The following is a 72,089-nucleotide window of genomic DNA, read 5'->3' as shown; positions in this document are numbered from 1 at the left end:
GTACAGAGGGAACAGGCCTCAATATAAAAAGGCCATATATAACATACTACAGCCAACAAAATACTCAATTGTGGTAAGCTGAAAGCATTTCCTCTAACAGGAACAAGACAAGGATGCCCACTGTTGCCACTTTTATTCAACCTAGTATTGGAAGTCCTAGCCACAGCAACTAGGCAATAAAAAGAAATGAAAGGAATCCAAATTGGAAAAGGAGAAGTAATACTGTCACTGTTCACAGATGACATGATGCTATATATAGGTAATCCTAAAGACACCACCAAGAAACTATTAGATCTAATAAATGAATCCAGTAAAGTTGCAGGATATAAAATCAATATACAGAAATCTGTTGTGTTTCTATACACTAACAATAAACTAGCAGAAAGAGAAATTAAAGGAACAATCCTGTTCACAATCACATGAAAAAGAATAAAACACCTAGGAATAAATCTAACAAAGAGATAAAAGACTTATACTCTGGAAACTATAAGACACTGATGGAAGAAACTGAAGATGACACAAATTAACAAAAAGATATACTGTGCTTATGTATTGGAAATGCTAATATTGTTTAAAATGTCCATACTATCCAAAGCAATCTACAGATTCAACGCAACCCCTATCAAATCACCCATAGCATTTTTCACAAAACTGAAACAATTTTAAAATTTTGTATGGAACTACAAAAGATCCCAAATAGACAAAGCATTCTTAGGTGAAAAGAACAAAGCTGGAGGTATCACGTGCCCTGATATCAAACTGTAGTAGAAAGCTATAGTAATCAAAATTGTATGGTACTGACATAAAAATAGACACATAGATAAATGGAACACAACAGGGAACCCAGAAGTAAACCCCTTCACATGTAGTCAATTAACCTATGAGCAAGGAGGCAAGAATACACAGTGGGAAAAAATCCCTTCAACAATTTTTTTTGGGAAAAAAAACTGGACTACTGTATGCAAAAGAATGAAACTGGATCATTTTATTATACCACGTAAAAATGAACTCAAAATAAATTAGAGACTTAAATGTAAAGAACTGAAACTCATAGAAGAAAGCATAGTCAGTATGCTCTTTGACATCAGTCTGAGCAATGTTCTTTTGTATCTGTCTCCTCAGGCAAAGGAAACAAAAGCAAGAATAAACAAATGATACTACATCAAACTAAAAAGATTTTTCAAAGCAAAGAGAACCATTAACGCAATGAAAAGGCAACCTACTGAATGGGAAGAGATATTCACAAATCATATATCAAATAAGGGGTTAATATCCAAAATATATGAAGAACTCATACAACTCAATATTAAAAAAACAAACAACCCAGTTAAAAAATGGACAGAAGATCTGAATAGACATTTTTCCCAGGAAGACCCACAGATGGCCAACAGACACATGAAAAGTTGCTCAACATCACTAATCATCAGGGAAACGCAGATCAAAACCACAAAGAGATATCACTTCATGCCTATCAGAATAGCTATCATCAAAAAAAAAAACAAGTGTTGGTGAAGATACGGTAAAAAGGGAACCCTCGTGGACTGTTGGTAGGGAATGTAAATTGGTGCAGCTACTATTAAAAACAATATGGATACTGTTTCTTCAAATAATTACAAGTAGAACTACCATATGATTCAGCAATTCCATTTCTGGGTATTTATCCAAATTATATGAAAACACTAATTCAGAAGGATATATGCACTCTAATTTTTCATTGCAGCATTATTTACAATAGCCATGATATTGAAGCAACCTAAGTGCTCATTGATAGGCAAATGGGTAAAGAAGATGTGATATATATAGTGGAGTATTAGTCATAAAAAATGAAATTTTGCCATTTGTGACAACATGGATGTACCTAGCTGGTAAGTGAAATAAGTCACACAGAGAAAGATAAATATTGTATGATTTCACTTATATGTGGAATTTAAAAAATAAAACAAATGAACAAGCAAAAGAAAACAGAAACAAACTCATAGATACAGAACAAACTGATAGTCACCAGAGGGGAAGGGGATAAGAGTTTGGGAAAAATAGCTGAAGTAGAGTAAGAGGTAAAAACTTCCAGTTAAGAAAATAAATAAGTCATTGGAATATAAGTATAAAGTAGGGAATGTAGTCAATCATATTGTAATAACTTCTTATGGTGACAGATGATTACTAGACTATCATAGTCATCAATCTGTAATGTATATAAATGTCAAATCACTATGTTGTACACCTGTAACTAATAAAATATTGTATGTCAACTATATTTCAATAAATATAAAAATTTTAAATACTGAGATAATTTCTAAGGTTTCTTCATTAGATGTTGACAATTAGTATTACATTATCCCCATTATTAAAATTATTTCTTTTTCCAAGGGCAAAATTGGAGCAAGACCAAATCATATCTGTCTTAATTCAGAGTCTCCAGAAACAGACACTGAGACAAGGATTAGTGTACCAGTGATTTATTAATAAATGCCACCAGGAGAAACCAGTAAAGGAGTGAGAGGTGCAATACGCAAAGAGGGAAGAGGCCAAGCAAAGGTGATTTTAGGTGAAGTCCCATTCTCTGCCTGATCCAATAAGGAGCTCTGGAGATCAGCTCCTGCGTAGCTTACCACAGTTTCAGAATTGCCCGTCCCAGTCTGGTGCAGAGTTGCTAGGCTTTCATCCTGTTACACCAGTCAGTCATTGGTTTGGGGTCAGGCAGGGGGCTGTAAATTACTAAGCACTTTCTGCTCTGGTCAAAGAGGCTCCAGCAGCCCAGGAATAGTCCTCTAAAGAAAGTTGCCGCTGTGAGTTCTTAGGAGAGGCACACAGAAGTTTGCAGCTATGCACCCAGGACTGGTAAAGGTGATTAGGGGTATCTGAGCAGTGTACCTATTGTGTCTACTACCATATTTAAAACAATTGAAAAGCAAGACACATACCACAGATCAATTAGAATTCAGTCAGAATCTCAGCTCTGTGCTCATTACCTATGCTGCCCTAAGCAAGCTACTTCTCATTTCTGAGCCTCAATTTCCTTACATGTGTTACATTAATAGTATATGCTTCCTAAGTTTGTTACAAGATGCAGATTAAAAATATATGCAAAACAATTTAAAACTGCACCTTCACAATAATAACCACTCAATAAATGTCAATTACTGTTATCATCACCATCACCATCATCATCATCAAAATCATCATATTCTCCTGGGCCAGAATAGTCCTTTGAATTAAATAGCATGGTAAGTCTGGATTTCTTGACACTTCTTTATAGCTAAATTCCAAACTCTTCTAGTCTTAAAATACTCAACTATCTGCTCTGCTTTAGGGGATGTCCTTCTCTTCTTCATTTCCCTCATTTCCTCCCTCCTTATCTTCTGACTCTCATGCCTGAGTTCTTCCTCACCTTGACTTTGGAGGTAGGTGATTCAGACAGTACTGGCCATGCCAGCAGAATGTGTGACTCCAAAACTAACGTATTGTGTCAAGTATTTGCACTCTCAAATTAGAGTACCATTAGCTCCTAGGAAGAGCTGCCAAGAAGTAGTGGTGACAGGGATTCCTGGAAGCAACAGTGCTGCAGCAGTAAGACCTTGGTGAAGGAAAGCAATGGACTGACAACAGAACAGGACTACTGGTTTCAGGCAAAGGAGAAAGAACTTGGGAAGTCCTGGGAACTTTAAGATGTGATTCCACATGTCTTAGTTGAGTAAATTCATTTTCTATTTGAGTGAGATAAAAATATAAAATCTAGCATGAGTGTAAGGAGAAGGGTTACTCAGAAGCTTTTCAGCGGATAAGTTTCTGTTCACCAAGAAATCTTGACCTTTTAAAGAGACCTGCTTTTTATTAGCCTCACTGCCTAGGCTGCTCCTCACGTATTTCACTTTGGAAAGGTAAGGCTGGTCTATTTGACCACTTTGTTGATTGCTACTTTGGGACATCAATCATGGCAAGCAAAACAGACCCCAGCTCCACATAACAGCTTCTCAGAACCAGGTTTTTCTTTGCCCAGAATGTAAAACACAAAGGCCTCCAGTGAGGTACCTAGATGATTCAGAAGGAGAAATATTGCACTTTGACTCTTTTTTTCTTGCTATCAAGATGTCTAGTAATAAAACTCCTTGAAGATGAAGCAAATACCAATAAAATTATACTGAATCTGAGAGCATATTTCAGGTTAAAGAGTAAAAATTATTTTGAGTCAATTCTTTTATTTATATTGATCCATAGGTCTCCATTTTCATTTATTTTAAAATGCAAACTGTGTAGATTAGAAATTCCTTGCTGAAAGATGGTTCTAGGAGGCATGCTAAGTAGACCAATATTGGTTTTTACATGATAGCTCATTGCTATTTATTTGCTTACTGATGCTCCTCAATTAGTAGATTAGGTCTCAGGTAGCAGTTTGCTGTCTTCCAAAAGCCTTAGACCTTAGATGATGTTGCTAGAAGAGGAGATGGCACTAGAACAGTAAACCATTCTTAGTTACCCAGTTAGGCACAACAGCACTCAACCTACAATGGTGAATGTCAAATTACTGGAAATGTAGAAAAGAATGAACAATTCAACACATCTTGTATTACCAGTGGTAATGTAAACAGGCAAGATGGGAAGCATCCATCAGTTACAAATGTTCAACTCTAAAGACACCTAGGGAGAAACTGATTGTGGGGTCAGAGAAGTTCCATGACTTGAAACATTACATCTCAGCCCCTCGCTCCTTTACTGACTAGTGACAAAGATGAAAAGAAGAGGAAGATTTATAGATACAAGCCAGGAGTTTTGTTGTTCCTTTTGTATAAAATGTCTGAGCACATAAAGTGAAAAAAGCTGCAGTGTCAGATACCTCTGAGAACTGATGAATCAAAAAACCAAGAAATCTTTTTTGAGAAACTACTATGTCCTCTAAACTGTACTTATGACTAGGGGACTTGGGGCTCCATTTTCAAATAATGTGCAATCTGGTTGATATGACAAGACTAATCTGTATGAAAATATCAGGACTGAGAGTTTGCTACAATAAGAGAGAACAGACTGAACTTGTCAAAAAAGATGCTGCAACTGGCAGGGGTATTTTACTAACTGACAAAGTCCTGCAAAACAGCTCAATAAATCATCATGTGTAAAGGGTTTTCATAAAATACAAAAAGGCCTGCATCCTGTTAGAGGCCCCATGTTTCATATAGAAGATCTACAATACAGCAGAGGGCTGCCCAACCTAAATTAGACTTGATGTGAGCAAGAAATTAAGCTGTCAGGGATTATTTGTTTCTGGAGCAGAGTGCTGTCTATTCTGATTGCTAAAAGAACTTCTTTCCCATTTTTTAGTACAAATCTCAGGCCTAATACTAATTCTACTGGTTTGAATCATGTGCCTACTATAGAACCATTCCCTGGGCCAACATAGGACAAACCAACTGGTTGCATTATGTTGCATGGCCTTAGTGATATTTTGGTAATAAATTATTATATAATGCTGCCAAATTCCTGGTCTATTTGGTATAACACATGTCCACAGTCCATCAACAGCTGCAAGGATAACTGCTTTAAGAACAGATTCACTGGGTATCCAGTAGCCACATATGTCTTCAGTCACAAATTTTTCTCTCATTCGCATCACCTTTCAGGTCTTGGAGTTAGCACTATTCAGTTTCAGTAGTCCTATTCAAATAGGGAAGGAATATGTAAATTCCTTATTTTTCACTGACAGTCTGGCTTCATTTTAGTACAAAGTAATATATTTGTCTTTGGATAAAATTAATTTTTCTTTGAAAATCCTGGAGAATTGGAAAGCTAAACTTCATGGACTATGATTGGTGTAGTTTTAGGGTAGTAACTCATTAGCATTAGTCCTATATGGGGCCAATTTTCACTAGAAAATCTTTTTTTTCTTAGTAAATAGAGCAGGAAATGTTCCTATTCTGATACCACGGTGAAATCTATATTAGGCATTTGGAAATGAAATCAGAGAGATCTTTAAAAGCAAACCTTCTCTCTCATTTTGAAATTTCATATTTCTCAGAAAATTTCTGCTTTCACAATTGGACATAATATTAAAGAACAGCTTTTATCATAGCATCAGTTCTTCCTATTGCCTGCAACCACATTTTCTTTATGATTTAAATGTTATGGAATGGGTATCCTACAGAATATATATTTGACACATGGAAGATAAGATGTGCAGAGTTGTATGCCCTGATTAGTGATACAAATGATAAGATAGTAATGAAATTGCTCACATTCACAACAAAATTGGAAGAATAGTACAATGAAAGTCTGGGTATCTCTCATATCAATTCACCACTCTTAACGTCATCATCTTTTTATCAATTTGGCTCAAATTATTTCAAATTTGACCAGTATGGGCCCTTTCAAGCCAACTCTTAATCCATTTGATATGACCCTTCTCCTCATTAATTTTTGAACATCTCCTTGTTTTCTGTTTCAAAAAGATGTTCAAGGCTTAGTTCTACTCCCTGCCTCAAATTTGTAATAAGCATTCCAAAAAGACTTAATTTCTTTTGGTGAGAAATAATATACAGAAATAAAGATCTAGGTACCACAGAGGCTAATAACTCAACAGAACTATTTAATGTTACATAGTAAAAGCTTAGGTTGAATTTACTTTTTTTACTTCTAGGGTAATTAATCAAATAATATTATGAAATAAATGAGGGAAAAATTATAAAAGAGATAAAATAGATTAGTAGAAATAATTATCAACATAAAATAAGGTAAAAAAGAAAGATAAATAAAAGAAGATAAATAAAAAAATAAAAAGATGGTGCAATTAACTGCAAATATGTTAAGTATAAATGGATTAACCAGTCCAATTTAAAGACAGACATTGTCAGACTAGGATAAATAAGATTCAACTCCACTATTTATAAGAAATACATAGATAGGTTGAAAGTAAAATGATAAAAAATATATATAAGATATACCATATAAACACTACATAAAGTATCCTGCCTGCATTAATATCAGAAAACCAGATGATAAGGTAAGAAATTTTATGATATGAATGGGTATATTTACTGATGAAAGAGAATTTGATAAATAGTATCATATATTTATGATGAAAAGCTTTCAGCACACTAGAAAAGTAGAAATATTTAACCTGATTAAAAAGTATTTATAACAGATGTATAATGAATATCATACTCAAAGGTAAACTATTCTTTTTCCCCTAACATCTGGAATAAGACAAAGATGTCTACTATAATCACTGCTATTCATGTTTAACTAGAACATCTAGCCTGTGCAATAAAGCAAGATAAAGAAATGAAAAGCATTACAATTGGAAGGAAAGAAGTAAAATTGTCTTTACTGCAGATGACATGATGTTGGATATAGGAAATCTAAAATTAATAAGTGAATTTAGCAAGGAGCTAGATACAATATCAATATTCCTTAATCAATTTCCTTACTCTTAGTGCTTTTTCTTGAGTCTCAAATGATTGTTCAGGATGTTAACAAGGCCTCTTCACTCTGGCTGGGCTCAGAGTAGAACAGCTATCAGCACTGTGTTGTCTCTGAAATACCATTGCAATAAATAACGAAATAAAATTAGAAAAGCAGTACGATTTACAATGGCATCAAAAACTGTTAATATAACCAGCAATCAATCTAACAAAAGATGTGAAAAGACTTGGCACAAAAAATTACTATGAATTATTGCTTAGAGAAATTTTAAAACATATGAATAAAGAGAGTGATAATTCAAGTTCATGAATTTCAAGACACAATATCATTATCAATATTTTCCAAATTTTAAATTGATCTATAAAAGCAAAGCAATTGTAACAAAAAAATCTTAGTGTTCTTTATTTGACTGGTGAGCTGATTCTAAAATGTACTTATAAATGCAATCGACCTTAAAGAAAGATGATGATTTGGCAAGTTACTGAGCATGAGGGATGGCAGACAAAAGATGGAGGTCCCAAACTTCTGTGAATCAAAGGAGGCTTGGTCAGACTCTTGTGATCAAAGAGGATCAACAATTCCAGTATAGGGTTCCAGCATCAAAACAGACCAGAAAACATGTCCTCATGCCTCAGACTACCCTGTATGAAAGGCCAAGAAGCTTTCTCTTCTATGGAAATAGCTTGATAACAGTCTTGACTCTCAAGAGCGACTAGCATGCAAGGTCTGTTTACCTACACAAAATTAGCCTAGCTATTCCTTCAAATTATACTTCAAGAAGCTGAACATACCTTCACACTTCTAACTCATCACGTGCACCAAAATTCAAATTACTGCATCATAGCAAGGTATCATGAGCCTATTTATATCTTAGGACCCACAATTTTCAACTAATTTAGAATACAGTTTACTGACCAAATAAAGAAATCTCTTTACAAGGTGGAATTTGCTTGATGCAGGACCCACAAAAGTGTGTAATCCTGGGACTTCAAAGAATAAAGTTAGAAAACATAAATGACTTTATTATTTAGCATGATGATTTGTAGATGTTTAATATGCTAACTCTCATTATTAACAATGTAATCATTAAGACTATGATTATTTCCATATGTTGTGTTGCTTCCTTTAGCTAAAGCTAATCAATACAGATTTATTCAAATATAATGATCATAGTGCTTTAAAAAGTGAGACTTATTAGAAAACTTTAAAATATGATTCAACCTGCACATGGTTACTCAAGGAACACAGTGAATGTGCTGTATCAAGTACACTTGCTAATGGATTGTGGGAGTTTTAAACCATAATGTCAGATGAGGCATGATTAGTATCTAGATTTCATGAACCAATTTGGAAGCAGAATATTAAAGAATGCACGGTTGTCAAGCATGACTTTTATGCAAAAGAGCAGTCAGCCTCTGCCACCACAGGGCAATTCTCCCTCAGTCTCCAACATTAGCCCTGGTCTTGTTCCCAGAGATCATCAGAAAATATGTAAGAAGCACTTGTGAGGTGGCAGCTCCTCATGAAGTATGTTCAAAGGAGGCAAGCAGAAGTTCTCCATGGAGTATTCAGCTGAAGAAGTCCCTCAACTCTCCTTCTGACCAAATACCAGCAATAACAAATTCTGACCACGACAAACCAGCATGGAAGTTCTCCATTCCCATTCAACTCAATCTTTCAATTCCAACAATGAAGATGGTGACATCCAAGTACCATTCTCCTATCCCAGCCACCCACACACATGCACTCACATATATAAAGCTTTGACAAAGATTCTTTGCTTGACCAAATTGTAGTCAGCCTCTTGAAACATCTCCTAGACCCATATATGCACCTCCTCTTAAAATTCAGTTTTAGCAATAAACTTGCTAAGTTTGTTTAGTAAGAATCCTTGATCCTCTTTGTGTGATCACTCAATATCTTATCAGGTTCATCATCCTCCAACATCCCCCCAGGTAATATCTGATCACTGTGGTCTGTCTTTGGCAAGAATTCTACTAGGTCAGTTCTGCCAGAATTCTTACTGCTGATGTTTTGTTTTGTTTTTTTTTTCAGTAATTTTCCATCCACTGACCCTCACCTTGCTCTTTGGCTATAAATTCCCTCTTGCCCGTGCTATATTTGGACTTGAGCCCATTCTCACTGAGGTCTCATTTCCCCTATTGCAGTCATCCTGAATAAAACCTGTTTTTATCACTTAAACTACTGCCCAGCTCTGGTTTTCTTTGACAGCTTTCCCTGAGGATCACTAGAAACCACTGAGTGTCTGAAGAATCTCATTTTTTGCTCTGTAACTGCTCTTTACTGAGCTTCTTCCACCCACCCACAGCCACACAACTCACACTGCTTAGAATTCAGCCCAACCAGCCAATCCATTTATTTACTGGGGGTGATTTTCCCCTCTTCATCACATAAATTCAGCAAGTGTCCCCATTTCACAATTATCTCCCTGTCACCAAGTTACAGGTCTGACTTTATTTTGCTAGAGGAGGAGAAAACACCATACTCTGAGAAAGCACAAGTCTCCTTGCTCTTTAACTAATATGTAAGGTCTTCATTTTTATGCCAGAATTCTTTTCCCTTTTGACTTTTAAAATTTCCAGCCTCATAATGAATAAATCCCTATTTAGAACCTATGCTTAGCTCTCATTCAGACATTTCAATTATCAGCCTCTCTTTTCATTCTGTTTACAACAAAAGAAACTTCTAACTTCCACCAGAGGCAGCTTCCTATAAAGGGAACCACTGACTTTGCTTAAGAGCCCAACTGCATGAATGCTGTATTTACACAACACAGTTCATCTAAAGCTACCAGTTCATGGTATTTTAAGAATCCCACTTCTCTTAGAGCTGGCTAAGCCCCACTAGAGTAAACTGAGGATCCTCAATCCTCCATTTTGACTGTAAAATATATATTCCCAGTATTTATTGTCCTTATTCTGTTTACATTTGCCTTGCTAACTCTCTTCAGTTGTTTGTCTAAAACTTAAGTCTTTTGTTTTTTCGTAATTTGAGAGAACAGTGAATGATAATGTGCTTGGTTTTTGCAGGCATCTTGACAGATCCAACAAAAACATGAAAGGGGGTGATCTTGTCTAAGCTAGAAGTTGCAGATGTACTTTATAGGGTAACTGTGAACAGAAACACTGGTGAAGTCCCTCATTGTTCTCTAGGCCCTTCAGATGTTTCTGTTTCTAGCTGAGTGTCCACTAGGAACTACCAAGTTTTCTGTTTCCTACCATAGCAGAGCTTTGCTAGTGAGACAAGAAAGAATGGGGCAGGGCACAGGCCATTAAAGGAATGACACAGCAATTAGCACCAAGATGGCAGAAAATTCAACTCCCAGTACACCTTAAGGCCCAAGATGGCAGGAGATTTGACTTCCAGTAGACCCTGAACTTCCTTATACACTCACTGTAATATATTAACATGGTAAATGACACTCCCACAGGTGCCATGACAGTTCTGAGGCTGACCATAAAGATCAAAAAGTAGGTGGTGACCCAATTCCTGGGAATCCCAGCCCCTTCCCCAAAGTAGTTGGAATAATCCTCCCACTTGTTAGTATATGAAATAACTGAGCGCATAAAAACTAGCAACACCACACCTTATGGCCTCTTGCTCCCTCACCTTCAGAGATGGCTCACATTCGGTCTACAGAGTGTGTATCTACTTTTACTTTAAACTAAACAACCAACCCCTCATGGCCTTTCTCTTGCCTTCTGAGACAGCCTGCACTCTGTCTATGGAGTGTGCATCTGTCTGAATAAATCTACTTTTACTCGATTATGGTTCGCTCTTGAATTCTTTCCTGTGTGAAGCCAAGAACCCTTACTTGGCGGGGTGTGTCCCAGGGACTGGACCAAGACTTGGGACATGGCCACCCTCTCATACCACATTTTTCTTGTATCACTAATGCCAAGTGACAAGTGATAGGTTATTACTATGATTTGCGGAAGGATTCCTGCCTCCCCTTGGGTCATGCTTTGTTATAGGTACACCCCTTCCTATGCACAAAGCCCTTGCAGTTTCTTTCTCTTTTACACCCCTGTGCTACACAGACCATATAAATAACTCCTTCAGGGACTGGCTCAAGAGACAAAGTAAAGTAATTAATTCCACTCTGTATACAGAAATGTCACCCACCTCCAACAATGGAAGATTTCTACATCACCAGACCATTCTTCCCTTAGACAGGATTCTCTCTCAGGAGCTGCTTCAGGACCTAAGCAAATAAACTCTAGGCAGGTCATTCCACATGGCTCCCACTCACAAGTACACAAGTTCCATTCCCCTGCTCTCTACTTCCTTGCAGCATCCCCTACTGCCAGCTATAGAATGAAACAGCAATTGTATTTTCCTTGATGTTGTTTCATTCAAGTAACTCTATCTTTGCTGTCTTAAATCTAGGGCTAGTTAGCTCACTTAATTAGCATGGGACACTAATAAGATTTAAGTCTTGAATTCAATTGTCTTCGGCCCAGTCAGGCCATGGCCCCTAGGCCTAAGTACTAACAATAATCCAGCCATGATATTATAGTGTACCCCAGTGGTGAAAAGGGAAGCCAGGAAAGGGTTCCTTGGGCAGTTCCAAGAATACCTGACTTTCTCATGGAAACCTAGTAGAGCCATCTGGAGGCATCAGCATCTGCTTTTGAAGAGATGAAATTCTTTTGAGGGGACACATTTTTACTCACGTGAGACTAAGCAAACACCATGGAATAACACAGAATCAAGCTCTCAGTTGGGTATTGCTTTGGGAATTGACTGGGATTTGGCATAGTCATGGAAAATAGCATAGAGGCCAAGGAAACTGAGCAGAGTCTTTGGATAAGTAAGAGGAGTGTTGGGTCTTCAAAAGTGAGGGAAAAGAAAAATTCACATTTCAAGAACACATAATGATTCGGATTTTGATGTTTCTCGGTAGTAATGATGACTCTCAGAAAGTATTTAAGTCATTGCAAACCTACGAGAAGTAAGAGGGAAAAGAGCTTCCCATGACAGGTCCTGCTAAAGACAACTGTTCTTTAAAGGCCAGTGTCTATGATATAAGAACCTATCCCTTTCTATGTCATTTAGACACAAAATTATTTCCTCACATTTTCCATCTTCTCACCCAAACTCAGGACCTGAACTTCCTTTCAAACCCAGGACTCCTTTTCATATAGAATGAGAGTTAATTTGCTAAGTGTTCCAAGTATGAAGCAAATGTTGGGCTACTTTTAAACCAAATTAGCTTTGCTTAATAAGCATTATGCCTATGAATTTTTTAACCTTTAATGACCTTAAGCACCTTATTCTATAGCCCAAGTGCTTTAGCAAAGCTGAGGAAAATCACAGTTTGTTTTAATACACTCTTGATTTAGCAATCCAATAAATTTACTAATAAGTTGTAAGAATAAATCATTTTTTGGACTTAAACCAACAGCCTAATTAGTCTGGTGTGTACCCGTGGGCTCTTAATCACACAGCAGTCACCTTCAAAAGGGGTGACGATGTTTACCACTTTAACAACCAAAGCAGAGTTTCTGTTGAGGAAGAGTTTTTCAATGTACTTCAATCTGACTTTGTGTGTGTGTGTGTGTGTGTGTGTGTGTGTGGGAGGGGACTAAGAACAAAAAACAGTCTTGTTTCTGAAGAGGCAGATAGTTATAGGCTTATACAGTCATGAAAGATATTGGGCTTTCTTATTAATTAATTTTAAGATCATGCTGTTTGCATTTGCTATCTAGATAATGATGACATAAACTATGGAGAATTTAATGGCCTCCCATTATTCAATCTTCACAGATTTTAACAATTTATGATCACTTAACTTTAAGAGAGCAGTAGAAATTAGAGAACAAAGTTATAAGAAAATACTAAAAAGCAAGTAGCTTTCATTCATGATATCAGCTTTAATTTCAAAGCACCACAATGGAAGAGAAGAAAAGCTACTGAGTAAACTGGCCATAGAATCATCTACAGAGATGGATAGTCTTTGGTGAGCAAAATTGGGAATCATCAGAAAAGCCTGAAAACTAACTGAAGTTTCATCCCATAAATATTTGGAGTATTTTTGTGTTTACTATTTAACCTCTTGCCTCACAATCTTGGAAAAAAATCCTTTTAAAACCCCCTGTCATATTTACCATAGATTTTCCATTGCTTTCCTCTAATAATAATTTTTAAACTTTAATAAAAATGTTTTAACCTCTAATGACCTTAAGCACCTTATTCTATAGCCCAAGTGCTTTGGCATAGCTCAGAAAAAATCACTCTTGGTTTTAATATAATCTTGATTTAGCAATTCAATAAACTTATTAATAAGTTGCAAGAATAAGTCATTTTTTTTGGACTAAAACCAACAGCCTAATCAGCCTAGTGTTACTTGGGCTACCAAGTGCTGCACTTTGGGCTTCAGAATAAGGTCATTAAAAATTAAAAATAATAGCTCTCATTTACTGAATAGCTACCAGACCAGACACTGTGATAAGCACTTGACATATTTAATATCATTTCACAATAATCCTATGAGGGTATACTAATATTTTTCTCATTTTACAGATGAGAAAACCAAGGTTTATAGAGGTTTAAATGCCTGCTATCACATAGCTGGTGAACTACAGAGCCAGGATAAAGAACTTCATCATCTTGAATGGATTTACAAAGTGCCCCAGTTTGAAACATGTCTAAAGACTAACATTCGGAATCCTGACTCTCCTTTACTCTTTACCTTGTGAAGTTCTGATTCATGTGAGAATATCTATCTGAATACCTGATAGAATTCCTATCTGTACTTTTAGTTCCTTGAAATCAGATGCCACACTGTATTCATTTTTGTGTCTCTTGCACAAAGCCCTGGGCAGCCTCATCCAGCAGATCTCTAACTCTGCTTTTAGTTTGACCCAACAGAGCTAACGAGGAAATAGTAGAAACCTATGTTCCCTTGATAAAGTCAATGCTCCCTGCAGAGACACACCCTGAAGCCTCCCATATGGCAGGCAGATCCCTCATGTCAGAAAAGCCTTTGGAGACCTAGCAAATTCTACATCAGGGGACAGACCAATCTGTTAAGACTGAGTTGCCTAGGGTGAAGGATCTTATTTGGCAGTGCAGCTTCACTGATCCTGGATCCTGTAGCTTTGCCACGACCCAGAGAAGCTAATTTCTTACTTGCACCCCTCTGGTCCCCCATAATATCCAGTCTGATCCAAATAGAGTTCACTGTCCCCTGAATCAGACAAGGATGCCCAGACATCCCTGTGGTTTACCAATTAAGCCATTAAAAGCATTTACATATTTCCCTGTGTTTCCATGGGACTATGTTGGACATTTCTGTTGTCACTTGTCATATAGAAATATTTCATTTTTCATGTCACTTTATCTCATTAAACAATGAAGTCCTTAAGGTCAAAGACCAGTACTTATTCAACTCTATAACCCTGATTTACCAATGGACATAGTACATGGTTGACATTCATTAATATGATAATAGTAACAATAATAACAGGTAATAATCTTAAACACTGAAGACTTTACCAAGTGTTTTAAGTGTATATTTTATTTACTACTCACTATGTCATTCTTAGATATTATTCTCTTTTATAGATAAAGGAAACTGAGTTAGAGAAACATTAAGTAATTTTCCCCAAGTCACACCACTGGTAAGTCTCTGAGATGATTCAGAAGTTTAACTTCAGAACTTTTAATGATGAAACCAAATTTTCCACCTAAAATCCCAATACCTTTCACAGCTCTCAGTCCTAACACACACTTGGCACTTAGTAAGTGCTCATAGCCTGACCAGTCAAGCACAGATCAGGACTCAGAAATAGCAGTTATGGCCAGTTATATCATAAAAAATTAAGTGCTTCTATTACAGGGGGATTTAGCTCAGTCTTCACAGCTCTTTCAGTGGTGGTTATGGAAAGAGACGGAGTCTTCCTCTCCTGCTCCCCAATTGTTACACCTTTCCTGCCATCTCATGTCACCATTCTCTGCAGTAACTGGTGATGCCAGGATTTGAAACACAGGTGAAAACTTTCCAAACCTCTCAGCAGGGAACCCTGGGGGCAAAGGTAAGGACAATTACCATGGGTGAGCCCACTCTGTGTGCTCTACAGCTGCTTCTTCATGCTTAATTAGCGACTAACAGGCATTGCATATTCTCCAATTTCCCTGTACTAATTATCTGCCACAGAGAGAATACAGACAATTAGAAAGAACTAGAAGTGCAATATCTTTTGAATCATAGGGAGATGAAGCACCATCATTAGGAATAGATTTCAGAAAATGCTGCTCTTAGAGGATCTGAAGTCTAGTTTTTGTTTTGCTCTAATCCTGCAGTCTAGCAAAAACACATGCATTCCCAGGTCACTAGGTCCAAGAAGTCAAGGCAAGGTGGCATTTATGAATATCAGGTGTCATGAAACATTTGTGAAAATGATAAATGAGGCAAACTACAAATCTTTTGAATACTATCCTCAATTCATCACTTGAACTTGGCCTTATAATGTCTTTGATTTAATAGTATTAGATTTCATATCATATGGAAAGACAAGTTGCTTTATTCTGTTGCCAAAAAAAGAGAAAGAGATGAGGGGGAAGGAAGGAAGGAAAGGTGGGAGGGAGAGAGGGCAGTACACCCATGTAGAGACAATGGAGAAGACCTTATTTAGTACCAAGAAACAGCTCTCAATTTATCCACTGAACATCATTTATTATGTTTAATAGCGTTGCCATGAAACTCAGCACAAATGATATCCAGAAAAACTAAGTAAGAAGAAAAATACATGGAAAAGTTCTTTGAAATGCATTATTTTCTTTGTCCTAAGAATGGCAACCTATGCTCTTCTATGCTTATGCAGAAAATCAAAATCAGTTTTTGGAAAAGGATGTACCAATAAGTCATCATTATCTTTTCACATTTTATTCCCTTTCTGACTCTTCCTATGTGTCCAAACTAATTTTATCTCTTTGTTCTTTTAAATGTTTAGTTAGAGAAGAGCTGCCTTTGTACCTCTATTAGGTTCTGATCATTCATGGAGAAATTCAAATCATTAGGACAGTGTGGACATTGTCTTCCAAAAATATTCAACCTGCCTGTAGAACTAGACATGTATATACTAAACTAAAGGACAGTCCCAAAGCAATTATCAACAAGTGCAAAAATAGGATGCTTTCTATACTTAATAACATATTTATGCTACCTTTGTAGTTTTGCTCTACCATCCTGTTATTCCATTCAGAGTTTATAGAAATTCTTAATGAACATGGCTACAAATAACATCCCTTAGAGACATATATGGCTTGTCTTGATAATGATGGTTTCATTGCTTATTTTATTTGTGCAGCAGGTGATCATTAAAATTAAGCTCTTGATTAAAATTACCCAGGGTAATTTATCTCAGTCTGCCTTCTCACTTAACAAGAGACTCATAAGTACTGATGGAGATGAAGTTTTCTCCATGCTTAGGAATTCCTTGGGTTAGAAGGTGTTATGTTAGCATAAAATCACAATAATTAACTAGAATAATCCAACCCCTGGGTATCAACAGATAATTCACAGAGTCATTGGCAAATGCAATGAAGAAATTGTCGCTATTATGCATATTTGATGTAACGTTTAATTACCAAAGTATGAGCCTGGGCCTTAAAGGATTTCTTAATAGAGGGTAGGACCTTTCCTTATTTAGCATTATTCATATAAAATGTTCATTAGCCACAATATTGCATAGTGTTACAAAACTCTCCCATCTAAGAAAAGCAGTAGACATAATCAATCTATAGTTTCAAGAGTAAACATGGTGAGGATTTGCTAAATATTCCCTGGACTCCTCTACTGCTTTCATCAAATAGCTGGAACCAAGTGCTATTTTGCCCTGTTCTCATAATTCTGTACAATAGGAACCTTTACTTCTTCAAAAGGAAGGACTCTGTACATGGCACTCCCCATGCTACTACATGCTGCTCTATATGATACTAGGGCTGGTTTGGATGCTGCCAACACTGGAAGATCATGCCCGGTTGAGAAAGAGCCAGAGCCAGATCAATTGCCTGTAGGACTCCAGAGACCTCATTACTTGGCTGAACACACCTCTAGGCCATTGAAATTCTGACATGATTACCCAGATGGTCAAAGGCATATGGCTCTATCCAAAATCAAGAGTCCCACAGACACTTCAATGGAAGTAGCTGCTGGGTGATATTTTCAAAGACTATTTTACAGAAATTACATATATTAATTCTAGGAGAGAAGCAGGATCTTGGTCTCTGCAAATTCTAAAAGGAAAAAAAAATGTTTCATAAGAGCTGATGGTCTAGTTGCTCATGTCTTACTGAGCCCAACCCCTCTCACAAGCTAGTGCTGCCCTGTCCATCTTTCCTATGAAATCTACAAGCAATACCAAATTTTAGAATTACATTAGTGTGGAAATTTATTCTTCATGGTGAAAGCATTAAGTACATGTGCTTTTGAAGTTTTTCATCATAAGTATTTAAAAGGAAATAGTTACCCGATTAGAGAAATTCTAATGTTCTCTAAGCATATTATTTGCACATTTGATTGTAAGCCATCAATAAGTGCTTTTCAAAAGATTTCTTCTTAGCAGGAAGAAAAGAGGCAGGAGTGTATTTGTAATTATGGAAACATGCACAATATATTTGAAACACCTAACGTAGGTATAATTTCATAATGCCAAGTGATAAGGAATGTACTGAAGTAATTATATCTTATTAATAATTGCTATTTCTATAAGAGTGATAGATGGAGAAATTTATCTGGAGGTTATACCTTTAAATAGCTGTATTAAAAGCAGTTATGAAATGATTTCTGAAGTCTGGATGCAATTGAAGCAGATTTGGCCAGACCATTTCCATCACAATGGGATTTCTGAAGTGAGTGCAGAGGGAAGAAAAGGGCCCATTACAGACAGGTCACCTGATTCAGCCCTAGAGATAATGTGAAATTGTTCCATATAGTAATGTCTTCAGAGCTTTATCCAGACTAGTCTGAAACGGATACTCAAAAAAAAAGCACAGTTCTAATAATCTTTCTCCTTTATTTTCAGCTTGAAAACCTATTTCCTAATGGCCGTAATGACTAATCTGCCTACCCATCTACCCATTCATCTTCCATTAAAAATGTAAATGAAAACAGTGTTTTGCAACCACCAGACATGAGAGTTGCTCACAAGACCTCGGTGACAAAAAGGTGAGAGCTGAGGTTACATCATATGCTTTTTAAGCAACTCATCCGGCATTTGGTAGAATAATCTTTATCCCACAGAGAGCCTGAGAAAATAAAGAGGAGCCTGAAGAACATGGAAGTAAATTGCCTGTGGTGTTTCAAGGGGGATGAAGGTGCCTCAAGTTGCAGAGAAACGTACCTCTCCTTGAGTATGTAGAGGAGACTACTGTTCCTTGAGCAGGAAATAGACATCAATGTGCTATGTTCTGCAGCATGACATCCAGATGTCAAATTAATCAGCCTGATATTCAGTGTCATAAATCATATCCTAGTTGTTCCACTACAGCATGGGCAATTAGTCATGGGGGAAATAAAACTCGGATGGCAATATGTAAAAATACTGCGGCCTTATACAACGTCTTCCAACAGGATTACATCTGTGCCAGCAATGGTCGAGGCATTTCCCTTGATACTTTTGTTACTTAACACTTGGTGCTTAACACCTCCAAGGAAAATCAGCTGGGTCCCCTTGATTCCATGAACTCCTGTTGATTTCACACTCTTGCTTTCTCAAAACTCCAAGGACCACCACCCTCGGTATAAGATAAACAGAACTTGCCCCTCCCCCCAACAAGGACTCTGTACTTTAGTAGATGCTTAAGAAAAAGAGAAACAAATTTGAGAGGAGTGAGATCTGGCAGAAGAATTAGGAGTCTTCTCATAAACAGGTTAGATAGCATCCATCATGTTCATCAGTATATATCCTACATTCTGGGTGTAAATTGCTTGGATAAAACAAGAAAGCATTGTCTACATTGGTGCTCTGGATCAGTGGAGAGTGTAATTAGAAATTCAGAAGTATGTAGATGCACATGTGATGGACCCCACTTGGACTTCTAAAATTAACAGAGGAAATTTTGGCGGTCAGAGACTGAGGGCTGAAAGCTAGCAAGAAAGTGGGTATTGGCCAAAATTGTGATTTCAACATTAAACATTAGTGTGACCTCTTTGTCCCCAAAGCATCTTGTGGATAGTAACAAACCAGTCACTATCTCTCAAACTCGAGTATAAATTTTTTTAATTTAAACATTCTGTCATTCATCTTTATATCCCTAAATCTAAAATAGTATTTAGCACACACAAGGAATCCATAAAATGTCAGCTGCATGGATGAGTACCTAAATATTGAATGAATATAAATACTGCACACCCATCTACCATAGACCCTAGAGGGATAGTCTCCACTTGTAACTGTGTCTTCATTCTTTTCTACTGAGTTATTAGGGTAACAATCACCTGTTCCCAACGCTCACTAAACTCAGGGAGGAAAATAGAAAGTTTGGAACAAGAAAAAGGTAAAATCATTTAAATCAAAAAGGACACATTTAAAAGAAGTAAATGTCTCTAGATAATAATTCTGTGTCAACGTAAGTTCACAGATTCTGACAGATGTACCACTGTAGCACTGCTTGTCAGTACTGGAAGAGGCTGGGCACGTGTGGGGACAGGGAGTACATGGGAACTTTGCACTTTCTACTCAATTTTGCTGTGAAACTAAAACTGCTCTAGAAAATAAAGTTTATTAATTTTTAAAAAGTAAATGTTAGGCTGGAAACAATAAAAACATGTAGTTCTAGAAGCAAAGCCAAGCATTTTCCTGAGCACTGTTTTAAGTATTGTATATATATTTCTTTGTTTAATTCTCTAAAAACTCCATGGAGAAAGCGCTATTAATATCCACCTTTTTTTAAGAAAAGAGTACAGAGCCAAAGTTATCTGGTGTCTTTTTCAAGGTTTCACAGCTACTTATCGGCAGTGATAGGACTTGAACCCAGACCACCTGGCTGCAGGGTTTAGACTCTCAACCTCTGCTCTTTGCTGCTTCACAAATGTGTTGTATCTCCATAGGAAGCGAAACAGATGACACATCTTTATTGCATTTACTAAAAAGATTTTCAATTATTCATTATATAAATCAGAAGATAACATGGCTCCAATTTCACTAAAGCCTGGAAAATAAATGCAAACACACAGCCATGTGCGCACGCATGCACACACACACACACACCCCACGTGTAATTTGGAGTTTGACGTCTGTTCTTTCTCAAGTCTAGCATCTTCTCCAAAACGCAGGGACTACAGACGTTCAATGCTATCACAATTTTCCTTTTGTTATTATTTAAAGATTAGAACTTCTTGGACACCAGGGAGATAACTTGCAACATGTTATTTCAAGTTCCTCGTCGCAATACTGCATAAAATCCTTCATAATAGGAACTTCAGTGAAGTGGAGCAGGTGTTAGCAGCGGATGATACAATCAGATTCCACCCTTATCTCGGTGCCTGCAAGCCCAAGCCTTTCTACCCCAGAAAGGGTTTACCAGTCTCTTGAGGGACAAAGAAAAGTAAACCTCAGAAAGGAGAGTGCTCATAATGGTAGGAATACCAATGCCCCAGGGTGACTGTAGCAATAAACAGGGTTTAGTGCATCAAAGGCATATGCTACTCGACATTAGAAAGTAATATCAAATGAAAGATTTTTATTGAATTGGCCTCTAAAACAAATTCCCAATGGCCACAGCTGATAAAAAAATTAGCTTTCTACTAAACATTAAATGGATCAATAATCTATTAACTCTAACCTTGTTAGCAGGAGCTGGCAGTACAATACGTGACCTGCCTTTTTAAATAAGTTGTCTTCAATGTCTATCTTTGACTAAAATAATTTTCTTTTGCTGTATTCAGCAATGATGTAGTTAATACTCCCTATTAACTCAAAAAGACTTTTTCCCCTTTTTTGAAGACTGTTCACCTTCAAGGCCTTTAGAGATAATTATATATGTACCATTTTATTCAGATAATAATAGCATGATTTTTATTTTATGGGCAGAAACTAGAGCAGAGACTCCAACAATAGTTAGTAAATATCCACAGTCATGATGAGATGTTATGAAGCCTTTGGTGACATATCATCTTCACAAAGTCATGGTCTTATCAGCGTAAATATTCTCATCCACACTCACCTTTAGGTGAGGGTGAGGAGAGAGTCAGCAAATGTCCATGCAGACAAAGTTCTGATGGGGAACTGCAGGGAGAATGGGAATAGGTTGATGGATTGAGAGTAGTTTTAGGGTGAAATTTTTATATTTATACAAGTTAAAATAGAGTTTATCTTGAAAAAGAAAAATGTGTTTATAGTGGGGAGGAGAGGTGGTGACTGCTAAGTAACATTGATTCTTTCTTTCTATTCTCTTTTATTTCCTTCCTATGACATATGACACCAAAAGCATAGGCAACAAAAATAAAAATAAACAGCAGAACTACATCAAACTAAAAAGCTTTTGCACAACAAATGAAATAATCAACAAAATGAAAAGATAATCCACAGAACGGGAGAAAATATTTGCAAATTGTATGTTTGATAAGGAGTTAATATCCAAAATACACAAGGAACTCATATAACTCCAGCAAAAAAAAAAAAAAAAAAATTAAAAAATGGGCAAAAAATCTGAATAAACATTTTTCCAAAGAAAAGATATAAATGGCCAATAGATATATGAAAAGGTGCTCAATATCACTAATTAGGGAAATACAAATCAAAACCACAATGAGATATCACCTCATATCTGTTAGAATGGCTATCATCAAAAAATAGAGGCAAGTTATTGGCAAAGGCATAGAAAAAAGAAAATCCTTGTACATTGCTGGTGAGAATGTAAATTGGTACAGCCATTATGGAACACAGTATGGAGGTTCCTCAAAAAATTAAAAATAGAACTATCATATGATCCAGAACTCCCACATCTGGATATATATTCAAAGAAAATGAAATCATGTATCAAAGAGATATTTGCAACCCCATGGTCATTGTAGCATTTTTTTTACAACAGTCAAGACATAGAAACAACATAAATGTCTAATGATGGATGAATGGATACAGAATATGAGATACATATATATGTATATCACTTTGTGATGACATGGTTGAACCTGAAGGACACTGTGCTATGTGAAATAAGTCACACAGAGAAAGACAAATACTGCTTAAACTCACTTATACATGGAAGCTAAAAGAGTCAAACTCACAAATCTGAAATTAGAACTGTGGTTTCCAGGGGGCAGGGGGTAGGGAAATGGGGAGATGTTGGCCAAAAGGTACAAACTTTTCACTTCTAAGATGAATAGGTTTGGGGAATGTAATGTACAATAAAGTGACTATAGTTAATAGTACTGTATTGTATACTTGAAATGTCCTAAGAGAGGAAATCTTAAGTGTTCTAATCACACACACAAATGCACACACAAAAGGTAACTATGTGAACTGATGGATATGTTAATTAGCCTTTTGTGGTAATTATTTCACAATGTATATGTATATCAAATCATCACATTGTACACCTTAAAAATATACAATTTTGTCTGCCCAACTATATCTCAATAAAGCTAGAAAAAAAATAAAGTAAAATAAAATAAAGCCAAAGACCTGGAGTGACTTCTACCTGATTGCATTGCTATTTAAAACAGTACATTAGTTTTCTACCTCTGCACAACAAGGTACTACAAATTTAGTATCTTAAAACAACACACACACTATCTCACAGCATCTGTGGGTCAGAAGTATGAGCATGGCTTGTTTGGGTCCTCTGCTCAGAGTCTCATAAGGCTTCAGTAGAGACGTCAGCAAGGCAAAATTCTCTTTGTGTGGGATTGATTCAGGGGAAATCTGCTCATTCAGTTTCATTTCCTTGCAATTACAGAAGCCAGCATTTTGCGGGCTATTGCCTGGAAGGTGCCCTCATAACTTCAAGGCTGCCCATACCTCCTTGCTACATAGGCTTCTCCAACATGATCACTTACTTCATCAAGCCCATGAGGACAGATTCTCATCTCAGGAAGGACCCAGTCCCTCTTTTAAGGGCTTTCACTCCAGATCCACCCAGGATAGATCAGGATAAATTGTTTTAAATAAAAATTGATTTGGAGCCTTACATACAGCTGCAAAATCCCTTTTCACTTTGACATGTCCTGCTAGCTAGAAGCAAATCACAATTTCTGCCCACACTCAAGGGGAGTGGAATACAAAATACATGAATATTAAGAGGTGGAAATCATGTGGCCCATCCTAGGATCTATTTGGCACACATACTATAAAGCTATAAAAAAAAGACACATAAAACATGCCTATGAGCCTCCAGTCTGCTCTAACTTCTGCTATGGTCTAATATCTCAGTGGAGACCACAGCAGGAGAGCTCCTGCAGTGTGCTCAGTGGAAAGAGAAGTCCAGCCCCTCTGCTTGACCTCCCTTGCTTTTCATCTCTACAGTGCACCACGGTGGGGGGGGGGGGGCAGTGCCTCCCACCTAGAGGTTCAATTCTGCTCTACTTCTAAGATAAATCCAGGCTTAGAGCAGAAAAGATTAATGTATTTGCATCCTTTCCCCTTACTCTCCTCCCCAAATTCAGTGAACCTTAACTAAGGCCAAACCATTCTTCTTTGGGATTTCCAGAAAGGTAAGATTCAGTGCTGACCATTAGACATCCTCATTCTCCAGCCACATTCCTTGTTATTCTGATACCACTGAATGACTTCTGGTTCCCCAGCTGTGTCCCAGTCCTCTTCCGTGTGCTCAGACACCACCCTCCTGATACTTTCTACCATACTCCCTCAGTATTCATAAAATACAGCATCTGCATTAGTCCTTTCAGAAATTACATGCAGGCACTGTCCTCAAAACTTACGCACAGCTTGCTTCTTGCAGTCCAGTATAGCATGGAATGACTCAGGACAAATTTATCAGTCCAAATGGAATTTCTAAACTGATAGGCTTCACAGACTGATTATTAAAAAAAAGTCTCTATAGCCTAGACACAGATGAACAAATGCTCTTAGGATCGTATTAAAATCTGTGGTTAGTCTGCCAGAATGCAATTTTGGTGTGTATAAATGCATTTGACAGAGCTGAGTTGGTTTTTAATTTCATTTCTGTCAAAAAAATCAATCAAAAAATAGTTTTTATGAACCTATTTGTTAAATGCTCAGCACTATACTGGAAGCTGTAAGGGATTAAAAAGAAAAGTAAACCACAGTTTATGACCTCAAAGACTTTACAGTCCAGTTGTGGACACACACACACACACCATTCATGAAACAAGAGTACACAATAAAAGATGAAAAATAAATAATAATAGTTGCTATGTATTGTGACTCTACAGAATTAGGCAAAAGTGACTTTGCAGGCTTACAACAATTCTGAAAGTTCTCACCTATTTTTTCCTATTTTCACAAAATAGGAAATGGGTGGCAAGTGGGCAGAGCCAAGTCTATCTGATAGCAAAACTGATGTTATGTCCACTAAAAACAAAACAAAGCAAAATAAAACAAATGCAAAATCCTGGTTCCTCATCAGATTCTTAATTCAGCTCTGGTTTGGCTTTAATAGTTTTTTTAGGATGTCAGATGTCTTGTACAGCCAAGGGGATCTGAACTAAAACATTAATTCATTATATAGCCCAAGGGCTAAATAATACATACTAAGAAAGTTCAGTAGGGGAGAATTTCTAGGAGGTAGCTGAAAAGAAACAATTTTCCCTATAACAGGTGTTTCCCAGCCAAAAAAACTTAAATGTTAATCAACTTCTTCCAAAGTCATAACTTGACTTCAGGTCTAAGAAAAGTAAATGAATGTATAATACTAATATATACATATTATTCATGAAAGTTTACATTGTATCTTTACAAGCATTATTTCATTTTAAGTATCACAAGAATTTGGGAGTAAATAGGGGTAGTTGTTTTATTTATTTATTGCCTGTTGAGAAAACCAAGGACCAAACTTGCTGCAGGTCACACAGCTATCCAGTGACCAAGCTCTGTGTTCATTTCATTACTTGCCTCTCACTGGCCCACTCCAATGTCCCTGCAGCTTGATGACAGCCAGGACTGACTACATATCTGTGGGGCCCAATGCAAAACAAAAATCAGAGTTCAAAGTGTATCAAGAATTTCAAAGGGTATTAGGAATTTCAAAACAGCAACTGCAGAGTATTAAACCAAGTATGGTGTCCTTCTAAGTAACTGCACAGGTGGCATGCCCAAGAAGCTGGCCCTGATGACACCACTGCAAGTTAAACTGTGAAATCAACAATTCAAGGAGTTACTAATTGAATAAGGCAAAGGGTATGGGTGTATTAAAAATAATCACTTCTCTAGGAAGCACAGCAAAAGTACCTGTGACAGATGCAATCCAGCAATCCAAGCTCTATGATCATAATCACTCTCCTCTAATTATTCAGAAATAAATATAGGAAATGCATTTTGGTGGAATAAGATAAACACATTTCTTCCCAAGTTACTTACTGAACACATTAATATGCATTTTTTCCCAAGTGTAATGAACCGATATGCTTCAGACTATGACAAGATGAAGGCATCAGAAAGTATTCAAGAGCAGGAAAACCATCAAATTAACTTGTAGCTTTCAGCACACTTGCTCTGTCTGGCCTCTGCTTCCAGCATGCCAGTTCATAATAAACAACTTCAGGAAGGGAGCTTACACAGATGCTTTCACAACAGAGTGAAGAGCTGAAATAGGAGCTTGACAGTGCTATCAATGAATAGCAGATGTTTGCAAGGAAGCTGGGATCCTCGGTTTGAATTTCCAGAGTAACATGAGCTTCTGGAATGTAGAGAAGCTCACTGTTGTCAGTCACCTCTGTAGAATCCCTGAACACCATACCGTGGAACTAACTGGGCATGTGAGCCAGCTCCATTCCTTATGAGGGAACAGGAAAGAACCAGCACATTGCCTTCTTGTCCTGTGATCTCGTACTTCGATCTTACTAGAACACTTCTTAAAACTGGGATTCTTGTCAAGAAAACTCCAGAAACGTTTTTGAACCAGGAAATGTGCATTTGGGGAGTGAAGAAGAGAAGGAAATGTTCCTACATGAGTAAGATGTTTCTTTCATTTTTTTTTCCATTAAAAATAAGCTAAATGTGTTCTGGGGACGGAAAGCATATAAATCAATCAAACGTGAATGAGGGAAAAGTTACACAAATGTCCATTTTATTCTTCAAAACAAGTGTGTATAATTTACAATTTCTTTTTGTACATCAGTCATCATCTACTCCATTTGAACATGAATATAAATAGTTGCTTGTCCTGGAGTTCAGCCAATCTGTATTTGAATCCTCAATAGCTACTTAATATCTGGTTGCGTTTGGTTAGGAATATTAGGTTCTTTTGATTCAGAGTAACAAAATCCAACTTAAGCAAATAGGAAAAGAAACTACGGTGTCTTACTAAATCAAAGAAATAGCTGAATAACCAGGTCACAGGAAGGGTGAGAAACAGGACAGCTCCAAGGATCTCCTCAAATGGACTTGGTGGATCTTCCCTCTTGGTCTTTTCCATCACAGCAACTTGGTTTCTGCTGAAAGATTCAATGGAGTTCATGCAGAGAATGTATCCACACTCTGAAGTCTTCTGATACAGGCGATGCTAACTTGAGTGGGTTTTATTGCTAAGCATCACTTGAGGCTCACACACCCATAAATCCTTAAATGTTCACAAATGTCCAGAAGATGTGGAACATGACTACTAGTTCTAAGACAGAAGAGTTACACTCTCAGGTTCCTTTTGCTTGCCTGGCTTATTGTGGATGGACAAGAGATAACATAGTTGAAAGCTCGAAGACAAAAAAAAAAAAAAGCTGTGTACTACAGATGTGCTTAATTAAGACAAGTGTTACCCTGGAGATGATTATAGGAAACAGCACAATATAGTGATAAAGACATGGGTTTTCTAACTGAGATACAGGTGGATTCAAATCTGAAATGACCCACTCCCTGGTCAGCTGTTTGAAATTGGGAAAGTTATAAAATATCTATGAATCTCAGTTTTTTATTAATAACATTATTCTCTGAATGTTAAAATAATGCAAGTTCTTTGTGGAGAACTAAAAACTATGTAAAGTTTCAAGACATACATTATAATTGACCTGTAATCTCACCCCCTGGGACTGACAGTTAACACTGTGATATAATTCTTGTAAATGTTCAATCTATGCATATACAAATATATATACATATATTCTTCACAATCACTGCTTTAACTGCATGCCACAATGTTGAAGTTTTGCTTCATTTTCATTCAATTAAAAGTATTTTGCTTGGTGATTTCCTCCTAGGCTCATTAATTATTCAGAACTGTGTTATATTATTCCAAGTTTAATGGATTTCCAAGATATCTTCCTGTACTGATTTCTAATTTACTTCTGTTGTGGTCACAGAATATACTCTGTATGACTTCAGCCTTCATAATTTACTAGAAGTTGTTTCATGGTTCAGCATGGGGTCCATCTTAAGTGTCTCACGTGCACTTGAAAGGATTGTTTTCTGCTCTTATTGAGTGCTGTGTTCTATAAACATCAATTAGCTCGAGTTAGTTAATGGTGCTATTGAAGTCTTCTATATCATTACTGTTTTTCTGCAGCAATTATTAAATCAAATTTTAGAGTAATGTTTTGAAATCTTCAATCATAATTATAGGTTTATCTACTTCTCCCTTCAGTAATGTCAAATTTTGCTTTATGCATTTTGAAACTACATTGTTGTGCTTACACATTTAGGATTGTTATGTTTTGTTGATGAACTGACCCTTTTGTTAATGTGAAATTTTCATTTTTACACCTGGAAATCTTTCTCATTAAGAAGACTACTTTTTCTGGCATTACACAGCTACTCTAGCTCTCTCATGATTACTCACTGTATTAAATACATTTTAAATATATTTTTAGCCCTTTTCATTAAACCTTTCTGTGTCTTTTTATTTATGACGTGTTTTTTGTAAGTTCAGTGTAACTGGATCTTCTTTTTAAATCTAGTTTTACAATCTCCATTTTAATTGTTATTTAGTTATCAGGAGTGTTATGTTTAAATTTACTATCTTGCTTTTTATTTTCTATACATCCAATCTTTCCTTTGTCCCTTTTTTCCTGCCTTTGGAACTAACAGAACATTATATTTCATTCTAGCTCCACTGTGGCTCCTTAATTATACATCCTTGTTCTGTTTTGTTAGTGGTTGCTCTATGCTTAAAATTTGCACATTTAACTTAACACAGTCTATCTTCAAGTAATATTATACCCCTTCATGTACAATATAAGAACCTTAGAACAGCATAACTCTGTTTCTTCCTTAGTCCTTCATGCTGTTGTTGTCATACACTTTAATAATTTAATACAAGGCATATTCTCCTGAGGTTTTATGCCAAGTCCCTCTCCTATAAGCAGTCTATAAAGGTGGCAATTTTCAACATCCTTACTAACCTGTTGGAACTGTCACATTGCAAAATTTGTGCCAATGTGATATTTATCAAATGATATACCATGATTGTTTTATTTTTCACTTCCCAAATAAAATTTTTGAGGCTGAGCATCTTTTCATTATTTATTGGCCATTGTGTTTCCTTTCTGTCAGCAGAATGTCCATATATTTTATACAAATTTCCATTGAATTGTTTCTTTTTCTTGTTGATTTGTTTATTTATTTATTTAATGAATTCTGGATATTTATCCTCTATTTTACGCATTGCAAATATTCTCCCTGTCTTCAGCTTGCCTTTGACTTTGTTTTCTGCACTTTTAGATAAACAGAGGTTTTGTTGTGTTTTTTTTTTAATTTAGTGAAGTCGAATTTCTGAATATTTTCCCTTATGGCTTGGACTGTCTATGTCACTATAATAAATTCTTCCCAGTTCTGCTAAAATAAGTAGTCTTCTGTATTTTCTTCCTAATGTTCAAAAAAATTGCTTTTCCCTAGTAGGTTTTTAGTCTGTTCAGAATTTAACTTTGTAGTCACCTTTTATCCCTCTTCTTACGTACCCTACACAAGTACATTCAGTGCTCCACCCCCTTCCCTAAGTCCTGACTTTTTATAGTCCAGATAAGTGATCACTTCCTTCATGAAGCTTTCTTTGACTTCTCCAACCCTCAATGATTTTCCCACCTCAACTTCCTAAGATACTTATCACTGAACTTGGATAGTAATTTATGCCTATGCATGACAGTGAATTAGACAGACACAGCATTCAGGCAGATCATCTTAATGAATTAAATAGGGCCGGAATTAAAGGCTGTAAAGAGAGTGGGGGCTGGACTAGCACATGTCTTTTCTCAAGGGCAGCTGCTACTTGGCTCCAGCCAATTATTTCTATTGGTACAAAAGCTCAGTTGCCAAATCTACATTTTTTCAAACAGAACCTAGGAATCCAAGAATTTTTATGTGAAATGTTCTGACTTATAAATACTGCCAACTCATTTAAAGATATTTTAAAAGCATTGTATGTGTGTGCTTGGAGGGGTGAAGGGAGTTAGCTCCTGGTCAGATTCAGTCATACCACTTCCAATCTCTAACCTCTTGTTTAATTGCTGCTAATCAGTTGATCAGTTTAATTTTGCCTTCAATTAGATCATAAAACCCTTGAGTAAGGAACACCCATTTTGTAACCACAACAGAAGCTGTCACAGAGAAAAGCCTATGATAAATGCTGGATAAACCGTTGACTGACTATTGATTGACAGGTGACACCATATGCATACTCTGAGCCAAAGTACCCTCCACAATTGAGCACTAGGGAGAGGGCTGGAGGGGATCCTACACTGAGGCACTATGGCCAAGATGCTGCCCACCCAGTGTGTGTCATTCTAGTGAGACACACATGCACAGAAAATAGATCCTCCCAAAGTCAAGGTAGTCCTCCCCCAGGGATGGGATTCCAGGTTACATTCTGGACACTCTGCCGGGACTAATTCAAATTCAAGAGCTGTTAAGTACCAGTGGTCTGTGTAGTACAAAGAGCAGATGCCCAGCTCTCAACGAGGCAAACAGAGTTGTAGAGAGAAACAGAAAAGGCTTTCAATTCCTTTGTCTTTTATGAGAATAAAATCCTGACTCTGAGTAAAGTCATAGCATGGCCATTGTTATTTATTCATAGTCCTGGGTCCTCACTCTCAGAATCACTAACTCCATACTATCATGTTTACATGTAGCCTAAGGAATGAACCAAAAGTCCATCTCTGTAGTGAAGGCAGGCTTGGACCAGATTCAAAGCTTTAGTTTATACCTCAAGAGCCCTGGCTGAAGTGCCTAGCCTCTCTGACCCTCTGTCTTCTCATCTGTAAAGTAAAGTAAGAACAGTCAGATTGCAATTCCTTTTCAGTGGAAGCAGCAGTCATGTCAGGAGTGGTGAGGAGCACAGACTCAAAGCAGGCATGAATTTGTATCTACCAGCTGAGTGACCCAGGGAAAGTCACTTAACTAACCTCTCTGTGCGTGAGTTTCTATACCTACAAAATGAAGACAAATAATAGAACTTAGCCCACTAAGCTGTTCTAAAGATCAAATGACATTATACCTATAAATCTTGCTACAAATAATAGGTTTCAGTTCATGGGTGGGAGAGAAATTGGTAGACTGTACAGAATTACTATGATAGGATCTTTTATTCTAGTCTCCAGAGCAGTCAGCACCGCCAGGGTTTGTTTCATCGTTGTTGTGTTGTTGTTGTGGTTCCTTCCCCAGGATTGCACGGTCATGTGAAAGATAACTTCTCAGCAGGATCTATTTCTGTTAAAAGCAAGTGTGTTCACTCCTCTGAGGCCACACAACTTTCATGCTTCACGCCCACTTGGAAATAAGCCTAGGCAAAGCACTAGGAAAAGTGGAAAAGAAGCAAATCCTCAACTATGCTTAAGACCTTACATACAAAAAGTCCTAAAGTTTTCTAAAAGTGCATTTCTGAGCATGTTCCTCCACACTGCAGGGTGTCTGAATATGCCTCTATGTTGCCTTCACATCTCTGTAAATGTGGAAGGTCTGTGTGTGTGTCTGTGTATCTTGTGCTATATCTACACATGTGAGCTCGTGTGTGTGTGTGTCTGTTTATAACTGTGTGTCTCTCTATGAAAATGCCCGTGCCTGTGTGCATGTGTCTCTGTGTCTGTCTGTGTGTGTGTGTCCTTTTTTATTATGTTCTAGGATTGTGTCTCTGTACCAGGATATATGTCTATATGTGTGTCAGGAACCACAGTTTCTAACCATGGGTGTGTGTGTGTGTGCATGTGCATATGTACCTCTGTCTATGATGTGTGAGTCTCCCGTCAGGGTTGTATGTGTATCTGTTTTCTGTCTGTGTTGTGTCTGTCAGTGAAATTTCCTATTTGTATCCCACACCAAATGGGCCGTGTACATGTGCATTTGTGTGACAAAGGACAACTTTAAACAACTTCAATTTAGCCCATCAAGTTATTCTGTGCTGTTGTTGGAAAACACAGGCCATTGGCTCTCAATCTATCTGCATGAGTTCTGGGGATCTTTTAGAGAAATACTGATGTCCAAACTCCACTTGCAGAGATTATAACTGCCATTTATTACTCTGCAGTGGAGTCCAGATACGAGATCTTTGTGAAGCACCCAGACAGTTCTAATGTGCAGCCATGGTTAAGAACAACTATATTAGGCAATTGGACAGGCCTCTGAATTCTCCCTAGAAAAATGCAGGCTGCTTTCCTTGCCTGTGACATCAATAATATCAGGAGGAGAGGCAGGGAATTGTGAATAAATTATCCAGTGCAAAAAAGGACAGATCTTCACTTTCTGAGGAGGCAGGCACTCTACCACAATGGACCCTGTGAGTCAACAGACTGCAAATTAACCTATGAAAATAACTGAGGAGGAACTCTTCTCTAAGTCCAATCCTTCCTCCATTCCAGTAGACATTTGTTCCCGTTTACATGTATGCCTGTCTAATTTAAAAGATGTAGTGCTACCTTAATTTCTATATAAACTCACCATTTACTGGAAATGTTTCACAGTCCAAAGGAGGATTTATTAGCATAATAAACCAAGTGCTTCATAAAAATTTAAATGTATTTTTGAGCGTTCTTTACCACGGAAAAGTGTTAAAAGAGTGAGGGTCCAGAATGGGACAAAATCTCTCATTTCTGGGAGTGAAGATCTAAAGATGAAAATGAGAAAGAATCCAGTAAGAGGAGGGAAGGAATAAACACTCATATGCTTGGACTCTGGGAAGCAGAGCCACCACATTCCATAAGATGCTTTTGTACAAACTAGAAAAAGGTAGAAAAGGGAACCCTCCTACACTTTGGTGGCAATGTAGTTTGGTGCAGCCGTTAATTGAAAACAGTATGGAAATTCCTCAAAAGACTAAAAATAGACTTACCCACTGCTGGGCAATCCCACTTCTGGGCATATATCCAGAGGGAATCTTAATTCAAAAAAGACACATGTACCCCTCTGTTCACAACAGCACTATTTACAATAGCCAAGACATGGAAACAACCTAAATGTCCATCGACAGATGACTGAATAAAAAATTGTGGTATATTTATACAATGAATACTACTTAGCCATAAAAAATAATAAAATAATGCCATTTGCAACAACATGGATGGACCTAGAGATTGTCATTCTAAGGGAAATAAGTCAGAAAGAGAAAGAAAAATATCATCTAAAAATTAGAATCTTAAAAAAAAACAAAAAAAAAGACAAGCAAACTTTTTTGCAAAATAGAAACCAACTCTCAGACATAGAGAACAAACTTGTGGTTACCAGTGAGGGAGAGAGGTGGGAGGGGATAAATAGGGAGTTAGAGATTTGCAGATACTAACTGATATATAGAGAATAGATAAACAACCAGTTCATGCTGTATAGCACAGGGAACTACATTCAATATCTTGCAGTAACTTATGATGAAAATGAATATATGTATGTTCATGTATGACTGAAGCATTATGCTGTACACCATAAACTGATACAACACTGTAAACTGACTATACTTCAATAAATATATATACATACATATAAAAAAAATTAGAAAAAGGCTCCCTTGGCCCAGAATTGAGACCCCCACACCTTCTGGGCAAGGTGCTTTGTGATTTAAATCCTGTTTAATGAGGTGGGAGCCTGTTGGGGAGGATCTTATGGAGGGAATGGTTATTCCTCTACTTGCAACTCCTAGAGAAAGGCTCTGAGAATCTGAGGACCATCCACCCATGTAGACAGATTCACATTTAGGCAAGAGAGAGGTAGATAATCAAACAGCCCTTGGGAAGCACTACTGCAGCTGGCGGAGTACCTGGAACTCAGCTGGTCTCTCTGAATATTTGTTGAATGAATAACTGAATGAATGAATGAATTGCCCTTTAGCAATCTCATGGACCTAAACAGGCAATTCAGAGGGCTCTCTCAGCCAATTAAAGGAAGCACAAAAAGTTGACAAGAATACTTTCTGAGGTCACTGACTTTCTCACCAGAACCTTCTTGTGCAGCAAAATATGCATGGAGAAGTTAAGAAATATGCTGCTGTCCCCATTGAGAGAAAAGTGAAGAAAATATACAACCCATTATGTATCCAGAGTGCATTCTAAGGAAAAGTTAATTTTAGAAGATGGGTGGATTGCCTGGAGAAGTTTAAGGCAGGGAAGACGGAAGCCTCACAGAATTTTAGAGCAGGAATTGGCCCTGGAGACTGTCCAGTACAGTCCTCTCATGTAGTTGAAAGTTTGGTGCCCAAAGAGAGAAGAAAGTGTCCTCCAGCCCATCAGCCAACTGGTGGTGGACGGCTACTGACCCCAGCTTATTCCATCATCATCTGCTACTCTTTTCATGCTCCCCACTCCATACCTCCCTTGAGAGCGGCTTGAGCAAAGCTATTTGGAGGTGCAAAGACAAACTGGCTGAGCCCACTAACCAGTGTAAGGATCATTACAGCCCTGGGGTTTCTGCTTCCCCGACTCACCCAAACTTTTAACAGAATGATCAAAATGACTCCTCCTTTAGGAATTAAGAAAAACTCCTTTTTTTCCCCAGGCCTGCTATTTGGAACATGGGCAAAATGGTCACAAGCATAATGCAAACCTTATCTTTAACAGGAAGAGTTTGAGATTACCCTGTTACTACTTAGCCTCTGACTCAGGGTGACAGGGAGTGGGTAAGACCAGGTGCCTGTATTTTATGATGAAATCAAATCTCCTTGTGAGAGTTTGGAAGCAGAAATATATCAAATAAAATATTTTTCTCTGTAGGGTGCCCCCTCAAAATTTCCTAGGAGTAGTCCTAAAAATCAGTCATCATTAAAAGTTGTATCAAGCAAACTGCCAAATTAATCCTACTGCCGAGTAGATTCAACAGCCTTTTATCTGCCCCCAAATTCCAGTTACCTCTTACACACCTTTCTCTTTCCACCCTACCCCGCCCTCTACACACAAAAGCTTGTAACTGCCTCCCTTGAAAGCAACAGGCTGCCACCCACTGGTGAGAAATTATCTTGGAGAAACCACAAGTTTGGATCTTAAGACACTTGAAAAGGAATTAAACAGAAAGTGACCATTAAAGAAATGTTCCCAGGATTCAGTTTCTTAGGACGGGAGAAAAAAAAATACTAATAAAAGAAATGAGAACATTAAGGCAGAACCTATAAGAGAAATAATTTTTCCTTGGTGATTCTGCCACTCTGATTTCAGTACCTGCAGGCACAGCATACTCCCACATTCCCTTCCTTCCAAGAAGAATAACAAGTCTCAGGATTGAAAGACCTTATTTAATCTATACCTCTTGCATCCCCTGCCACACCCACCCCCATCACAATTTCAGTTTGCCCAGTCTGCTCAAATTTTGGACTTGTAACCTTGTTAAGAAGTTCATTCCATGTTTACATATTCCTATTTTACCTTCCTGCCTTGTGAACAGAAAAATCAGTGGAAATCCCAACTAGTAAACAAAATTAGGGAACAATGTTATTCTCACTAGTAATCAGAGAAGTAAAAATTAAAACATTAAGGAACTGTTTTTCATCCAGGAAAACAGTAGAAATATTTGTCATTGATAATACCCACCAGGTAAATAAAGATGCAATAAAATTAGCACTTTCATACACTGCATGCAGTGCTATAAATTATTACTACTTTTCAGGAAAGCACAGTTATATACAGAATTCACGCACTTTGACCCAGTGCACATATTTCTTGTAATTTTCAGAAGAAAAAATAATACAAGGAAAAACAAGTAATAGACACAAATATACTCATTGCAGGTTTGTTTTGAAATGACCTACTTCCCTAATAGGTCAAAGATATATAACATTGTAGAGTTTGCTTATAATGTTAAATTAAAAAACAGAAAATCAGCCCAAATTTTCCTTATAAGCAGCAGGAATCCCTTCTGGTTGGTTTCACCCCAAAATTATATTAAAACAACATTACAAAAGTGTTCCTACAAAAGTGCTCCTTCTTGAAAGAGGTTCATGGAAACAACTCTGACAAGTACTAAAGAATATAGGTTGCTGATCACTTCTCAGATCATACCACTGAACTAGGTAAGAATTTAAGAACTCTAATGAAGAAACTGGTGGCTTCATAAAACTTCTAACAAAAGATCAAGACAAACAGGAACTAATTACATGGGACTAAATGAACTGAGGAGAATGACTAATTCTTTTAGGACTTTTTTATTTGAAACATTGCTGGATTTTTTAATATTTTAACTTTCCAGATTTAAGGAAACTTACTCGTAGGCTATCATGACTCATAGAAATTTGACATAGTGTATCTTTGTAAGCAAAAGTGAAGAATTTACTTTTTCCCTCTGCCTGATCCCTCCGAATTTGGAAACTCTCAGTGAGTATTCTTATTTTTATGGCAGTGTAGTCGTTTGCATGAGTTGGCTAAGAATCTGTTCTTATAACAGGACACAACTGGAAACACTGGCGACAATACCAAGGATTTGAATAGAATGTCATATTGGAGAGAGATATACACAGACTCAGATATGACCAATTTTAAGGAAGTACTTGGAAATATAAGCCTAGTACCTTGCTTACAAAGTTCCAGCAGAGTAATCTTAAAAAGAGTTTATATGGTCAATTATTATTCTTGCTGTATTGATATAAATAACCAGGCCATTTCAATTCAAACAAATTAGTTTTACCACAACTGTCTGATAAAAAAGGTAGGAGGGGATAATTACGGAGAGAGAAATTAAGTTTGCACCTTTGTAGATATTAGATTCTTATCCTGTTAATTGTCTTTAAGGTTCTGTTATACATCTGTGAGCTGGACTGGATTCTAAACTCTTCTAGTTTTCTCAAATATCTGATGAGAAATCTCCAAACTAAACATTTCCAATTTTCTCCCAATCTTCTGATTTGGAATCAGTAAGAACAAAGACTGCCCTTAAATCTCCTTGGAAGGTACTATACAAGGTCGTTCTCACCTTACTCAGATGGCACCCGAACTTCAGACACTCAAGGTCTAGATACAAGTCTTACAGCTAAAGAAGTCTCCACCTGACTCTGTCCTATACAAATGCTGGAGACTTCGAATCAAATTCACCAGAAATTGAAGCAGAAGTCAGCTGAAGGAGACAGCTTTCCCAAGATGTCAGGACCAGGCCTGTACACCTTTTTCCCACAGTTACTTTTTACCTTATCCTCTCCCTCTTTTTCTTGGAAAGAAACACTCTTATCCAAATTTCTCAGTCCATTACAAAAGGGGGAAACTTACCTAACTGTTGAGCTTGCCATCAGAAACTTCGATCCATTCTTGACAATGGTAACCATTTAGTCCACCCTGAAAGAAATTTTTTCACTTATCCCAGGTGTTACTGTTAATTTCACCCAGTGTTCCCTTGACATCAGCTACAAAGTAAGATTTTTGAAGTTTCCCAAGGTCCACCCCATTAAGCCTCCCTGGCCACTTTAAATAGGAACTACCTGGGGATATACATGACTCCAATATTGTCTCCATAGGAAGAATAAGTGCCAGTGAACACATGATCAGAAGTCTCTCCTTAACACTGGAAGATCTAGTCAAATCTACAGCCAAAGCAGTACCAGACCAAAAATGACAATTTGACTTTTTGTGTAAAGTACTTTCTGACAGTGGCATCGCCCTTGATTATCTACTTGCTGAGCAAGGAGGTGTCTTTGTGATAGCAAATACCACCTTTTGCACATGGATAAATACCTCTGGAGAGGCAGAAATTTAATTACACAAAATCAAGGAACAAGCACAACAAATTTCCCCTGACACTCCATGGTCTTTTGATCCATTTAGTTGGTTACCATTATAGAAAGTAGATTTGCCATATTACTTTTAACTCTGCTTTGCATAATGATTTTTAAGGTCTGTACCTGTTGCCTGTCAAACCTTTGTATAAACGTGGTACCCAACAGGGTAATGCTAGATCTGCACTTCAGCATAAGCTCTAGCATTTACAGCCTAGATAGGATATAGACTTTGGATGGGAAATCCCTGAGGATTCTCCCTCATGCCCTTCCTTGTTATTCAAACGTGGCTTCAAAGGTTTCCAATCACTAAGCACTTTCCCTCTGTTGTGGGACATAACAACCTGGTACCAAGGGACAAAAAACACTAAATATGGACAACCTGACTCTTGATCAGGAAAGATTCTGATTAAAAGAAGGCAATGTGAAAATAAACAAAAACTCATTTAAAATGGAGTCAGGAAGGGAGAGCTCTCACATACGTACCACTCATTGCTGCCTGCATAACCAGCAGGAAGAGCAATGAAAATTATTTTAACACGATAGAATTGGATAGAATTCCTTGTGTAAAATTCTTTGGGTCTCAATTTCTTATCCACGATGATATGAATGTTACATTTCTTCTGATACAAGAGAGGGCATTTTTCACATGGGAATCTCATCTCTTGCTTTTAAGAAAAGGAAGGAAGAGCCTTCCCTGCCACAACAACAATGCATTAACTACCACTTGCAGCCAATAAGAAACCACCACCACCTTAAACTCTTGTTCTTCTCCAAAGAACTTTCACTTAAAACAACCCTCCTCAATTTCTTCCTGAAACCTAGTAAAACCTGACCTTCCTTTCGTCTTTTAAAACTTGTCTGTGATTCATCGTAGCTTGCCCGTCTGAAACTGCAATTCTGTACTACTTCAGAACAAACCCATTTTGCTCGTAAAATAACTGGCTATTATATTTCTGGGGTTGACAAGTTCTATATTCACCTCCCTTCCTCAGTGGTTTCCTCACTCTTGCAGCTACTCCTCACACAAACTCCCAAGCTTTCAGGGTATCTCGTAAAAAGCATAAGATAAAAATGTACCCACAGTGGGAGAGCAACATCTTCCATTCTTGATGCCATCATCAGAACAGTTCCTGGCACATGGGTTGTGTTCAGTAAGTATTGATGATGGTGTTGGAGTACTGAGTATAGTTAACGATGGTGGCTATCTCCATACAGCACTATGAGCATGGGAAAGGTATCATAACAACTCCTTACCCAGAGGCCCACGAGGGTGGGTAGTGCAGAACACCTTACTGTGACAGAGAACAAATCTGGATTCAGAAACCACATTTCAAGTTTAGTTGACAGAGCCAATCTGAACACAGGTTTTCCTGACACCCCTCTGGGAATGTTTCTGGCAATTATGAGACAACTGAAAATACCATGAAAGGTACCTTTAGTTGGTGCTAATGTTCTCAATGCCTGGAGAACACTTTAAAATGGCCTTTAGTGATTGCCTCCAAGATGTTTTTCTGTTTTCAGAAATTTAAAGTTTCCAGAATCAGCTTAAATTGCAACCGTTGTTTCAGGTTGAAAAGATTCAGAATTTTCTCAAAAACAGAAAACTTCCCATGAAAAGAACAAAGACCGCTGGTTTCCACCTGCTGTGTGTCTAGTCTAAGGCCACTCATGGCCACTCTCACCAGTTTCGGCCTCCTGTAATCCAGCAATCCCTTTCCTCCTTCCATAAAGCTGGGAGGACTATGATTTTGTGCTCTTCACTAAAAAAGGTCAGGCAACGGTACAACAGGTCTTTGTTGTCATTGGTACGGCTTATCTTCCTAGGACTGATCACACCAGGGAACAGTGGCTCATGTACAGGCCACTCTCCATGCTGTTGAGAAGATGCTGCAGAGTTTCCTCCCTGTAATTCCTGTGTTGCAGGCCATAAACAGGGAATCTCTTGGGCAGACTGTCCACTAACATTCTCCTCCCCTCTAGGCGGAAGACGGAAGAAGGGGTGGGGCTCTCTATCTAAATCACCCTACAAACAGGATCCTTTAACGGGAGCCCACCAGAAAGGGAGAGTCCCTGAAAGGAAAGTCGGCCTGTTGAAAATTCACCCTTTCATCTCTGCACTCCTGACACTTTGATGCTTTGCCTGATTTGTGATCACGGAAATAGGTCACAGTGTCCGCTCACTCTTAAGTTTTTACAGGATTGGACTTTGGAAAAGAACACGGGGACTGGGTAGGATGGAGCTTGTTCTTGCAGAAGGAAATACCACTCCTGTGGAAAATAGGCAGAGGCTTTAGGTCTGCAGCACCTCCTAAGTTCAGAAGCCCAATCTACGCACTTCTTCCAAAAAACTACCTAGCAGCTTTAACCCTTTCCACACTTGTCTGTCTCGAACCCCATCACCTCTCTTCAGGCTGCTGTCGCGGCCAGGACAGTGGACCAAGGCTTAGACGTGTGTGGAGTCACCTGGCAAGCGCAAAACAGATGCTGACAGGCCTTAGCTCCTCCCGCTCCAGGCGGGTGGCTTGGCCTGGGTACCGACCGCGCTTGCGTTCGGGCTCTGGGCACTCTTGGGGGTCCGCAGTCCGTGTCCTCCCTTTGGCCCCCTCAGTACAGGCAGCTCATGAAGAGAGGCAAACGAGTGGCAGGAGCCAAGCCTCGTGGCTTTTGGTGAGTGAGGGAAGTCCCCTGGGGGTGGGAACCCTGGTACCACGCGACCCACCAGGAGCCGCCGCCTCAGTCGCCCGGGACCCAGAGGACCCAGAGCCCCACGCCGGCGAGGAGCGCGCTCAGCCTGGCCGAGGAGACGCCGGCCGCACCAACTTTTCCCACCGCGGGAACCGAGAGGAGCGCGGGGTTGGGGGGTTGGGGGGGTCCTGTACCGGAGGGAGCGGCGGGAGGCCCTCCGCTCGCCCGCTGGGAGTGGGGGCAGGTGCTCAGTACCCCATCTCCATCCAAGTGAGGCCGCGGTGGCAGCAGCCGGAGGCGTCGCGGCCAAGGGGCGGCCACCTGCGCCGATAAAGGCGCCGCCGCGCGGGCGAGAGCTGGAGTCTCAAACTGGACGCGGCCGCCTGAGGAGCGCACGCGCACGCGCAGCGCGGGGAGCGGCGAGGGGTCCGGCTCGGCGCCCGGCACCCCGCACTGCGCCTGTGCGGACTGCGGACACGCTGGACGCGCCGGGCTCGCCGGGCGCGCCGCCGCTGCCGCCGCCGAGAGCCCCTAGCCGCTAGCTGAGGGGATCTTGAACTGACCCAGAGCACAGACTGTGCTTCCTCCCCTGGGCAGAAGATAATGTTAATCAATGATTTGTGTATGCTCCTGTTCCTGAAAGTGTTCCTCTCTCATGCCGCACCGCATTCCGTTTAAAAGAACGTTTTCCTATTGGCCACCTTCTACAGGTTTTGCGGGCGTGTGTTTTGGTTTCCTCAGAACGCTGCAAACTTCTTGGGAGACAGAAAGACGGAACTGCGAGCTCCAGGAAACAAGGCGCTGTGTTGGATTTTTCTCACTTTCGCAGCCCTACTTAGAAATGTGCCGAACACCAAGGATGAGACACAGATACCCCAGAGGTACCAGTCACATTGGTCTTGTTTTCACCTTCAGGCGGAACCCAAAGCTGGTGATATGTTCCTTTTTATGACTTGAAATGAACCTAAATGAAGTTAGCCAACTTCAGCTCAGTTCTAGATTCTCTGCCACTGATTTGTAAAGGATCCTTGCGCAAGCCACCGCTCGGCTGAGCTTTAAAATGATAGGGGTTGTATAGGTGATAGAGCCTCCTCCAATAACTAAAATTTTGAATTGTTTTATCATATCAACCCAGAACCTCAGCTGATTTAAAAAGTTCAGATGAAAATCTATGGTGGATGAATATGTTTTAAATTACTAAGTTTTTAAATTAAAAGCCAATTTTTTAAAATAGGGCTAAACTGTCTTGAAATTTCTGAGTCCTCACAGACTTTATAACACAGCTATTTCTACATAATAATTGGACGGCAGCTATCTATAACTAAATTAATGAATACCAGGATGATTAATACCTATTACAAACAATAATAATAATACAGTTCAAATGTGTGTGTGTGTGTGTGTGTGTTCCATTGCTATTTCTGTGGTCACATCACTGAAAATTTGACCCCTGTGTCTATGACAGGTCTACCTTGAAGACAGTATAGGAATTGTTCCTCATCGAAGTTTCCAACAGGATTTAAGAAAACTTATCTTACACAAACTTTCCCAAGGCAGAATTATAACAAAGTTCCCTGACTCATAATTCTTAAGAGCACTCCAAGGTAAGTACGAGTAGAAGGGGAGCAGCCTTCTCAGCCAATGAAGTTGAGTGTGTAGATATTTAATAGAGTGGTGTCTGACATTAAAGGAACCTGGCATTTCCACCCTTTTGTGGCCCTTGACTAATGGCTCGTCCTTGGAACCTAACTCTGTCCCCTTCCATAAAGGTAACAACGTCTGGTGGGCTCTGGCCTCTACATAGGAGAGAGGACAGTGGAGATTCTCCCTCCTCTCAGATTACAAGTGTTCTTTGTGAAATCCAAGGCAGTCATTCCCATCTCCTCAGAAAGCTTTGCAGGATCACTTGCTTAATGCCTTCTCTTCATGTCCAGCTTGCCTCCTTCCCAACCTGGATAAGTATGCTGGAGTTCTTCCAAGAGAGGAAGAGCAGATGAAAAAATAGAACCAGGATAGATCCCTAGCCAAACATGGGACTGGGAAAAGCAAATAGAAAGGGGATAGGCAAGAAGAAATCAGAATATCTGAAGGCTATTAGCCAATACTTATTTTGCCTTAATATGCTTACATTTTAGTGTAGGACCATTGCTGCTTTAAAGTGTTTTTCCAACATGAAGTACTTCCTGTGGAAACTTGATGAAAATACAGCTCATTTTTCTCCCTACAAAGGTTACATTTTTCATCCTGAACTAACATGCCCCATAAATCCCCTTGGAGAGGGGATGGTTGAGATCCATTTGAGAGGAATTCACTGAGGCTTCCTTGGGTTTTTTTCATCTCCAATTTTAGTTTTCCATTTAATCAAAAAGATCTAGATTAAATTGGTTCCAAAGTTAATTGATTGGTTTTTTATTTTTATGGTTACTACTGTTACACTACTTTTTAATTCATAAATCTCTGCTCCCTTATTGCCTCTGTCAATAGGCAGAAGGTTAAAAACACCACTAATTCCCCCAGACACATCCCTTTTAACAAAACTACCAAAGAAATAGCTTAATCAGCTAGAGATGTACACTTTTATTCATCAAATTTATTTTCATCCTGTCTTCTCACTAACTCATGATAACCTCAGTTTGGTTCAGAATGGTGAAAAATAGTTCAGTCACTGCTTAGTGACTTTATCTTCAGATGAATAAGTTGGTTTTTTGTTTTGTCTTCTTTTTTATCAAGAAGGCTCTGTACTTAGATAGTGCTGATGGCAGCTGACAATCATGTGGACTTAAAGCCCTTAAGGCATGCTGTACCCTCAAGAGCTTCCTACAGTAGATTTACTTGACAATCAGAATCCCAAGACAGTTCAGGGCTGTGAAATAAACCCAAGGGCAATGGCATATCTAATTCCTATGTCTCTGGATAGGAATGGTGCAATGATGAGGAAAACAGTATTAAAAGATATAGAAAAAAAAAATATGGGCGAAAGATGTGATTGAATCATAGGATGAGTAATAATTTTTATCACAATTATTAATTATTGTTTTTCATCATCTGTACCTATGTTACCAATTATAATGCTGTGCTAACTCCTAAGCCCTCTAGTATATGAGGGTGTTTGCAGCATGCTTGTGGATTTACATTGCATTTTCGGGAGGTGGGCTTAGTCACTGGAAGTTTAGATATGAACTGTAAAAAGAAAGAAGCCCTATCCAAACCTACTCCCAGAAACCATCAAAATCATTCTTTGACAATCAAGTCTGAATGTCGGTCACTGCCGCAGCCTGCTGTTAACTTTATTTGCTTTCTCTATATCCTTCCTTTTAGAAATTGTTCTTCTCAGATTCCTCTTGAGGGGAATTGTGGGGGACTGTTAGTCAAGGGGCACTGCCTTTTCCACCGGAAGAGTGGAAAGGTGGTACAACACAGGCCAACTAGAGGCCATTCTTACAGACTGGATTTGGATGCTGGGTGAGGGAGGGTTTCTTTCCTTGTAAGATTACAAGAGGTAATGATCATATAAGCCAGGATCTTATTCTTTTAAACAAAAAAGACAGGGACTGTCAGAGAATAGAACCATCAGGTAGGGGGGTGGTAATTAATTCTTTATTTTTGATAAATATAAATTGAGTCCCTAGATCCATCTATCCTGAAAAATTGGAGTTATCTAATAAATTTCTTTTTCTTTTAAAAAATCTAAATATGGATCTGTAAAGGTGAATAACTCAGATGTCTGCACAAAATTAAGAAGTACATAACTTCAGAAAATTCATGAAAGATTAACTCTTAGATAATTTCATAATCACGGACCAGTCCAAAATTTCTAAGAACTTGAATCATTTCACCATCTATGTTGATTTTGGTTCGTGATTGTGATCTAAAGCACTGCAAAAATATGAAGTGATTTCAGAACCACCTTTGGTAAATGTTTACACACATATATTTGTCTTGGAAGGCAAGACGCCTTTGCCCATCTCCCTGGCCCCCTTTTTTAAAAAATGAAAATCCGAGTCTGTTAAAGATAGAAGGTTTTACCGGAAGGTGGAGAGTTACTTGAAGAAGAGAAGAGTGCAAAGCTTTTCTGAAGGCAGGAAACAATGTCCCCATTCTGGGGGAGGAGAGACAACTCTCCATCCCTGGGCGGGTGAAAGTAGGGGTGCTGAGACATCTCCTAGGCAGGCTCCAGAGAAGAATAGATGGCGAAGGTCAGCAGGATAACGCCCCCTGTACCAGGGACCCACCTTCACCCCAAAGTATGGCATCCCACAGAATGAATCAATAGGAGAGCGCCCCCTATAGGCATGGACACTGAGGATGTCAGTAGCCAGCGTGCAAGGAACGGAGGGGTGCTGCCTTCATTTTCTGGACATTACCTACATCTCAAGATGCTAGAATAGTTCTGTGGATGGAGGGGGCCACCTAATGACTGAAATTGAATTTGCATCTAGTCCAGCTGGATGATACATGGGGCTTAATTATGTTGATTTAAATGAATGAAAGTAATATTTCTTACATTCTGAGCTAAGAGGCTACCATGCATAGCCATTATGAGTACTGGGTGTAATGTCTGCAGTCCCAGTCTTTGATAATTAGAAATCCACATGTGATAATTGTTCTAACACTAGCATCATCACAAGTGTCTACTGAAGACCATTGGATATCCACAATACCCATGTCTCATCCCAGCCTAGACACCAGGAAATTATGGTATTCTTAATATCAGGAATTAAATACACGTATTTTCTTGCATCTTTCCATTAAAGAATCAAAGATGTGAATGAAAGAGAAACTGATTTTCAAACTTATATCAAGTTTAGGCATGCATGATGGGACCCATTTCCTGTAATCCTTGCCAACACTTGTAATTTGTAGACTATTTAGTATTTACCAACACAACATCTGCCAATTAATTAAGGGCTACTGCTTCTGGAAAGGCAAGGATCTTCTGGCCCTTACAATCCAAATCTGAGCAAATAGGTAAAGGTTGTGTGAGGGAGGAGAAGGAAGACACCTCGATAGGGGGTTGAGAAAATAATTTTCTTGTGAGGACTAGATCCCGAGGGGGAGAGAAGAACAAATGTCAGTCACCTCCTCACTCAATACAGTCCCAGGACACAGTATTGATTTATTTCTTTTGGGTGAATGTGATGACTTTGACCTGCCCCAGGATGGGAGGTGTCAGCCTCTCATGCTTGTCAATCTTTACTGAAGACTGAGGATTAACTGTGATGTGCATCCCATTCTGGTTTAATGTTGATACACAAGAAATTGTTTTATTTCTCCACTACATTTGTGGACAGGATTTCTTGGTTGGGAGAAGTTTTTGTTTTTAATTATATTTCTTCCAACACTTTCCACATGCAGTCAGTGATTGCCACTTTGAAAAGATGAGTTAGAAGTGGGGAAAGGTGTGTCCTCAGTCACATTTTTCTCTGAGGATATAAATAAAACGGTCTTATAAACCAGAGGAAGGTGTCGGTATGCTCCCAGCATTCTGTCTCCTACTCTTCTTTTGTCTGCATGTTGAGGAGGGGATGTCTGTTAGACACCTCGCACATTTCATAGAAGGTGGCGGGTCTCTTCAAGGTGGATGATAACTAGAGACAATAGAGGTCATAAATCTGGATGTCTTCAAAAGCACATAAACTCACGTGCTTCTCTGCTCACTCTTGAGAAGTGAAGGGCCGTGGGAAGCTCTCTGGACACACGCTGTGTGGTAAGCATATGAAGATTGCGTGCTTCCTCCTCCCTGAGTTTCTACAGAGCTCCCATCTTGACAGGTTGTCAAAGCTGCACTCCAGTCACTTCCAATTCCTTACGAGAAGAGAGATTGTCTTATCTTCTTGTCGAGACCCAGTCACCCAGCTCTTTCTTGGACCCATTCATTTACCACTCAATTAACTATTTGTTACTTGAAAGCAAAATAGCATAGTTTGCATCCTTGAATTGCTGCTAGAATTTAAACCCAGCTCTGGTGACTTTTAGGTGGGAATTCTGTGTTCTCACAAGTAATGACATTAATGATAATAATGCTTCAGAAAATATTTGCAGTAGGCACATTATTTGATGAATTAAATGTATGTGGGAGTAACCTTTACCTCTTCATATTGCTTGATTTATATCTTTTTAGTTGTCTTCAATATTATTATTTTATTTAATAGACAATACATCTTAATCGTTTAGGAACTTTCTCTTCTCTCCTTTATTCTCTAAGAGCCAATCAACAGGTTTCTCGAGTGTCCTAAGACCAGAAGTCCCCATTTCCCTTAGATTCTCTAGAAAAGTGAAATGATCCACAATAGGCCAAGAAAATGAATGCACTGGCCCCTCTCTGCCACTGTGCACAGAATGAGCTGGGTCTGACTCTCCAGAAAGTTCCACCGTGTACAGAGATTCCACAAAGGGAACCCATAAAGAAGTGGGCTCTCCTCTGTTTTAGAAAACCATTTTACTCTGGGAATTTAAACCGTGATCCCAGCTCCCCAACAAACACCTGCTGTTCATTGATAGCACCATCTGGTATTTCAGCTCCTCACTCTGTTACAGAAGCTTTGTGTGGCTGCCTCCCCAAATTAATTATTCTATAACAACTTGTTTTCTGGAAGCACTTGCCAAATAGGGTAGTTTTGCTGTAAGCTGCTAATTTGATGCTTTGCCCCATGCTTGAATGAGCATTCCTGTGCCTTTCCTTGGTCATGGTCTGAAGTGTTTCAAGCCATTATATTTGAGGGAGTGTGAGGCAGGGGAAATGCATACTAATGCCCTGAGCAAGTGGCTTGGGGAAAAAAAAATGTGTTTATCTGCATTTCACAAGCTCATGAACATGAATGGCCTAATCTAAATAATTTATTTAAAGGGATGATTATGATAATACAGGCTGAGCTATACCTGTCATAGGAGCTTAAAAAGTGCTTCCTATGCTCCTGGAGAATGTCATTCTAAGTGAAGTAAGCCAGAAAGAGAAAGCAAAATACCATATGAGATTGCTCATATGTGGAATCTAAAAAGCAAAAACAAAAACAAAAACAAAAAAACAAAGCATAAATATAAAACAGAAATAGACTCATAGACATCGAATACAAACTTGTGGTTGCCAAGGGGGTGGGGGGTGGGAAGGGATAGACGGGATTTCAACATTGTAGAACAGATAAACAAGATTATACTGTATAGCACAGGGAAATGTACACAAGATCTTATGGTAGCTCACAGAGAAAAAAATGTGACAATGAATATATGTATGTTCATGTATGACAGAAATTGTGCTCTACACTGGAATTTGACACAACATTGTAAAATGATTATAAATCAATAAAAAATGTTAAAAAAAAAAAAAAAGTGCTTCCTAGAGTAGTGATTGCTTTTAGTATAGCCATACCTTTGACCCCACTCAGCAGTTTCTTCAGTTATTGATCTCTCACCATTCAATTTGCAGCAGTGCCATGAAGCTCCATGCCATGGCAGCAGCCAAGTCTGGGGGATGCCATGAAATGAGCACTGGATGGGGTCACTCACTAACCAAGTGAGGTTCAGTAAGTCACCTAGTCACTCTGGGTCTCAGTTTACTCCTTGGTAAAGAAATTACCTGACCTGTCACACCCCAAGTTGTTGTGAAGCTCAAATGAGATAAAAGTATCAAGACAGTGCAAGCAGTAATAAGCAATATGCACATATTACAAAGTTCACCCTATTTATCTCTTTTTTACAGATCAGATTGCAATCAAGTCGGGTACCTGTTGCTGCAACTCTGGAGGAAAATGCTTAACCTGTAAGTCTGTGTGGTTTAGGGACAAATTGTCTCATCCTACACCAAACTCCTCTTTTCATAATACTATATACTTTTTTGAGTATTTGGCTGCACGATGGCAGTGTGATTTGGCACAGTGGTTCTTCACCTTGGTGACACATTAGAATCACCAAAGATTCTTTAAATCTGCCAATACCCAGGCCTCAAATGAACAGAATCGCTGATGGCATGGCCCAGGCATCTGTATTTTTTTTTAAGTGTATCAGTTGATTCAAATACACACTGAAGAGTGAGAACTGCTCATTCAGAGGAGTCACACACCCTTGGCTCCACCATTCTGCTGACTGACCTCCGGCTGAGGTCTCTGAACCTCAGCTGATGATGTGTAAAGTGAGAAGGGAGACTTGACAGCTTTTAGAGTTTTTGTGAGGATACTGGATCACTTAGGTCAATTGCCCAGCCCTCGAGAAACTCAGTCGATGTTATCTGTTACCATTTATGTACTGACTTGTATTGTGTACTCTTTCCCTGAGCGTGATTGTGCATGGGGGAGGAGGAGAGGTGTCCATATCTGAAGTGTAAATTCTTGAGGACAAATACATAGTTTACATGGTTTACTTTTCTTCTAAATCCCCTGCAGTCCTAACATAGCTCTGAGCATATAGTAAAGAGGTATTTAACAACTATAGTAACTATTTTGATTGATTTATTGACAGAAAGGAAATGCGAAATCATCTTTGGCTCCGTCAAGGATGTGTAAAAACATCAGAAGTGCATTCTAGTAGACTTACCACAGCTTTTGATAAAATCCAAAGAGCATTTGATAGCATCTGAGTCTAAGTCACAGAAAATTTTTTCTTTTATCAAACTATGAGCCCAACAGCTTAGATATTACATTTAGAGGACAGTCATGTTTGCCCTGGGGCATTTCATTTGATACAGGGCCACAGGAAGGAAGCTGCATCAATTGTGAAGCCAGGACCTGACTTTCATTTCTGAAAGAACTCATGTAGGTATCAGGTTCTAGAAACTGGGATGATTGGAAGGCAGTCAGTATAGGCCAGGTGCTTAGGTGCATGAACCTGGGAATTGAGTGAGCTCGTGAAGGTAGACTAGACAGAGTGTGTGGGAACAAGGTGGGGAACCAGAGGGTGTGCATTACTGTGTCAGAGCAGCAAGGAGCTATTTTCATCCTTTCTAGCTCAAGCCCAGATTGGTCTTAGAAGTAGTGCAGGGGGATCTGTGGAGCCAGCTGTGGCAAGGGGAGAGAGACACAGCAAGGAAGGGCAGGCAGAGGGGCTGCACTCTCTCTCAGCTGGACATGCTGCATCACCAAATGAGCATCCCTGCTACTCTCTATGCTGTGTCGGGCAATCCGCGTGAGTTAGAGCAGACTGGTAGCCTGCAGACATATTCTCTGTAACCAGTACATTCAGTTCACACATAGCACAACCAACAAGGTGTTACTCTAGATCTCAACAGAATTCAGCAACTTCACCACATTCTGTGCCATCTGCCTGCCCCTGTATGATTTTGAGTTTGCAAACTCAAGTTAAAGCCTGTTGATAGACACAGAGAACAGCTGTTGTTTCTGTCAAGTGTTGTCAGTGAAATGCTCTTCATTATTGCATGTTCCAAGTTTCATTCCCGTGCTCTTCAAGATTCCCACCCCATCAAGGTAATAGTAATTCAGACCAATGAAAGAATAAAGATATGGTTCTTATCCTGAGTCATTGGTTACAGGGCAGCCAGAGAGGTTTGGAGCCTGGGATTTGGGGGCCCGAGGTGTTGTACAGAAGCACATGGTTGTAAGAAATCAGCAGCAAACTGGAGGTCAAGGAAGACTAAGGCCTTAAAGTCATGGCTTACAATAAATCAAGTCAAAACTCAAATCACCTATGCACCAGGACATGAACCAGAATGGGAGGCAAACCTTGCATCCCTCAGAGGTCTCTGTGTACCATCTAGTAGGGCTGACCATGGGCATGAGATGGTGTATGTGACGGTTTTGATATGTTCTTTACCTGGAGCAGAAGGGCTGTCACCAGCTCAAATTTCAAATATATTTCTAGTTTTAAAAAGTGGCCACCCTTTCTATTTTCTCTCTCGTCTCAGCAATATCATCTTTGTTGGAGTAATTAGTCACATAACTAGGCCTGATATGGGAAAAAATATAGAGGGTCATTTTGAAAGAGATGATTCTCTGAGCTGATGTCTTTCTACATATTTCTACTTACTGGATTTCTATTAATACCTTATTACCCTGTAACTATTTTCATAATAGATTTTTAAAATTTTGATTTTTACTCATGACTCTTATAGCATGAAATCCATGATTGTAACACCACAGTTTTGTCCTTCTTACATTCCCTTCCCATTTTTCCCAAATGTACCATGTATTATATTATGTCTGTAATGTAATACAGTTGTGACTTTTTGCCATATACTCTGTTATAAAATTTTTCTCTTAGAAAAATACTATTTTTATATTGTCTTCAACAATATTTTTCTCTGGCAAATTTATCTTTGACTAATATTAAAATGATGTTAGCATAATATGCATATACATTTGTATAATATTTATTTACATGAACATAACATTCAATTGCATTTACCTAAGATAAATTTCCTAAAACAGATTAAATTCATGAATACACATTTCAGTTGTTTCCAATTGTTTGGTTTTTTAAAAGGCTTCTTACTTCTGTATAATTACAGTCATCCCTTGGTATCTGTACAGGATTGGTTCCAGGATCCCTACAGACACCAAAATCTGTAGATACTGTAGTGTAGTAGGATTGCCCCACCATATCCACTGATGAGGAACCAGTGGATATAGGAGGCGGGGGTGAGGGTGGGGCAGCTGACTATATTTCCTTAGGATAAATCCCATGAATTGGATTACTAAATCAATGATCCTGATAATAAAACAAGACTTGTTTAGTTTACAAAGAATTTCCCTGTAAGTTTCAGATTTCAATACTCCAACTTACCAGTAAAGTGGGCAAAATACAAATTATTTCACCCATTATACAGGCAGAAAAACTGAGCCAAAAAGAAGTTAAGTGACTTACCCAAGTCAGGTGAACCACAGTGGCAGAATAAGACCTAAAATAAAAGTCTTCTAGTTCTTGGCTTTCCATTCTAAACAAGAAACATTAAGGAGAACTTTTTGTTTGGCTTTATTTATTTATTTATTGTCATTATAATTTCCCAAATTTGTAATTTTTCTTCTTTTGTTATATTTTGGAGAAAGGGTATCAAGGGAGGAGAGAAGACAAATTTCTTTTAGTGAATTTCAGTAGCAATACAATCCAAAACAAAATAATGATGAAATTTACAATAATAACCAACTATAATAACTGAGCCCCTTAGTATTCCAGGCTCAGTGTTAAGCGATTTACATCAGTGGTGTGTGCTGGGGCCAGCAAGTTGATTGTGTGGACATCATCCCAACTTGAAATGGCCCAGGTGGAGCAGGTGGAGCACTTACACCATGGAAATCAGCAAATGCTGACCTCTCCACCTCAGCTGAAAAAGCTGATTGTTAAACATTTACTGGCACACCTCATGAAATGAATTATCTCATTTAACGGATCCAAACAAGCCTACTTTCAATAAGAATCTTCATTCATGGGTGACAAGACTGGGGCCAGAGAGGGTAAGGTATTTCCTGGTGTTAAATAGCTACGAAGTAGCAGATATGGAACCGACATCAGGCAGTCTGATTCCAAAAATTAACATTTGACCACCAAACATTACTGTTTCGTATTCATCCAAAACAATGCAGATAGTTAGAAATATTCTGAGATGACTGGGCAGATTCTAAGTTATGGATTTTGTTTGTGCTTGATTTTCCCAAACTCAAGTGGATAATTAAGGCTCAACTGTGAAAATATCTTACTATTTTCCACCAGTCCCACTGTGACCCTATGAGGAAGACTGATGGTAAAAACCAAATACGAAAAGATTTTCCACTTTTCATGAACAAGTCGTGTGTTTCAAGGGCATGAGTATCTTGCCCAAAGTGACTAAATGCGTCAACAGTCCATATGGCCCCCTCAGTCCATTAGGCCCCACTGATTCCCATGATGAGTGAGCTGAAAGCCTCAGGCTTGTGACCCAGGTGAACAATGGAGAAGGATGCTCAGCCTGTTTCAGCAGTGAAGTGCCATGTAACTTGACTGTTGTATCTGGTATTGAAAAAAACATAATTTCCTTTATGTAAATCACACCCCTCCCCTTAAAGATAGTAGACTTACTGGTTAATATTTTTGTTCTTCATGCGTGCCTTCTATGCCAGTGCTAGTTGTTCAAAGGATGTTCTTTGCATACTTTTTCTATTCTGTTCTTATTCTAGATTATGTACATAAAACTGGCTTATTGCTTTTGCAGATATACAGGAACATCAGAATGTAAGCCAACGATGGAGAGTAGTGGCTAATAAAAGGAAGCTATTTCAGTTGATTATTTATAGTGTAAAAACAATATTTGATGTGTCAACTACAGGCAAAAACAAAAAAGACCCTGCATTTCTAGGGGCTAAGAAACTTCCTGTCAATCATATGAGATGGTTGGTCTTTTTGTTTCTTAGAAAACTGGGACTTTGGAAACAAGTTTATTAACTACAAATGAGCATTCTGTTTGAAATAACTTCCATAAAATGTATGTAAATAAAATTACTTGATATCTATAAAACATTTTACAGCTTTCAAAAGGTTATGTGTATAATCCTTGGAATACAGTTTTTAGAAAGATGATCTTAATACCCAAGGTCATACAGTCCTCCATTAGCAGAAGAGCTCAGGCTTTCTTACCTGAGGTCCAGTTTGTTTTTCATTCTACCAATACCACATTGTATCTCTGGATACAGGAGACATTTAAGGTGCATGAAATAGGCATTCAAGTGCCAAATCAATGATCTTTAAGAGATAGGCTTGCTTATCATTGAATTTTTGTCTTATTTACCCTTCATTTATTGGCTTCAAAAAAGTAGGCAGGGGACAACTTTTCACTGAAATGCTCCTAGATGTATGATTTGGGGTGAAACTTGGAGACTGTGAATCCAGCTCCTACCAAATGTCTCCTAAATTTCTCTGATAACTTCTTACCAGTTTCTTACTAAATATTTCTGGAGGTGAATTGCTTAATTATATCTTTGGGAAATTGTGAGCCTAAGACATTTTTTTCTTAATATGAGTCAAAATTGGTCTTTAGCCTCAATTTAGGACTTTCTTCTTTGGTTACCAAAGACCTACTTGTATATAGCAGAAAAAATGATAGATCAGGTGATTTCAGCATTTGCTCCAGCCCAAAAAACTCTGCCTAGAAACTCTTCAGATTTTGGAATTCCTTTATCTAATCCTTGCTACAGATTTTTTCCCCCTAAATATATCCAAATGCTTTTTCTGAAGAGTCTAAAGGATAATTGTTTGATATGGGATCCAGGTTCCTCACTAAACCAGACATCTTTAGTTTGTCACTTAATTGGCCAATAAGGCAAAGAACCAGAAAATTCTTTATGATGTGCCAAACCACAACTCCATCCAGTATATCTGCTCTTCATGGAGAAAGCAGGTGTACAAGTTTTAGTGGGTGAGAGGACAGAGATTTATATAGGGTAGCCCTTTGGGAGATGGTGGCTGGGAGCATCATTTTTCACTTTGTTTAATCATCATGGTGATTTATTTAGTGGAGAGAGAATAGAAAATTGGTCAAACATGTGGCATAAGTGTGAAATGAGTGATTGAGAATCTGCTCTTTCTGGCAAACCAAGTTGGGCAGTATCAGTAAATAAAGGAATCACTGTACTTTAAAAAGAAAAAGGTTTCAAGGTTAGTAGAAACCAAATAAATGAATTTAATAAGTGTAGAAAAAAATCTGTGCGGGTTATCAAAATACTATGGAAAAACATACAATACAGAAGGAAAATGTTACAGAATTCCTGACTGGGGGCACCAAAAAAGTGGTACCAACCAAGTAGTCTTAGATTTTGATTTATAACCAGCTGAACTGCTTTTTTCTCAGTGACTGCCAGAGACGCCCTACCTCTGAAAATAATAGTATAATGGTAAAAGCCATGTGAATATATAGCAGAAGTACGTATGAGCTGATAGAGTCCAAATCCCAGTTTGCTTTCTTGGAGAAATGTGTTGGGAGAGTTTGGGAAGGATTCCTGCAGAATAAAAAAGAAGAGACAAGAGGGTAGATTTTGGCTTGTGGGAAAATTTTTGCCCTGAGCAACAACTTTAGGAAACTTCCTGGACATTGCTGACAAGTTGGATCTTTCACAGACATTCTTTATGCTCAGTATAGATAAAAACTAGATGTCTTGTACTCCACATTGCCTCCCATGTTGTATGATTCCAGTGCTGCGTGGAGAGACTCCCCAGATGGAAAAGCCATTTAAATATCAGTGTCCAAAAAGGGAATGACTAAAAAGAGCAATTTCTTTTACTACTGATGATGTTAGGAACACTTGGGCTTGAAATTATTTACTGAGAAGAGGCACATGAATACTTAGTGCAGAGTAATTATGTTAGGATAATCCAGTGGAGATATTTTTTAAAATACAGAAAAGGAAAAACAAAGCAGAAAAAAATTATGTGGTTATTCCTCATTCCAAAGACAGAAATCATATAGATTCTGCTGTAAACCCTTCCAGCTTTCTCATATCTGCATGTGTTTTTATTTAGCTATATTTTGCAAAATTGAGGGCATTCTGCCTCTACTGTTTTGTACCCTGCTTTTTCACTTAATACATGATGAACATTTTTCATGCCAATAAGTATTCCTTTAAATTTTGATTTTGTATGGCTGCATTATTTCTGCAGTTTGTGTTGTCTGTCCTGTTAATAGATTTTATGTTGTTTCCTATTCAAATTATACTTGTTCATAAATATTGGTGTGCCTATGACTAATTTTTTTAGGATAAATCCCTATGTGAAGAAATACTGGGTAAAATAGGATGAACATTTTTAGCTGTCAGTACTTATTGCCAAATGGCTATTTCCATGGTCTAGTGCCAAGCCTGAGTATTAGCATTTTTAAAAAATGGAAATTTGATAGGTCAAACACAACATTTCATATTTTTTTCCTCTGATTAATAGTGAGGATGATGATATAATTTGTCCATTTGGACATTTTCTATGTTCCTCATTCATGCTCCACAGAGTAATAATAATTCATCACTGAACTAGAGCACTCAGACATCACTGACTCCAGTTTTTCCCCTGAGTCAGTAGTGATGCTGGTGGCTGAAGCTTGGGCCAAGAACAGAAAGGCAACTGCAGCTCTGATAGTGGCTTGCTACATCATTTGGGCAAGTCACTCCTTTCTGTACCCTATTTTCCTCATTTGAATAAGAATAACCTATATTATGTTTACATAATCTTATGTTATAGGATCAGATAGCCCTATCCTAATCTAAATCTTATGTTTACATCTATGAGATGAATTTAAAATAAATGAGTCCAGGTCCTCTTAAGCCTCAGTTGCTTTCACATTCTCATCATGTTTTTTACTGGTAGCATCTGGGGATTTTTGTCTGTCTTCCCATGTCCTGAAAGCTTCCAGAGTAGGAAGAAGTTTACAATTCTGGAAAATATAAATAAATGCTGAAAAGTTGTGCACTTTGTACATGCCAGGTGCTGCTTTAAACTCTTCAAATAATACACACAAGGCCCTACAGACCTCTGAAGATCATTGTTTTTTAAATGAAGAAAGTGAGGCTGAAAGAGTTTTTTATACCTGCCCAAACTCCTGTGGTTAACAGAATTAGGTCTAAAACTTTGGTTTTCTGACACCAATCAATACTAGCTGTGAGTATCTTGGGATCAAAGCCCAATTTAAAAGCATTGCACCATAATTTCTCAAATACTCATGATAACTATCTAATGCCAGGTTAATTTTCTTCTGCACCTAGGATTTCCGTAGGCCATCTTTTCTCACTATCAAGTTACTGATATGAAGTTAAGAAATGCAGATAATATTTGATATTAGATGAAATTAACGTAGTTAGCAGAATTTATCAATGACTGAAAAACAAACACAAACTGCCTACAAAATCATCATGTTATCAAATATGATAGACAATTCATATGTTCACTGAAAGTTTGAAACTATGGTGCGCCATGAAGATAAATGGGTAAGTCAGTAGAAACCAAACCTGGGATTAGAGTCTAGGTCTTTTGATTCCTAATACAGTGCTTTTTCTGCTAAAACATTGTGCAGCTTCTGACAAATTATGTATGCTCTTGGGCTCAGAATATAAATACACAAGCCCAAGGAGACACGTCACAAAGATGTTCCACTTAGAGATTATAATAGCATCAAATTGAAAATAACCTAAATTCAATCAGTAGGACGTTTGATAAACAAGAGTACATAAAAAACATAAACCCTATCCAGCCCTTCAAAATGTGACATAGATCTCTATTGTTCTAGATGGATGAGCATGGTGTATTATTATGTGAGGGGGGAAAAGGCATGTTACGAAGTAGCATGTATAGCATGATCTGCTGTGTCTGAAATGGCACGCTTACGTCCATAGATAATATGGTTTTTGCTAGATTATGGGATTGTGATGGTTTTTTTCCTTTTGTCCATGTCCTTGATTCAGTGTTGTTTCAGTTGCTTATAAGAATTGGTTCACATGAAACAAAATGCTTTAAAACAAGGAAGCAGTTCTTACTCTCTGTACTGTTTAAACAACCAGCACTTCTCAAACTTTCACCTGGAGAACCCTGTTAAAATGCGAGTTCTAATTCTATGGACTGTTCAGGGTCTGGGATAGGGCCAGTCTGCATTTTAGACAAGCTCCCAGGTGATAACAATGCTGCTGAACTGAGAGCAACACCTTGCATTACAAGAATCTAACTGTTTTTGTTAATTACCCCAGCAGATCTTTTCATCACTCATTCCATATGTAGTTTCTGGCAGTTCTGGCCCGGAATTGTTTTCCCTTGTTTATTGGTGCTGTTGTGATTTCTAGGTAAATAGAACCCTGGAGCTTTCTTATTTTTCTTGCAGTTAATAAACATAAACACTGGGGGACACTATTTTCAATTGCTGCACACCCATTATACAACTGGAAATAGTACTCAGTTTTGCTTCCACCGTCAGATAATTTTTATCTTGATACCCTCAACTGAGGATGTTCTCTGACTTAATGGCACTGGTTGTATAAATATATGAATAATTGGAGAGTAATTATGATTTAAAAATAAAGTAGCAATTGACAGACTGCTCAGCATGTGAAATGAGGTCATAATATGAATGCTAATGCAACACACTTCTCAATATGTTTTCATGAAGAAAATTAGTATTTTAAGGACTGGGTATGAGAATAGCCTAAGATTTCTTTTATGAAAGCAAGATGTTAAAACCCTGTACTTGGGGGAAAAAATGGATGAAATAAAATGCATTAGAAATAATAATGTAATCAACAGTTAAGTAAAATATGGCTATTACTATTACTATGTTCAGCACTCACTGAGTGCTTACTAGGTAGTACCAGGCTGACCAAGCTGATTTACTTTCATTATTTTGTTTGATATCTTATTTAAGATTTGTAAAAGGTCAATAACTTGCCCAGAGTAACATACCTAACAGGCAGTAGTTAGTATTTCAGTTCACACTGTGTGAATCCAAACTCAAGATCTCAACAACTATGTATACTTTTAGACTCATTCAAAGAAATGAGTGTCTGCCTAACGTGTATGAGGTATTGTTCTAGGTAGCAGGGAATATTTAGTGAATGAGTGAAACAAAAAACATGCCTTCATGGAGCTTGCCTTCTAGAGGAGATAAAGAGATAAATGTTCTTAAAGATTTGAATGAGATCTTAATCACTTAGCTGTGTAACCCTGAATGAGATATAGAAAAGTTACTACCCTCCTTTGGCCTCCATTTCTTTAAATATAGAGTTTGAATTTTGCACTCTAAGTTTGCTTTAAGCTCTCAAACCTCTATGTCCATGAAATTACAAGCCATTTTATTTATCTTTACATTTCCTGCTTCTAATTCAAACTATCAATAGACCAACTCATGCAGGTGTCCTGATCTGATGTCTTCAATGAGGTTTCCTTTTCTAATATTTACTCTTGTTGATTTTATTATTATTCCGTTATTCATGACAACGAACGCCAGGTCAGGCTGCTGTGAAATGACTTGGTGGCTTTCCACTGCAATGTTTATGCCAACTGCACCCTGCCCAGCCACCCCCTCCTACCTGAGCCAGACTACTGATCTTACATGTGGGCTTTCAGCCATTGTCACAGATGGGACCAGTACACTGGACTCCGCACCTCATGTATGAGAATCAAATGCAGTCTTTGGAAATTACTGTGGCACACTCTTCAGCAGTTGCCATGAAATGAAACAGTGTACCCATCCAGCTTCCAAAAGACCTTGATTGAGCCAACTTAGTGTTCTCTCCTTTAGGAGTTTCACACCTAAATATTTCCTGCCCTTTAGAGAAGAAAACTAGGCAATCCTAGAACTGGCACAAAAGGAATCTGGGTATGGATTTGCTCTCTAACACTTCTGCAGACAATAGGTGTCAGTAGGCAGTTCAAGCCTCTGGATTTGCTAGTGTTTCTCTCAATCATTAATTCACTTACTTGAAAATAATGTGTATGATTGCCTAGTGTGTGTTAGGCACCCCTCTGGACCCTGGGATTATGGAAACTATGGTTACAATAACCGTTGCCTTCGTAGACCCTTCTTTTTGAAAACATGATTTTTCAGACTCACAGAATTATGGGACTAGAGTGGTGTTGGATTATCTTATATAATTTCTGGTATGACAAAGTAATACCCAGAAATTTGGGTGTTTCAGGCACCAATGTGTAGAAAAGAATGGAGATGAAGTCATGAAATATTTGTATTTGATGTCCAACAAATTTTGAAGTATATAAACATGACTGGCTTTTAGGGAAAAGACATAATGATTACCTCCATAGGTGGAGTTACTGCCTTGGATTTGGAAAAACTTGTGAGACCCTGAAATTTCAGAAAAAGCAGGAAGTGAAGAAAAGAATGTTACGTATGTTGCCTTCTGTGTAGAGTAAGAATAACTTGAATTATCTGCTCTGAAATTATATTCCTCTTCAGTTAGGGACACAGTCTGCCAGTGTTAAGTTTGATTCAATTTTGTACATACTATCATCCCTTTGAGCAGTCTCCCTCAGTTTCAAGTAACTAGCAGAGGCAAAATAAGCTCTTGTCTTGCCAAGTAAAACTCCAAGAATTTACAAATTGGTCCCAAACCCTTCACACTTTCTTGGGAGTGAAACAGAAACTGACTTGAGTGATCAAAATCCAAGTTCACTCAGAACATGTCCTGTTTACACCTGTTGTCTGGCATCCCCATCAATTTGAAATACTCCTTTCTTCCAGAAAGGAATTCTCATTTCTTATTCACATTCTTACTCAGGTATAAGAATAATAAAGTTTGTGATTACCCTACGTTTAACCAAAAGAGGTCTTCTTTGCAAGTACCCATTCAGTTTCAAAGACCCTAAAGAAAACAAGCAAAACCCCAACCCATATAATGTTGTATAATGAAGAATTTGTCTGGTTTTTATCCCAGGTTGCATGGAGTTTCTAAAATCCTTGGACTTTCCAAAGTGATAGGAGTGTCTTTATTATTATACCCCTTTGATCACATCTGAGTTTACATTAATGACATTAGATGACTCAAATTGGAGCTGGTCACTAGAAGGACCAACCATGTGATTACCAGGTTGGAGCCTTCAGTCAGCCCAACTTCCAGGAAGAGGAGTCAGGGACTAGAGATTGAGTTCAGTCATTTAGACAATGTTCAATCAATCATGCCTATGTAATAAAACTCCAGTAAAACTCTGGACATGAAATCGGAGGATCTTCTTGGCTTGTGAACACATTAGTGTCAGTCTGCATGGAGGGAGACGGGCCCTGACTCCATGGAGAGAGTGCATCGTAGCTCTGCATTTGGGACCCTCCTAAACCTTGCTCCATGTGTCTCTTTATTTGGCTGGTCCCGATTTGTATCCTTTATAACAAAACTGTGATCATAAACAAAGCATTTGTCTGAGTTCTTTGCGTCATTCTAGCAAATTATTGAGCCTGAAGGGTTGTAGGAACCCCTGAATTTATAGCCAGTTGGTCAGAAGTGTGGGTGGCCTGTGGATCCCTGAAGTACAACTGTCTTCTGAAATGAGTACAGTCTTGTGGAGGATTGAGTCCTTAACTTATGGGGTCTGCACTAATTTCAGGTGATTAGCTTCAGAATCAAATTGCAATACACCAGTCAGGGTTGGAATAGAGTCCCAGGAAGAGATTTGACCAAAGAAAACAATGCTTTCATGCCTGCTCACTGTCATTAAATTCTCCTGCCAATGTGGACATTTTCATAATATCTGAAGCTTATTACTATAATTTTTGCCCTTTTTTTTGCTTTGAAAGGAGAGAGGGACAGATTGGCACATACATACAAAATGAAAATGAAGTTCAAATGCATGTTTAAATCGATTCCCATTTCGGCTGCAGGAAGACACAATATGTATTTAACTGGACGTGGATAAAAGCCATGTGGCCACAAACAGGAAAATGGCTGAAAACAGCAGACTGGACCACTGTTTTTCAGTGGCTGCCCATCCCTAGAGGGGGAGCGCTTGCTTTTCCCCACCAGAGCTAGACACTAATTCCACAAAGAAGCAGTGACAACAAAGCATAGCTTCTTAAGAGGAGAGCAGAGTGATCAAAAGCACAGATTTGGGGATTTTGCAAAACCGGTGTCATTCCCAACTACAGAAATAATCAGGTGTGTGACTATAGCCCTGGTACTTAACAGTTTGAGCCTCAGTTTCCTCACCTGTAAAATGTAGATAATAATTCCTGTTTTCTAGGTGATGGTGTAGAAAAGTGAGGTAATGAATAAAAGATGACAAACTGTGCCTTAAACTTAAATAGCTTAATAAGTGGTGTATTTAGGGCCACTCAGCAGCTGGAGGCTAAAGTGTTTTGTTCTCTCTCAGGCCTTCTTCTTTTCATCCCTTTTTGGGTTTTGCCCCAAACTGGCTTTCCAAAGAAAAGTTTAATACTTGTCTGCTGTCTGGAACTTTAAATCATTTATGGAATATTGAAAAAAGCATACATTTACATTGGAACCCAAGATAGCCTCACTACTGTCTTATTCATCCAGGCCTTTTTTTGACAGCTCAGTAGAGTTGGGTTAGTTGACATGGGCAGTATTTTCAACATTTGTGTTTCAGCAAAATGGAGTATGTGTGTGTGTGTGTGTGTGTGTGTGTTACCTTTAAGCAACTGGTATTAAAATACTTTCCTTTGCAGACAAGCAGGACAGTGTTTCTACATTTTGCGATTTCTTTGATTTGTGTATTCTTTTGTTCCTTATCCTAAAAATGCTTTGGTCTCTTTCTTTAATTTCTTTTGTTTGGGTTTCATGCAAGCAAACATCTGTGAGCCCCACCTATAACCAAAGGAGCCCCAAACTGAGTTCTCAGAAGCCTTTGTTTCATGACTTCAGAGCACCTGTGCTGAATTCAGTAGAAAGAGAGGGAGCCCCAAGCCTCTGGTTAGAACACACCTGCCCTGCAGGCATAGCTGAAACTGAAAGTTATCAAGAGATGGCAGAGGGGAGAACCTGAGGATTGAGAGGGAAAAAAATGAGGAACTAGGACAGAGGTCCAACTCCTGAGTAAAGGGGCTAAATACTGATGGTATGAAAAGAATGAAGGAGGGAAAAGGGAGAGAAAAAAAACCTCTCCGCATCAGAAATAAAATCTAAAGAGGAGAGGAATTGCTGAGCGAGAGTAAGACAGAGAATGTGGGAAATCACGGTTGGTCTGTGGATAGATAATATATTGGAATCCTTCAAGAGCACAGTCTTCTTTGGAGCAGATTCAGGCTGGTGAGGTTCTTCTAAAATCCATGGGGGAAGATGACGGGGGAAGGGAAACACAGAGTCCTGTTTGAGGTAGGATAGTGGCCACGTGTCCCCCTCTGCAGTCCAAGAGACATTCAAACCCGAGTTCTGTTGCTTTCTTTTTGTTGTGTGGTCTTTGGGCAAGTTACTTAACCCCATAAAGTTTCAGTATCCTCAGCTATAAAATTAAGATAATTATAGTTCTGAGCTCACAGGGTTATTCTGAAAAGGAGAAGAGATACAAAATACAAAGAAATTTTACTTGGAACATAATTGCTTAGTAACATTTGGTTACTTTCATCAATATTTTTGTGAAGCTACTCTGTCCCAGATATTACACGGTTACTTTCCATGCAATACCTTATTTAATCTTCCTAATATCATAGTATATGTTATTACCCCCATTATACACATAAGAAAACTAAAGATCCAGAGAAGTTATGTAACTTGCACAAATAGCAAGAAACATAAGAAAATAGCAGAACTTGTATTCAATCTCAAGAACATCCCTTTCTAAAACATGGGCTTCTCTGCTACATGTCAAACTAAATCCAGTTTAAAATAAATAGGTCTACTTTATACTTAAAATAACAGAAATTCCTACTTCTACTGTTTTCTTTTTTAAAAAATCAGAGTAGATAAGGAATATGAATTAAGTAACAAAGAACAAGGCAGAAGTATTATTACATATATAATATATATAATTTACTTATTTATATATAACTCACATACTCTATATAATACATATATAATAAATGATATATGTAATTCATACATATGTGTTATATTATATATGATATTCTAACTACAGAAGGGCAAAGATTTGATGCTGAAGTATCCAGTATTCAGATTTTTTTCCAATTTTTCTTCTTAAGCCATCAATCACAGAAATGAGAGGAAATCTGGGGCATCTCAGGTTCGGAGTTTTCCCACACACAAAAGTTCATCTAACATTTAGAACAGTTTTCCTCCCTCTTTTCCGTCAGTGGCTACATCCATCTAGAATCTGTACCACTCCTCTCCAGAATATAACAAGAACCATAAACTCTTGAGAAAAGGGATTGCGTTTTTACATATTTAAATCTTCAGATCTTGGCCCAGTGCCTGATACATGGAAGATACACACTAAATCTTGCCTGAATGTGTGCTGAATGAATAACTGAGTGTTTCTGCTGTCCCAGGAGCCTTGATTTCCCCAGTGATAATTTTATCTTTTTTCTCCTTTTATTTCCAAAAGGACCCACAGACACTTGGATGATATTAATAGTGGCCTCATCTCTCTCTGGATTTATCCTTTTTTGTTTGTTTGTTTAACTGATATCTGTTGTATGGGAACATTATTTCAGAATTTCTGTTATTCCTTTTCTGGCTTCCTAAGACCGAGAGAGAGTCTCCCCAATATTTCTGTTGAGTAGGTCTGAGTCATTGGAGAAGCTTAGGTTCAAAGGTGAGGGGGGGAAGCTCCAACCATTGCCTCTGGAGGATTAGTTGAAAATATACTCATATCAGGTGGTATTCCTGGCATTTATGCAGTGGACTATTTTCCTTGCACATACAGTCTGTGCTGTGCTTGGTAAATAAGGAATGCCTTTGCTCTACATCATGAAGAAGTTTGTCATGAGAAATAATTTCAGAGAATAAGAAGAATCAAGGTTGCTCTACACTGTTGGTAGGAATGTAAATTGGTACAGCCATTATGGAGGACAGTATGAAGATTCTTCAAAAAACTAAAAATAGACTTACCATATGATCCAGGATCCCACTCCTGGGCATATATCCAGAGGGAACTTTGAAAAGATACATGCACCCCAATGTTCACAGCAGCACTATGTACAATAAGCAAGATGTGGAAACAACCCAAATGTCCACTGACAGATGACTGGATAAAGAAGTTGTGGTGTATATATATACAATGGAATACTACTCAGCCATAAAAAAGAATGAAATAATGCTATTTGCAGCAACATGGGTAGACTTGGAGATTGTCATTCTAAGTGAAGTAAGTCAGAAAGAGAAAGAAAAATGCCACATGATATTGCTTATATGTGGAATCTAAAAAAAGGAACACAAATGAACTTATGTACAAAACAGAAACAGACTCACAGACATAGAGAACAAACTTATGGTTACCAGGGGGTAAAGAGGGTGGGAAGGGATAAACTGGGAATTTGAAATTTCCACCTCTTGGGGAGTGATGGAAATGTTAGCTATCTTGATTGAGGTGGTGGTTTCACTGGTGTATATATATCTATCAAAATTCATCAAATTGTGCACCTGAAATATGTGTAGTTTACTGTCCAGGAATCATACCACAATAAAGATATTTAAAACAAAGGTTGCTCTGGAAATTTCTTCCTCCTTTATTGTACTTGGTAAGCTTTTTATAAGCCTGTATTAGAATTAGAATTATGCTCTACACACTAATAAAATCATGTACACATACTGATCCTAAAATACCAATAAGGTGGACAGACTTTGAATAAAAGACAAGATCATTTTATGTTGACCAAGGGCAAAGATATGCATGTTGTCCATATGTAAAGGAAACTATTTTTTTCAAAGACAGTGTTTGATGGATAGACTGCTTTAAAATGTAGGTCACAAAAGCACAGAAATTTCCAGTGCCTCCTGCCTCATATTAATTGCAAATTAAAGTTCTGGGACAATACAAAAAACAACTGTTTGAAAGCTCAGAGAAGTTAATACTGGGCAGATTGAGGAGGGGAGACAAAACTTGAAGGACACCTGGTATGGGGGTAAATTTCTCAAGCAGTTAGTCTTTGCCCAGGTTAATCCAAGGCCTACCTCAATGCTTAAGTGTGTAGGGAGCAGGCAAAGCAAAATCTTTGAGAGAAACCCTGTCTTTCTGGCCGGAGGACCAAGACAAGGAGCCCCTGTGAGCCTCAGAGTATGGGGGGAATTAATGTTTTTATTTTGTTTTGTTTTGTTTTGTTTTGTTTTTCTCTTTTTTTCTCCTATCCCTAGACCAAAGGCAGTCCTGGCCGCAGCAACAACTGTGGCAACAGAACAGTCACCTAGAACCCCAAGAGAAAACCTGACTCTTTGTGTCCAGAAGAATTTGGAGAAAGAGACCTGTGGTCCAAAGAGTGTGGAGAAATCCCATTATTTTTCTCTTCCTTTTCTCTCTCTGCTTTGAACTCCAGAATAGCACCAGCCACGTGGAGCCGTGCAGAAATAAGGGTGGATGAAATTCCAAAATGAATCCTGTGTTTCTAGTAAGATGACTAGGAAACAAACCACTAGGAACAAGAGAATGTGAGGGAAATCCCAGAGGAGAAACCTGGAAAAGAGGCTCCCCCAATTCTGTCATGAACAAATTCCAAGCTCAACCTCCAAGATACACATGCTTGGGATAGACCCCAAGGAACATAGCCAAGGCTTTGAAAACTGACCCAACACTGGAACCTCCACCCACGGAAAGTTAAGCAGAATTCATGGATTGACAATAACTGAGATACATTTTCTCCTAAAACAAACAAAAAAGGGATTTTCATAATACCAAGAGTATGACAACATAATATTCAAAATGCCCAGAATATAATCCAAAATTACTTAAAAAGAAACCCCAAAATGCCCTGTTTTCAAGAGAAAAGATAATCAATAGATGCCAACACAAGATATTCCAGATATTGAAATTATCAAAGGCTTTAAAAGCAGTTGTTACAACCAGCTCCAGAAATAAAAGTAAAAATGCTTGAAATTAATGGAGAGATATATGAGTTCTCTGTAGAGAGACAGAAAGTATAAAAAAGAACCAAATTAGAATTTAAAAACTGAAAACTATGTTATCTTTTATAAAATATTCACTGAATGGGCTAAATTGAATAATGAAGCTAACAGAGGAATGAGTTACTGAACTTTTAAGATACAACAATAGAAATTATCCAATCTGAAAAGCAGAGAAAGGTGTTGAAAAAATGAACAGAGCCTTTGGAAGTTGTGGAACAATATGAAAAAGATTTACTATTCTTTTCATTTGAGAATATGAGGAAGGGAAGAAGAAAAACCCTAGTATAGAAAAAATTAAAGAAAGAAGCCTTCTTCAAAAGCTAAAATTGATAGGAGTATAAAGAGTTGGACTGTTTCGCACCTCTTGTTCAGCAAAAGCACAAGAGTGTGCTTTCCATGGACTGACTTAAAATGATAGTTTTCTTGATAAATTCAAAACTACAGAGTGTATTCTTCCTGGACTTAACCATTCTCATTCCTCAGCTGGTAGTCTACAGTTAATCCCTTAAATGCCCTTTTCTGGACTTTAGACCATCTTTTCAAAAACTGGAAATAGCTTAGTAGAATGTCTTATTTGCCCTCACATCAGATTCCCTGTTTATCTTTCCCACTTTTCTTACTTTCCCTTTTTGTTGTCTTTAATAAATCAGAATCCCTACTAACGGCCAGAAGTCTAAAGCAATCAGATTTTGGATGGTCTGTCTTACTAGAGCAGAAATAGAGCTTTCTCTTCTCTCACTTATTTGTGGAGATCTTAATCTAGAATCCCAAACACCAGTATGTACCAGTTTCTTGCTTATAAGAAGGAACTAAAAACACATCTTAGATTTTCTCCTGGTTCTTTCTACATTCAAAGACTTCAGAGAATTTTCCAAATGAAACTGTCTCTTGCATACTAGGCCCTCCTCACTTCCTACCCCAGTGTCCTTCCTTTCCCCTGTTTCCAATTCTATTTCCTTGAAATTCATCTGTCACATCTACCAAAGTGATATACTAAAATGAAAATATGACCCTATTACTGTACAGTTAATAATACTTTCTGCACATGTTCTTGATACATGTTCTTTGTCAGATATGTTTTGCAGATATTCTCAACAAGAATGTGACTTGCTTTTTCATCTTTTGATGACTAGAAATTTTTTATTTTGATTAAATCTAATTTATTGTTTATTTTTTATGATTTTAATGTCTTTTGTGTTCTAAGAAATCTTTCCTATCCTAACATCATGAAGATATTCTAGGACAATTCTAGTAGAAGTCTTATGGTTCTTGTATTAGTGTTTAAGTGATCCATCTCAAATTAAACTTTCAGGTAAGATAGGAAACAAGGTTTACTTTTTTCTGTATAAATGTCCAGAACCATTTGTCAAGAAGACTTTAATTTCCCTCTTAAATTTATTTGTGATCATTTCTAGGCCCTTCTGCTCCATTAATCTGTTTGTTTCTGCTTATGCCATTGTGATATGATTTATAACAGTGAATCTCAGCACTAATTTGCTTGACATCTGGAAGTCGTAGTGGATAATATAGCAGTTGTATTCATTTCCTGCTCAAATATTAGTGGTCTTCTCCACAAGTGAGATTCAAGGAGAGATACATCCTTCTGCAACTCCAGGATAACTTCATCACTAACAAAACTGTCCTAAAACTCATTGTCCATGTTTCTCAGGGTTCAATTTACTTTCCTATCCCCCATTTTAGAATAATGTCTATTGCACCAAACATCATCAGATGGAGGCTCCAGGGCATTTGTGCAACTTTAGCTACCATCTTGCTGTCACCTAACCAATGAGCTAACTCTCCTCTGTGCATGGTAGTCCCAAAATACTGCTTTCTTTTCCACCTTAATGGAAGAACATAAATAGGCAGGAAGACTAATCATTACTAGTATTATTAAACAGGTTTTCAAGCTAAAACTAAGACAGGCAGATCTGTGCATTTTCCTGAATATTCATTTCAGATTAATCTGAACAAAGTGCTATAGACATTTTTCTAGGGAACAATTCCACATTGTCTCTAGGACTGGATCAGGTGACCTGTCTGTAATGGGGCCTATTATTCCCCTGCATTCACTTCTAAAATCTTATTATGATAGAAAAAGCCTGTCCAAATCAGCTTGCATTGCATCCAGACTGCAAAAGTAATTTCATATCTGCTTCTAATCTAGCTATTTAAAAGTATAGCCTCCAGATAAGTTTCTCCATCTATCCTCTTTATAAAAATAGTAATTATTAATAAGAAATAGATGATTATGCCAACATTTCCCTTATCACATGGTATGAAAGCATGGATCTCTTGAATGTGAAAAATATAGGGTGTATGTTTCCATAATTACAAATATACTGCTGCCTCTTTTCTTCCTGCTGAGAACAATCTTTTGGAACACTCTTATTGATGGCTTACAATCAATTGTGCAAATGATAGGTTTAAAAAATTAAAATAGCTCTAATAGAGTGGCGATAGATTTCGTCCTCAATATATATGATGAGAAACTACAATAGCAGCTTCCCTGAATGCTTTTGCCATAAAATATCCACTAATGTTATTCTAAAATTTAGTGTTACCTGTAAATTTCATAGCAAAGTTGGAAAGGACTGAGCTTGCAAAGACACTGGACGGTACTGTCAGTGAAGCATCAATGTCTTGTCTTGGCAGTAACCCCAGTCTACCTTCTCTGCTGTATAAAATATAATTTACTTCTATAAATTTATTAAAAGGATTAAGAGTTTTATAGAGTCGTACACTTCACAGGAGGAACACAGAAGTCTCCGCCCTTCACTCTACTACAACTCACTCTGATCTATTCCATCTCTCAACTGCTAAAGCACCTGCAGACAGTTTAGGCTTTAATATATCTGGCATCATATTGTTCTCTTAATAATTAGCCTTTACTTCTTCACAGAGGGTTTAACTCCTTGAAAGTTGGAACCATGTCTCTTGTTTCTTAGACAGTCGCCAGTGATTTTAGCCTTGTGTTAGACATGAAGTGGATGCCCAGTAACTATACATATAACGATTGTAAAAAATGATAATAATTTTAGCTAACATATGTTGAGCTCTGATATGTGTCAGGCTTAATTAATCCTCATGACAACTGAATTATATTATTTTCCTATTTCTACCATTGAGGAAACTGACATTTAATGAGGGTAAATGGCTTGCCAAAAATTAGATAGCTCGTAATCATAGTGAAAGAATGATATTTTGAGGCAATAGACAGGGAGGCTACTGTCCATAGCCAGTAAACACTGATAGTAAACATTTGTGTCATAATTTCTGTGCATAGTTATTCTCAGAAGTACAACTGTAATTACTAGGTTAGGCTAGTAATTCGTTGAATATTGTCAGATAACAGGACAATCAAGACACATTATCATTCATGGCTCTCTAAAATTACTACAAATGAAAAAGCCTTCAATTCGTATAGTCAGTTTACAATGTTGTGTCAATTTCTGGTATACAACATAATATTTCAGTCATACTTGTTTTCAGTCAATTGTTTTCATATTCTGTTTTATTACAGGTTACTGTAAGATGTGAATATAGTTACCTGTGCTATACAGGTAACTTGTTTATCTATTTTATATATAGTAGTTAGTATCTGCAAAGCTCAATCTCCCAATTTATCCCTTCCCACTACCTTTCCCATCTGGTAACCATAAGTTTGTTTTCTATGTCTATGAGTCTGTTTCTGTTTTGTAAATAAGTTCATTTGTGTCTTTTTTCGATTCCACATATAAGATATCATACGGTATTTTTCTTGCTTTTTCTGGCTTACTTCACTTAGAATGGCAATCTCCAGATCCATCCATGTTGGAGCAAATGGCATTATTTCATTCTTTTCATAGCTGAGTAATACTCCATTGTATAAATATACCACAACTTCTTTATCCAGTAATCTGTTGATGGACATTTAGGTTGTTTCCATGAAAGACTTCAATTTAAACAAACAACTGGTGAGGATTAGTGATGAATGGATAATAGAACATATAGGTAATAAGTTCATTGTTTTTCCCAGCCCTAACTCCCTTTAGCTTCACCCTGATCTCTAGTTCTTAAAGATATTTATAAATTAGTGCAGCTCTGTCTCTCAGGAATTCATATCACACTGTCAAAATGGTGGATTATATTTGCCTGATGTCATCCTCAGCTGACTCTAGCAGGGTTTAGCAGCTCTAACGGAAGAAGTGGGAACTTTAAAATATCATGAACTGATACGTTTAGATAAATCATGTTATGTAAATATTCTGTTCATGAAGTTGGGCTCTTAAGAAGCAAAATGAATTGTTTTCTTAGAGGAAGTACCTCTGGTGAAGACAGGTTTCTTTTCATCTAAACAGCAAGAGAAATGAGAATGGAAAGAGAGAGCAGAGTTTATTAAAAGGTTTGAATTAAAGCTAAACATTGTTTCTAAATATAAATATATCCATTGTGAGCCTGACAAATTTTTTAAAAAGTCAAAGGAGACAAGAATTCAGAAATAAAAATGAAACCCTAACATGTTAGTTAAAGAGTGAGGAGACTTGTGCTTTCTCAGAGTATGGTGTTTTCTCCCCATCTAGCAAAAGAAAAGTCAGGCTTGAGATTTGGTGATGTGAAAATAATCGTGTAATGGGGACATTTGCTGGAATATCTAGGTGGTGAAGAGAGAGAGATCACCAGGCAGTAGAAAAAGGGATAGTCTGGTTGGGCTGAATTCTGAGCAGTGTGCATTGCATATAGAGGGTGGGGGAATAGAGTAGAGGGTTGAAGGAGTTCCTTCCTTCCCAGGAAGGGCTGTCGCAGAGGAAAAAGATGTATGAGCTTATGTATATCCACAGATACACATATGTGTGTTCACACACACACACACACACACACACACACAGAGCTATTTGGAAAGGTGTTAAGAGTAGTAAATCTACTTAAGAGATATACAGGCACGCATTATATTCTTTTTTTCCAAATTTCTGTGGATTTGGTATGTTCAATACTAGCTTATTGCCCACATTACAAATCTGGGCATTTAATTCTTCACATTTGTGGGGTTTTTTATTCTTTGTAACACTGGTAAAGTACCCACACTATAACAGAAATACGTAATTGCCAACAAAAGCAACAATCTTGACAGAGGCCACCTTTAGATTTTGCCCAATTATGGAAGTAGAATGTTCCAGAGAGATCTGAAGTTCCTAAGTAGATGGGACCTATGTCATTAAAGATCTCTCTGTTTGCATAGTAAAAATTCTAGTATGCAGACTAAATGGTTTTTCCTGTGATCTCAATATGCTAATATTCCCTGACCTACTTCCTCAGTGCAAGAAAGATTTTCTATAATAAAAATTGGTCCCAGAATGGGATTAATGTAGATAAGATTTCCCAAATACAATACTAACCTAGTCTCTGGAGTTTAACTTTCCAATTCTGCAGGATTTAAAAAGAAAAAATTAAAAATTTTCCCAGGATAAATGTATTAATATTTAATAAAAACAAAGTTAGATTACAGTGTTAGTGAAAAATAAGGAATTTACATAAAGCCATTTTATATTTGAGCAAATACACTAAATTGAGTAGCATAAAGTCCCAGACATGAAAAAAGTATGAGTAAGAGGAAAATTTACAGACTGATGAAATATTTAGTTACTGGAGTAAAAAATTTCCAATGAATCTGTGTTGGTAAAAGTGACCAAATTCCTAGTTTCAGAATAATTATCCTTTTAGCTCTTGGTGGACTTGTGAGCATGTTTTTATACCAATAATTTAGAAAATTGGCCATGATATATAGTATTTATCTTCCAGAAGATCAGTAATGGTTGTGGAAAATCCTAGCACCATTTTTGTTTTTTCCATTTCTTTATGAGGAATAGCTCTTCTTCACATTTGATTAGCTTTGCTGGAGCTCTTCTATACGTGGGTACAAGAGCCAAGTGAGTGGACTAAGAGTTGAAATTGGGAAAGTAGTGCTTGTATTAATCTGGATAGGCTAGACCATGCTGCAGGAACAAATAAAACCTGACATATCAGGGGTTTAAGATAATAAAGTTTTATTTCTTCCTCACAAAATGTCCAGCTCATATCAGGCAGCCCTCCACTATGATGTAGCTTCCCCACCTAAAACATGGGACCTCTAGGGCACCAGGACAAAGGGAAGAGAGGGAGCTAGAAGACACCGAGAGTTGTATACAAGAGCCAGGTCTTGAAGTGTCTTTAATCCCTCCTACCCTCCTTTGCTTGGCTAGAACTCAGCCTTTTGGCGTCAACCCAACTACAAGAAAGGCTAGGAAATGCAGTCATCCTGAGAGACCAGAAAGAGGAGATGATGCAGAGGTTACCTACCGCTGC

General features: G+C 38.0%; 1 long non-coding RNA gene across 1 annotated transcript; it reads right to left on the bottom strand.

The window, feature by feature from the left end:
* Positions 1 to 26,592: 26,592 nt before the first annotated feature.
* Positions 26,593 to 40,691, bottom strand: LOC116667017. The gene is made up of 3 exons (XR_004323794.1): positions 40,548 to 40,691; positions 37,163 to 37,228; positions 26,593 to 27,013 (listed from the first exon to the last, which is right to left on the bottom strand). It is a non-coding gene; the product is annotated as an uncharacterized LOC116667017 (long non-coding RNA).
* Between the last annotated feature and the right edge of the window lie 31,398 nt (positions 40,692 to 72,089).

This window comes from Camelus ferus, chromosome 11 (genome assembly GCF_009834535.1).
Source record: "Camelus ferus isolate YT-003-E chromosome 11, BCGSAC_Cfer_1.0, whole genome shotgun sequence".
NCBI lineage: Eukaryota > Metazoa > Chordata > Mammalia > Artiodactyla > Camelidae > Camelus > Camelus ferus.
This window is presented reverse-complemented; position numbering and strand designations above follow the sequence as displayed.